Source organism: Spea bombifrons, chromosome 6 (assembly GCF_027358695.1).
Source record: "Spea bombifrons isolate aSpeBom1 chromosome 6, aSpeBom1.2.pri, whole genome shotgun sequence".
NCBI classification, from domain to species: Eukaryota; Metazoa; Chordata; class Amphibia; order Anura; family Pelobatidae; genus Spea; species Spea bombifrons.
The window spans coordinates 25,653,423-25,725,511 of record NC_071092.1 but is presented as its reverse complement, the minus strand read 5'-3'; the positions used below and the strand labels follow the sequence as shown (position 1 = coordinate 25,725,511).

The window sequence follows — 72,089 nt, the reverse complement described above, 5'->3', positions numbered from 1 at the left end:
ACCGTTAATATTGATGAATATGTCATGTAACTACCATGATAAAAAAAAAGGCTGAGAATGCTAGAGCTTGGATTCTTTTCATGGTGGCTTGCCAGCAACAAGGGGTTTAAAAGTAAGGTTTCAAAAAATCTGGAGTAAAGCTCAATAGTAACTGTGAGATGCACTGTGCTTTGCGTGTTTCACCTGGCCTGGCAGGGCAGAGGGCCCCAGCCACCCTGCTATCTCACCACAGTCCAAGTACTTAGTTACATACATAGGTATTTTTTCAACCTAATATACGAAGTCCATCAAGTTCAACCCTTCTACCTAACCTTCCCATTCTTGATCCAAAAGAAGGCAAAAAACTCTAATTAAGCTACTTCAAATTCTGCCATAAGGGGAAAAAAATCCTTCTTTACTCCAAGAGGCAATCAGATTTCTCCTTGGATCAAGAAGCTCTAAAATATTAATTCTATTTATAGCCCTGTATGTCATGCCTTTCTAAAAAAATATATCCAGACCCCTTTTGAAGGCATTGAATCTATTTGATAACACCACCTCCACCTCCCTTGGCAGTGAATTCCATACCTTTTATTGTCCTTACTGTAAAGAATCCCTTCCTTTGTCTGTGAAATCTCTGCTCTTCCAGTCTCAGAGGGTGACCTCTTGTTCTTTGTACATTTTGTTAATTAACAGGTCACTGAAGAGCTCTTTATATCGGCCCTGCATATATTTATATAATATTATCATATTCCCTTTAAGACACCTTTTTTCTAGTGTATAAAATTTTAACTTTTTTAAGTCTCTCTTCATAACTAGTATCTCCCAATCCCCTTATTAATTTTGTAGCCCTCCTTTGCACTTTTTCTAGTTCCATAATGTCCTTTTTAAGGACCAGTGCCCAGAATTGTACCGCACATTCAAGGTGAGGTCTTACCATTGACCTGTAAATATCCTCCTCCTGCGAATCGATACCTCTTTTTATGCATCCCAAAACCTTATTGGCCCTTACAGCTGCTTGCTCGCATTGTGCCCTATTGTCAAGTCTATTGTCTACCATTATTCCTAAGTCCTTCTAATTGGTAGTTTTCCCCAAGGATATTCCATTTATAGAATAGGTTGCATTTTTATTAGTTTTAACATAATGCATAACTACTTGCCTGAAAGAGCTGCACCTAAGCGCACACCCAGGGCTGGACTGGCCCACCGGGATACCGGGAAATTTCCCGGTGGGCCGGAAGGTCCGTGGGCTGGGCGGCCATGAAGACAGCCGCTGAGCTGCCCCCCAGGCTGCCCGAAAGCTAATCAAAGCAGCCGCTGGGTGCTAATGCGGCCGTCTAGTGATGGGAGCAGTGTGAGGGGTGAAAGCTCCGCCCCCTCGCACTGACCTTTCACCCCTCACGCTGCTTCCATCACTATGCGGCCATCAGATTGCTGGGAATGTAATCTGAACGGCCGATGCGTGCTGATGCCGCCGGCCGGCTCTGCTTTAATACTTTTTTTTAACTTTATATGGCAAGCCGATCCAGCTTACCATATAAATAAAAAAAAAAGTGTTAAAGTAGCTCCGGCCGGCGGCATCAGCACGCACCGGCCGTTTAGAGTACATTCTCGGCAGTCTGATGGCTGCATAGTGATGGGAGCCGCGTGAGGTGGAAGCTCCGCCCCCTCGCACTGCTGCAGCACCGGATGTCAGGTCAGTGGCATCCTGTCAGCATAGAGGAGAACAGTGTGCAGCTACCAGGAAGTCAAGAGAAGTAGAAGGTGAGTAAAATAATGTATTTTTTGTACTGTATAATGTTTTTGTATTTGTTAAAAACAAAAAAAATCGGCATGTGTGTGTATGTAAGTGTGTCCCCCTATATGCCACTCTGCCTCCAGAAATGCCTTATATCCCCCTATATGCAACTCTGTCCCATGATATGCCTTTTAACCCCCTATATGCCAGAGTTGCATATAGGGGTATAAGGCATTTCTGGATGCAGAGTGACATATAGGGGGTCAAAAGGCATATCTGGAGGCAGAGTGGCATAAAGGGGGTTAAAAGGTATATCATGGGGCAGAGGAGCATATAGGAGGGTATAAAGCATATCGGGGAGGCAGAGTGGCATATAGGGGGCATAAGGCTTTTCTGGAGGCAGAGTGCCCCATGATATGCCTTTTAACCCCCTTCATGCCACTCTGCCTCCAGAAATGCCTTATACCCCCTATATGCCACTCTGTCCCATGATATGCCTTTTAACCCCCTATATGCCAGAGTGGCATATAGGGGTATAAGGCATTTCTGGATGCAGAGTGACATATAGGGGGTCAACAGCATATCTGGAGGCAGAGTGGCATAACGGGAGTTAAAAGGGATGTCATGGGGCAGAGGGGCATATAGGAGGGTATAAATCATATTGGGGAGGCAGAGTGGCATATAGGGGGCATAAGGCTTTTCTGTAGGCAGAGTGCCCCATGATATGCCTTTTAACCCCCTTTATGCCACTCTGCCTCCAGAAATGCCTTATACCCCCCTATATGCCACTCTGTCCCATGATATGCCTTTGAACCCCCTATATGGCAGAGTGGCATATAGGGGGTTAGAAGGCATATCATGGGACAGAGTGGCATATAGGGGTATAAGGCATTTCTGGATGCAGAGTGACATTTTGGGGGTCAAAAGGCATATCTGGAGGTGGAGTGGCAAAAAGGGGGTTAAAAGGCATATCACGGGGCAGAGGGGCATATAGGAGGGTATAAAGCATATCAGGGAGGCAGAGTGGCATATAGGGGGGCATAAGGCTTTTCTGGAGGCAGAGTGCCCCATGATATGCCTTTTAACCCCCTTCATGCCACTCTGCCTCCAGGAATGCCTTATACCCACTATATGCCACTCTGTCCCATGATATGCCTTTTAATCCCCTATATGGCAGAGTGGCATATGGGGGTTAGAAGGCATATCATGGGACAGAGTGGCATATAGGGGGTATAAGGCATTTCTGGAGGCAGAGTGGCATATAGGGGGTTAGAAGGCATATCATGGGGCAGAGTGGCAAGCCTGGGGGCAGAGGTGCATAACTCGGGGGTAGGTTGTCAAATGAAAGGAAATAAAAACCAAACATGTCTCAATCATAGCTTTTATTAAATATGGAAAAAAATAGTCTACATGAATTAATAAAGAAATAAAAGTTTCTTACCAGAATATCGTGAAGAATAATGTGATCAGTGTTTTGTTCCACTGAATAAAATGGAACTCTTTCATCTAAAAATGTTCGCAGTAGTAAATGTTTTGATCCCATTATGTGTAATGTATTTCATTTATTAGGGCCTTTTAACACTTTTGCTTTCTGGCATTTTAATACAAATAATGAGATAAAAAGAATGGCACATAGTGTGACTCGGGTGTGTATAAGGGGTGCGTGTGGGTATAAGAGCTTCACCGTGAGATAAACTATATGGGGCTGGTCTCCAAATTTTTCCAGGGCTGCTTTTCAGTCCCAGTCCGGCCCTGCGCACACCCTCTCCCTTGATTAAAGAAATTAAGTAGAGGCTCATGTATGTGCCGTGGCTCCGTCCTTTTGCAGAAGTGCTCCAAGAAGCCAGAGTGTTGCAGACATATTAGCAGAGAAAGAGGAGCGTTCCTACATCTCTCTTTCACGAATCCGTCTGCAATGTTCTGGCAGAAGTACCTGGATAATGGAGCCGATGCTGGGAGAAGCGGACGAAAAAAGAAAACAGAAGAACAAGACGAGGTAAGATAAGAAGCAGGGCTGCAGAAAAGAAGACGGACACAGAAGCAGTAGGTGGAATGTGAATGCACGAGTCTACGGGTAATGTAAGATACAGTATACTGCATACTAAAACATGTGTCAGAGGTACCTAAAACTCGACTTATGCATAGAGCTGAGGACTGATACACTTATGTAAGTCTGGGGCTTTCTTTATACATACAGTACATACACTCACTGGACAATTTATTAGGTACACCTGTTCATTTGTTTAACACAAATAGCTAATCAGCCAATCACATGGCAGCAACTGGATGCATTTAGGCATGTAGACGTGATCAAGATAACTTGCTGAAGTTCAAACCAAGCATCAGAATGGGGAAGAAAGGGAATTTAAGTGACTTTAAACATGGCATGGTTGTTGGTGCTAGACATGCAGGTCTGTGTATTTCAGAAACTGCTGATCTACTGGGATTTTCACGCATAACCATCTCCAGGGTTTACAGAGAATGGGCCAAAAAAGAGAAAATATCCAGTGAGCGGCAGTTGTGTGGACAAAAATGTCTTGTTGATGTTAGAGGTCAGAGGAGAATGGGCAGACTGGTTTGAGATGACAGAAAAGCAACCGTAGCTCAAATAGCCACGCCTTACAACCAAGGTATGCAGAATACCCTCTCTGAACACACAACACGTCCAGCTGCGACATTCAGATGGCAGGGTCAGACTTTGGTATAAACAACATGAAAGAATAGATCCATTCTGACTTGTATCAACGGTTCAGGCTGGTGGTGGTGTAATGGGGTGGGGGACATTTTCTTGGAAAACCTTAGTACTTTTAGTACCAATTAAGCATTGTTTAAATGTGACAGCCTACCTGAGTAGTATTGCTGACCATGTTAATTTCATGACCGCAATGTACCCTATGGCTGACGGCTGTTTCCAGCAAGATAATGCACCTTGTCATAAAGCTCACATTATCAAAAAGGGTTTCTTGAACATGACAATGCATTCAATACTTCAATGGCCTCCACAGTCACCAGATCTCAATCCAATAGAGCACCTTTGGGATGTGGTGTAACAGCCGACAAATCTGAAGAAACTGTCCATAGTTGCCATCATGTCCACATGGACCAAAATCTCTGAGAAATGTTTCCAGCAGCTTGTAGAAAGTATGCCATGAAGAATGAAGGCACTTCTGAAGGCAAAAGGGGGTCCAACCCGGTACTAGCAAGGTGTACCTAATGAAGTGGCCAATGAGTGTTCATGCATACAGTCACAAACTCATCTTTCCCTCTCTCACAGCTCTCCCTCTTATCTCAAATGGAGCCCTGAATTCAATGCAGCTCTCTGTGTGAGCTGGAGGCAGGGTGGTTGTTGGTACAGGGCTCTGGGCGACTGTCCCATTTTGTTTTTGTTTTATAGAAATGACAGCCCTGCCAATGACTAGTCAGAAATCTACTAATAAACAGGGATAGCACCTCAACATGTTCAATTGTGTAAGTAAAATTGGTATATCAAGTTATACCCCCAGCCACCCATCTAACCACTTTCCAAAAAAATGAAGCTCCTCCTTGGCCATACATTTGAAATGTTTGGACCAACGCTGAGTGCTGCAACCTTTGTCAAGTCATCGTGAAGTCGTTTTACTATGCATGACAAATAACTGAACTTGTTTAGCCCTGTACATAATATATTTGGTATAAGAGCAGAGCAAATATTTGTGTGGTAAAATAAAAGATGTGTTGTGCTGACATGAACAGTGGCTTCTATTGATAGTACAATGTAAGCACCAGGTTAACCAGGGTCAGAAAGCATTGCGTGTTTCCCAGGTTAACCAAGGTCAGAAAGTGTTCATTACATTTTGAAACTTAAAGCATTTTTAATATATATATAATACCTTACCTAGGCGCTTCCCAGGCGCTGCCTCTTCTGTGGAGGTGGTTTTAAGTGGGATGGGGCTACGCCAGACAACTTTAAAGGGACAGTTTTACATTCCTTGCACCCCCATTCTTAAAATAAACTCTTTAAAAGTTTCAGCCCTGTTGCTGCAGCTTCCCTCATCCTCCATGGTCTGTAATTTCTTGCCACTGAAGCCTTACAACCAATCTTTTACGAAACACATACTATAAGCAATGTTCAATTATGAAATTGCTAAACTATTTTAAATATAGATTGTAAATATTTACTTTTTGTTTCCTTCTCTTGCAAGAGGAGCTCAGTTGACCCTGTATAATATATTGTTAAAGGCGCATTCTCCTGCAAACTCGCCTTAAAACTACCACCATTGTGGAAAAAAAAACATTAGTGAGTATGTGCAGCACTTATTTCTATGGGTTGAATTTGTATGCTTTTACTGGTAAATATTGGTTAAGTAAACTCTAAGCTTGATTTAAATACTTTAAAAAAAATTCTGAATAGCAAGTATAGAAACTAGTCCTGTTTGATGTTGGTATTTGTCTAATTCATTGTTATGTAAGCTGGAAATATCCTTGCTAAAATTAATGCAAAGACAGCTCTCACATTTCATTGTGTATTATCCCTATATTTTGTTTGCCATTTGTTAGTTACATTTTTTATCTGCACAGGGCTGACTTCAATCTTAGGCTTACATGAAGGGGCATTCTAAGGCAGGTGGAGCAGGCGCAGGACACTCAGGAGTCCTCTAAGCGAGGAGCCCAGCGGGGGTCACGTAACTCTGGTAGTGGAGTATGCATGCGTTAGAATACGGTGTTAGAGTGTGCGTGCATGTTATTGTACGGTGTATATTAGTAGTGTGTGTCAGAGACAGCCTAGGGTTTGTAGTGCAAAACAGAGGAGGGATATATATATATATATATATATATATATATATATATATTATAAGTTTGAGTGGGTGTTAGCATGTTGGTTTATCCATGTCTTTTAGCCACAGGGTAGGAGAGGGTGCTGAAAAAAATACTCCCACTAACCCCAGGCCCATCCCTGTCCCTTTAGGCAGAAGTGACACTCCTCCAAGAAACTGCAATTCCAGGTTTTTGTTTTTTTAACCCTCATCTTTTCTTTTTTTTAATGTGAGGTAACACTAATTGTATTAATGTTTATAAAGTTCACTTTTTGTTACTACCCTTTGTTTTATTTATGTAAAAGCTTTCATTGGTATATTTATAAGGATCGGTGTGGTTGCAACTGCGACCCCTGCGACCAATTGTTCCGGTCTCTTCAAACCGGTTTAAATTTGTTCATAAAGGGACCTTTCTAAACTGTTCTGAACAGGAACGTATCGGGGGCACATTACGACAAGTGACCCCATGGTGAAACCGAAGCTGCTCCCGCTGTGTGCTAGTAGCTTGGCAGAACTCTGAGAGGAGAGGTGAGAGGTAAGTAGGGGCAGGCAGGAGGAGGTTTGTATGTACATACCTCCTCCTTTGAGTGTGTGAGCGTTGGTGTGTTAGTGTTTCTGTGCGAGCATGTATGTGTAAGTGGTGTAAGATAGAGTGTGTGTTCCCATGAGTGGTTTGAGAGGGAGTATGTTTGTTAGAATGTATGTGTGTTATTGAGTATTGAGCTATTTCAGAGCAATGATGGCAAAGATAAGCTGTTTGGGGGGCACTGATAAGCTGGGTGCAAAGATGGTACAGACAGGCTGTTTGGGGGTTAGGATGTCACTGATAAGCAACTTGGGGCAAAGGCACTCACAAACTGTTTGGGGCAAAGGTGGTGCTCACAAGCTTTTTATGGCTAAGGTTGCACTGTGGGACATGTTGCTTGGGGAAGATGGGGGCCTGGGGCAATATTCACACCAGGGCCGTGTGGTTTCTAGTTATGCCCCTTAAAACTTATATCCTTTCTGTGTTAGATACGATTATCAAGTCTTATTTTGATAATGACTTTGCAAAATTGTTTCAATAAAGCAGCCAGAAAAATTTTATTTAATAAACTGGGTGTGACAGTCGGATATCTCATGGCAACGTACTATGGCCAGCGCCAAGCAAACAGTACGTTAAATGTAATAATAATAAAGTCATCGCCACTGCATGCCAAATAAAATCCTCTGAATATCACAGATATGGTAATATTCTGCTCACCACAGTAGACTCTAGTTTCTTTTGACATTATGCACGTATTTATTCAACACTGACATATTCCATAACATGAGCAAAATTTGAACCAGGTGACAAAAGCAAAATTTGATCAAATCTATATTAATCTAAAAAGTTACTTCTAGAATATTCGTGTACCTGCACTTCATTGGTTGATGGCAGACGAGCCCCCTGCTGGTGACCAATAGAGTCGCTCGTACAGACTTTTAAAGTCCTGGAGCCAAAACTCGGCCTGGGGAGACCGGCTCCAGGAGTTAAAAGTCCACACAATCGACCAATAGAGTCGCATAATATTCTTTGAGAATTAATTTTCTGTTGCTTGTAGTAAAAATTGTTGGGAGGAACAGGTATTTTGACATGACATGCATGACTAGGGAAGAGAAGTGGTAGTGAAACGTGTTTGCAACATTTGCCAATTCTTTCTTAAATAATTGAGGGGTGGGGGCTAATTTTTTTTTTTTTTCTTAAGGAAACTAATGTGGAAACTGGTGATTAAGTGCAGCCACAGTGTTTATGAAAGACCACATTTAGGGAAGTTTAAACATCCCTAATATACAAAAATATTGGATAGGTACTGCTGTGCAGACTGAAGGCATTGTGTGCAAATATGGCGGCTAAGAGTGATGCATCCCCTGCTGTAAACTACAACCTTACATGGGAACATACTATTGGAGAGGAAGTGGGCCCGGAATGAGGCGTGCCGTAACACCACTGCCATATCCCAACGGTTCCATGGACAACCGGAGAAGTGGCGCTTCCCCTCGAGTCTCCAGGTGAATCCCTCAGAGTTCCCAGAGAGGGGGAATTAAGTTTAAGGGGCCCTAAGAGTAAGACCAAACTTCTGTCCCTTTGGCTTGTTCAACCAGTAATACATAACCTGTTGCAGACCTTTGTATCATCAGCTAAAAATGCATACCTTACCATTAAGATCTTTTGCTAATAAAAATATAAAAAATGACAGATCCTTGAGGTACCCCGCCATTAGCAAGTAACAAGACCTTCCTCTGAATATACACCATTAACTACAACCTTTTGTCGCTTGCCATTCCCTTATTTATTAAACTATTTTAACTAGGGTTGCCACCCTAGTTAAACAATTATATTTTATTTGAGAGTATAAGAGAGTGAATGAGGGCAACAAATTTTGTTCCCCGATGAAAAATGCTCCTCGTTTTATGTCCGAACAGGTAGAAAATTTAATTTGTTGCCCAAAAGCGAGTGGGCCAAAAAAAAAGGAACTAAAAAATGTGTCCGAATTGTTTTTGGCCTATTTGCACATGTTTAGACTATAGTGATGGTAGTTATGCTGTACCACCGCCAATGTCTGGCTCCGTATATAGTAATTGGAGTTGTGCTGAACCACCATCAGTGCCTGGCTCACTATGTAGTGGTGGGAGTTATGCTGTACCACTGTCTTTGTCTGGCTTGCTGTATAATGGTAGGAGTCATGCCGTACCACCACCTGTTTCATGATTACTATATAATGATAGGAGTCATGCTGGACAACCATCTGTGTCTGTCTAGCTATAAAATGATAGGAGTCATGTTGTACCACCATCTGTGTCTGGATCACAATATAATAATAGGAGTCATGCTGTACCATCGTTTATGTCTGGCTCACTGTATAATGAGAGGAGTCATGCTGTACCATCGTTTGTGTCTGTCTCACTGTATAATAAGAGGAGTCATGATGTACTCCTGTTTTGTGTCTGGATCAATATATAATGATGGGAGTTGTGATGTACCACTGTCAGGGAGTACCAGTAACTGAGGAGCCTGAAGCTCAATCTCGTAGAGTCATGCAAAAATTGAGTGGTTCTGTCCCTTATGTGGCTCTACCCTTTTGTGGCCCCTTCTCACTGACCCACAACTATGGCCTGTATTTTTTGGAGGAAAAGATGGCAACCGCAATTTTAACATCTAAAGCCAAACACTGCAATTTATTTATACCTCTTCTATGAGGGACAGTGCCAAATGTCTTACTGAAATCCACGCAGGCTGCCTTCATCATCTAACTGTATCAGTGCATGTTATTGGCTGTAGCAGCGATCACATGCATGGCGGTACAGGTTGTAGGGAGAGGGAGTTCCCCTGTGCTCCAAGGGCAAGTTGCCAGATGACTCATTGCCTACCTAGACCTAGGTGTGTTGTCTCCAGGCAATGTTTCAGAGCCTGGCTTAGCTAAGTCTGGCTTATATTAGTGTATTTAAACCAACAAAATATTGGCCAGAGATGGCTCCATTTGGGCTTTTATTTTACTTATTCTTTTGTTTTGGGTATTTGTGCCCTTATCATTAAAAGTCACAACTTAACAGAAATATTTCGCTCCTTATCCTTATTGATCTAAAAGGTCTGAAAAATGAAATGATTGACAGCAAAATGGGTTTTGTCACACTTCATAACATTTCAAGTTGCCAGTAGTTAAAAACAGTTCCTCAGAAATTCAACTTGAAATATGAAAAACTTGCCACATCCGGGTCATGTCTCAATAAAGAGATGTGACACAATCTAGCCCTGGTGTGGAGGCAGAAAAACATCCCTGTTATTACGCCATTATCTTCTTCCAGTCTGATGATCAAAACGGGATTGTATAATGATCCATCTGCCAGCAAATCCTTTAATCAGATAATTCTGATCAGCCCTGCTGTGTAATCTGTTTACTGCTCCTCTGGCTCATGATAGCTTTCTCGTTTCGCGTTTATTTATATTTCATAAGTATAGAAGCGACCAGAGTAATGAACCCAGCCCGATGAGCTCTTGACCGGCATTCATTTATTTTTATTGCGGTCAGGAGTGATATATTGTGTGTCCCCTGTACGTCTTGTGTCACCGCTTTGAAATCATTATGTACGGGGTCTGCGGGCAGGAATTTTGGAAGTTTCTCATTGAACCTATTAGCGAGTGTCCCTGTGCTAAAGCAAAGATACAGTTTATGGGGGTCCATCTTGTGGGGTCCATCTAATCTCAGCAGAGCTTTAAAAAGCCAAATCCCTTCTGGCCTGGGGTGGCCTGAGAGCCCCATCGACACAAACCTTTGCAAATTGTGTTCTGGAGATCTGAGCCAGTAGATGCAGCACAGGGTACTTGGTGTAAATCAATACAATGAAAGCCAGGTATAGAGAAGCCCCCGGGAGCCCAGCTCTTGGTAGAGATAGGGAGCAACACACCTGTGTGTGTGTTTGTGAGCATGTATGTGTAAGTGGGGTAAGATGGGGAGTGTGTGTCATTTGTGTAAGTGTGTTTACATTTGTTGTATGTTGGAAAGGGGAGCAAAGGTCAAAGAAGGCACAGACAAGTTGTTTGGGGACAATGATGGCACAGAGTAGCAGTTGAAGCTGTTCAATGTTTGCACCAGGGCCCTGTGGTTTCTAGTTATGCCTCTGTCCTGAGCTATCTTTAGCCGCAACTTGAGCAACTTCACACATTTTTCTTCCCCAAAACCAAGCAATGGCAATTAAAAACAACTAAAGCTGCGGCAAAAACTAAAAAAGGGACATAAGAGAAAAGGGCTGTAGAAAGTAAAAAAAAAAAAATAGCCTGCAGTTTGGTTGATGATAAGGAAAAAGATGAGTCTGTTGAAGGACTATGAAGTTCAGCAGATGATTTATGTTTGTTTCTCTCTATCCAACATTTAATGAACACATTTGGAATCTGAATTGTGCTTTGATGCTAGCACCTGTTATTTAATAGGGTGGTAGATAAATTGACCAGCTTCCCATCAGAAGTGGTAGAGTCTAATACAGTAAGGCCATTTAAGCATGCATGGGACTCTATTCTGAATTTAGACAAGACCAAGGACTGATCTGTCTTACATCAGGAAAAATGAGCAGACTAGATGGTGGAATGGTTCTTATCTGCCGTCAAAGTCTATTTTTTCTATTAATTCTATTCCTATAGACTACCCTGGATGATCGTGTTCTGTTGGGTGATTTATCTGAGTCATCAAATAAAATTAGGGAAAATGTCCAAGATTAGGAAGTGATAAATTTGTTTATTTTGAACAATTACCTAATAAGATGAACAGCGTAATGAGTTATTGATTCACTGTGGGGTGACTGAGGTTCATATATATTGCATAGTTACCAAGTATCCCTCTTTTAGGAGCAACAGTCCCTCTTTTGTTCCCGCTTTCCCTCCTTCCTCCTCTTTTTCAAGGAGTGCATAATGTTTTCTGGGAATGAGTGTATCGCAGTGTTCATCCCTGTATTTACGCCGTAAATCACATTGAACAGGTAGCCAACGCTCCGAAATAGGTGGCCATTTAAAATTCTGTGAGACGTAAAGAATAAATGGTGTACCCCGACTATCATGATTAGTTATGACAACTTTTTTGCATTATGGCATAATATTTAAGAAAGACTATGTGGGACTGAATGAATCAAAACATTGAGTCCAAATTAAAATGGATATAAGAATTTATTGTACAAAAAAACAATAATAAAACTTTATTTACCAAGCAGAGTCTGTATACTATGTACCATCAATATAACGATATTGCTCCTTGAAGTGCTCTATAGAGTAGTGTATACAGTTCCTCACTTTGCTCCAATAAACTTCCTGCTACCTCCACAGCTCGTGGCTGCCATTTGTTGTCCCTGATACTTGGATGACTTCTACTGGGCTGATTCTTTATAGCACGGCTAATGAAGTCTGTTCCTCCATATACTTCAAACAGTCTGAGTGTCTGGATATTCTATTCACCGGGTAGAATAAGACAGGTGCTTGTCTAGTGGATTGGGCTAAGATAACAGAGCAAGAACTCAATGGAGGTCTCAAGCGACCAGCTCTATAAAGAGATTTTCATTGTATCCACCTTTCAAATGCAAATGAGGATTCTGTAGATATTTATTTGCCCCCTCCCTGGGTACTTGTCTTGAAGGAGATGTGTTTGACTGAGGAGCACATCTCCTGCCCCATAAAGTACTCACAACCTGTCTGCTCCAGTTCTAGACCCGCCGCTTCTCCTAACGGTCTGAAGGTAAGTGTGTGTGTGTGTGTGTGTATATGAGTGGTGATCTGGCTACTGCACCTCTTAGCTGAGTTTTGTCTAAAGGCTGTCTTGTACAGCGGGCAATTACCTTCAAGGGTTTCATGTATAAAGTGGGTATAGAGGCAAAGGTGATCATTGTTAACCTTATTTGCATGCGCCTACCCAGAATCCCCTGTGGTTGTGGCAGCACCATGAGATTTCTGAGGGAAAAACAAGACTTCTGGCTTGTCTGGTGTCTGTAGATGAGTGTTTAATAATGCTTCTATTACCCCCTTATATATATATAAATCCAAAAGCTTCACATTAACCCTTTTAAATATCTGCATTTGTTCAGCAGCCTGGGTGCAGTGAGGTCAATAGCCATATCACTCACAGGAACAGACAGACAGACAGACAATTCACTGAACCATCAATATTGGGTCTGCACGCCGGACCTTCGTCAAGACGCTACACAGACTTGCATCACTTCCTTAAATTCACGAATCTTAATAAGCAAACCGATACACCTGTGTATCCCCGCCGAGTCTCTAGAGTGTCCTATACCCAGTGACCACAGTCTATCTTTCTTCCCATTGCTATGAAGAACCCGTTACCGTATTCTCAGTTTCTAAGGGTTGTTCGTAACAATTCTGATCATATACGTCCCCAAAGACAACGGCGAGAGACGGCCAATCGATTTGGGCGTAGGGGATATAAACTCGCTCCCTCCAAATTGAGAAGGAACACCGCAAGCCGGCATTGCAGAATAGCCCCAGAGGTTGGTGTTTATAACAGAATTCAGTAGCGCGTCCTGTAGGGACCCACCGTTAATGGCGATAAAGGGGAGCCAACAGACGGGACGCACTGGTCCTGGCTGATCCCCGACATTGTTATGAAAACATGAGCGTCAATGCAGCATATCGCACATTGGGGTGTTTTAGATGCTTGAGGTGCGTCACATGTTTGCGTATGTCATCAGATAAAAGGTATGTGATAAGGCGTAGGATCACATGTGCTACTCAATACGTTATTTACATGATCGCATGCCCGTGTGTACTTCCATATGTGGGAAAAACTGCTGTGACCCCGAGTGATCCCATTCAGGGACATAGATCGTCCATTATGACTGCCTACCGAGATGTGAAATCTGACACGCCAGCGGCCAAGCACTTCCACATGGCCTCAATGTGGAGTCATTTATATCTGTCTTGCTTCCTCTGTAATACTGTAATATATATATATATATATAGTTTCCGCACTTTTATATATTTTATATTAAAGATATCTTATATTAAAACATCCCTTGTATAAATGTGTGTGGATTTTAGTGCTAGTGCAGGAGGTTGCTTTCATTTAGTATATAGGTTATACATGTTCACAGGACTTGAACCCCGTCCAGTGGGCTGTGAGAATCTACCAATCATACGTCTCTCTTGGTTAATGGATCTATATAGTATTTATACAGTAAAGCTTGTATTGTAACAGTTAATGTAACGCCAAAGGTTTGTGTTTGTGACACTTTGTGACACTGGTACCACTATCCTCAGGAATACAAGGGGTTAAACTGGCGTTCATCTAGAGACTGGGAGGGGATACACAGGTGTATCGGTTTGTTTATTCTGACCTGTCAATCTAAGGAAGTGATGCAATGCTGTGCAGTATATTGATGAAGGGCCGGTGTGCGGACAGTGATGGTTTGGTGAATAAACTAGCGCTCTATCGCTAGCATCCCTTTCTCTCTCCTCTCTCTTTTCTCTCTCCTCTCTCTTTTCTCTCTCCTCTCCTCTCCTCTCCAGTCCTGTGCCTGACTCTTTTGGACTGCTTTATGTATATATTTGTTTAATGAATTATTAATACCTACAAAGTACTAATTAATTAGCATTCACTGGTCTGGCATCGAGAACCTGGCTGGATCCTTTCTTTGCTTCTTTATTGGTTTGCTAGGTAGTCCTGCTTGGGGAACGTGATTTGGACAGGAATGGCTAGTGGGCTGAATGTTGCCCGCCACCTCCTGTTCTAGAATTTAAGGGCAGATAAAGACTACTTGGCCCGTCTAGTCTGCTGGTTCAAAGACTCCATCCAACTTGTGTTAGATTAAGGCTAGCCATATGACACGGTTGCCAGCCCGCCACGTCACTGGAGATGTAAAACCAGGGATTGTGAGCATTTTTTTTGTTCTAATCTGCTGAAATGGCGGTAGATTAGTGGAACAGCCTCCAAGCAGAAGTCGTAGAGGCTAGTATAGCGAAGAAATGTAAATGCAAGATATAAGCATATGGCTATTCTTAACTTAAGACAAAACCAAGGGAGGTTTAAGGTTTGCGTCTTTACATTGGGGACTTCTTACGTTCCCAAGAATTTGCCCACCTTGACTCGCTGCAATAGCGGAGACCTGCAATAAATGCTCAAATAAATGAATAGTTTATTAAAAGATAATTTCCAAGAAATGGGGTGTGAGATTTCGATTAGCAGGAAATCTCGGGTGCGGTGTGTATGATGTCATACTTTACATACTTTATAATATATGTTTTGTGTTTAATACACACCCATTCTTCAGGTGACATTTTCTTACTACATGAGAGACATTTAGTCACATTTGGTATTGCAGATGATTTATGGAAATAACTTCCTTGAGATGAATTTTACCCACATAGTGAAATATTTTATTTCAACATCGCATTCCAATAAATTGGTGGTAAATAAAATTAACCCTCTGAACTTTATTCATTCAAACTGGAAACGTGTATTTATTTTTTTGTGTTTTATTTATAAGATTTTACGATCATCGCCTCTAAACCAAGGTGTCGGTGAAGTCATGCACCGCGTATAAAAGGATGCCCGGCAGTGAAAGGGTGAGGAGACGAGCCTCCCAGCTCGTGTGTACAAACACAGAGCTCCACTTCCCTGCGCGAGGGACCGCCCCTTCCAGCGGTCCTGTCCAATAACCGGACTCTACGTGAAGGGCAGACCCCCTGGGAGGACCCTCCTTAGCATTGCATTCCGTGGGTGCCCGTGGCCGGGCAGTAATGAGGGGGGCGGCCTCACACATGGCACACGTCGGGTTACTCAGACGAGCAGCATGAAGGTGGCAGCCGCCGCGCCAGGCTCCCCCACAACTCACTGAGCGAAGTCACTTCTCCATCTCCGCCGGAGCCATGAGGGGTAGCAGCAGCAGCCCCTGCAGGGGGAGGAGAGGTAGGCGGGTGTTATACCCCGAGTGTCGCTCTGAGGGGCTGCACGGATGGGGTAATACGTGGTGCTGTGCTGGGGTAACGGGGTATAGCGCTGTATCTGCCGTCGTGTTGTTTATTATCTGTGTGTGTAAGCATACGTATATATATATATATGTGTGTGTGTGTGTGTGTATATGTCCAGCTTCGCACGTAGTCAAGTAGTCACGTACGCTGCATGCCCCGAAATGCATGTCCTGCGCGTCTTGGATGTGCTTTGGCTGCCTTGTGGCCTTGTTTGTGAGTCTTTTACTATGTAGTGTAACAGGTTGTGTGTTTGTGTCACTGGCCGGGGTCCCTCCATCCTCCGGCACTAACCTCTGGCATACGGTGCCTTCCTCACACCCAGGACTCCGGGCTCGCCGTCCGAGCCATCTTTAGAAGCGGACCAGGAGTCATGTAAACAGTGAGGGAAGCCGCCCTGCCGCCCGGTGCGTCTCTCCCATCACCCGGCAGATCACATACAGCTTAATGAAATGAACACAGAACTGCCACTAACCTGCAGCCCCTGCCCTGCACCCTGGATACACAATCTCCCTGATCTCACCACAATGTGACACTAGGAGGCTGGATGTGGATATTTGTATCATTGTGTTTTGTGTACATAAACATTGTTGTATTTTGGTGTTGTGCCTTGCGGTAGTAAATCATTAATGTATATAAAGTCCGGTAAGGCGAATGCATTCAGATGACCCATAAATACGTCCTTAGTCAGCGTGTCTTGTAGCGTCAGTTGTCGGTTTGGGTCGGAATCCATTCCTAAAGCTTGTGATCGCTGAAGTGTCAGCTCTGTGGAACAGACACCGTGCATGCTTTGGAATGACCTCTCCAGCCTTCGCAAACAGTATGGTGCTGGCTGTTTATTAATCTCCATACCTGACCTGTTTTGGCTGCGACTGCAGCAGACCTTCCGCTCTATCCGATCTGTTATTCCACAATCCAAACAAGCGAGTGATTAGTGCTTTATTGAATGGACGTCACATGATGTTTTATAGGACCATTCGTCGCTTCTTATCTGAGGTGTATTTATAGCTTTCGTTTGTATTTTGGGTTTCTTGAGAATTAAGATTCCAGGATATTCCCGGAGAATCTTCATTACTGAGAACTTTGCAAACGGGTTTGCCTTGAGACTCTTCAAATATCAACTATTTAATTCTTCATCGTTTAAAGTCAATATCAAGTTGTTAAGATACTCTGTGAAGTTGCCTGCATCAGATCAGTGTTTCTGCAGTGTTGTGTAAGAAAAGCAACCGATGTCGCCGCTTGGATCTCGTTAGATCGGAGTAAATATGAAGGAATTGTCTCCTGTCTCTCAATGTTTCCCTGAGATGCCTGTGAAATCCTTCTGGCTAGTGGCCCAACACTAGGACTTCCTAGGTACGGCAGTCTCTGGAGTGTGTTTTCATTCTACTTAAATGGCATATTCAGGTAGGCAAATCATGCACGGACACTGAATTCTATTGTTATATGCAGTCATGTCAGATTTTAACTCTGAGTGTTAATCGGCCAAAAATGGTCTTCTTTCAGAGAGACGCCACTAAGTTCTGTTTTGGCAGTCATCCGTGATCTTGGTATCAACATCTAGTTCTTTAGAACTCGGCAGGGTCGGTCGTGACGAGGCTAATTCTGAGGAGGTGCAGTGTGCTTCCCGCGTTGGCATCCATTCCTTTCATAGGGTTGCATCTCAATGGAAATGTTACATGGGATCTCTCCAACCCCTGGATAAAAATGCTGTTGTCTTGTTTTCTGCCTGTGTATTATTAGATCTTGGAGTGGGTCTCGTAGCTGTATTCACAAATCCCATAGCATGTCAGCGCTTCATGATGTTGGTGCTTGAGCACTGGTGAGATAATCCAAGGCTCAGCGACTTTCATAATCTTAAGAGGGTTCAAGTAACGATATCTGTCCTGGCCTGTTACGGATTTGCTGAAGACTCCTAACACTCTAATTCCTTTCTATCCGGCGTTATAGAAATAAAATTACCATTTATTTGTGGATGCGCACAAGTAATAGGCGGCGTTACAAGTTTAAGCATATATGGGATTTCCATCATAGAGGAACTGGCGCATAAACATGTTAGTCGCACATTGGGGACATTTTACTATTTTCTCTTTATATTAGAATATTTTTACTGGACTCCTATGGCTTCTCTTATCAGACTATTTGGCTGGTAAAGTAGTCGGGGAGGGGGGGATAATTACTTTTGTAGATTAAGTGTATAAGGCTTATGCTCCCAGGGAAGACCTGGAATAGTCTTGTAGAACTGCTGATGTGTGTTGGTCGTTGAAAGGTGACCCTAGGAGTCAATCACCATATTTGTTTACAGGAAACCAAGCAGCGGTAAATTGCTACTGGTGTAGGCTCTGCTGATCCCTACTGCTTGCCAACGGATCCTGCTGAGATGCCTCCAAAGTGTCCCGCTTTTGGCGGCAGCCACTCTTTCCTCCTCCAATGTCGGTGTTTGCTGTGTATCTACGGCCTTAAAATTCATTCTAAATTCTATAGAAACACAAAACAAGGGTAAATTAAAAATGCATTCTTCTAAATGCCTACTCCCTTTCCCTAGTCTTCTAATCATACCTCGTCCTCTCTGGATTTTTCAAAGCTGAGAACGCTTTACTATACACCTGGCGACGTAAAAGTACGTCATCATTCAAGTTAGTTATTTCATGGGTAGTAGTATTACAATGCCGTTTTCTGGGCTCCAAACATGTGGTCTACCTCATGCCACTTATTTGCCAGGGCATATAATATATGGTGCTCTGGTCTGAACATGATCTGTATCGGAGTGGTTGTTTTTGTTTTGTTTTTTTTGGGATAAAAATATTTGCGTGTCCTGATAAGATCGGTTAAGTTCTGCATTAAATGTCGGGTATTTATAGGTCTATTTGTGCATGTTACGGGAGGTTGCATGGCCTTTGCACCTAGTTTCTGTGGCTTATTTTAGGCCCGAAGAGAAGGAAAATGATATTCAAAATTGCATCTGCTGCATTGTTTAACCATTGCACTGCCAGGCAGTTTTCAGGTTAATTATCTTCATGATGTAAGCAGGGTGGTTAGGACAGGAGATGGTTTTATTCAGATGAAGCCCGCAGGTTTGGGCTGAGTCATGCATACTACACTATGGTTTTTAGTTTCTGTACGTGCAGTAGGTATGGCAACTACTTGACGGTTTAAAGAATTCAGCATCTCTTTAAGACCTTAAAAGTAGAGCATGTTCGGGCGTTTAAACATACAGTTTACGACAAGCCTGTGGCTTATCTTTATCTCCTCCTTTAACCGACGCTGCCCTGTTGCCAGTTGTCTAGGTGCTTATGGTAAATGTCATACCCTTTCAGAGCTGCCAGCCTCGCATGCAGCGTGTTTTACCCGGAGAGATGGTCGGCTTATTACTCTGAATATCATTGCACTTGATAGATATCGTCTGACACTAAAAAGCTTAATGCATTACGAACCTCCCCAGCAGCCGGGGGGTTACAGCAACGTTCTCCTACGTCATGGAATAGACCATCGAGTGAGGATATTTACTGTATTATACGCCGAAAACGCCCAAAACGTTGTAAATGGCTGAAAATATCTTTGTTAAAGCCAAGCCTCTCTCTGGTTATGCTCATTTTACAAAGTTGTCATCGTTGACCTTGCTGTGTTTTTTTTATTCGGTGGCCGTTGAACGGCCCGCTTTCAGCAGCGCTCTATCCAGCTGGACTGCCGCCAGCAGTGATTTCTATGACCTTTACTCTAATTTCATGTAATGAAACCCTGGATATACCATTTGCTGCTACCCTGCATGTTCAACATGTTTTAACACGCTAGGCATCAAATTATTTAGTATGTATATACGGTGTGTATATATATATATGTGTGATATAGATAAATAAAAATACAGTTTGTGGATTACACTATTAGTGTCTCGGTTTGTCTTGCTTTCCATGCGGTGGTGTCGTAGGATCCACAGGCGATATCTGCCGTTAAGGGCCATGGTGGACACCAGATCCTGATATTGTCCCAAAGGGATATGCAACATCTTTCTTCCCTCCTCAGCCGCAACCCCCACAGGAGGGCCAGATCTTCTTGGTCCTTCCCATCAGGGATCCTTTTCCACTATGGCCGTTTTCCATGCTTCTTGAAAAAGGGTACATCTGACCTGAAAAATAAATAAATCGTACTAAAAAAAAACAAAAAACAAAGTGCAGTATGAGGAGCAAACCTCACAAAAACAAAAAAAATGCCCTTTTAGGCTGGTGTTATAAAAATTTTCCACACGACACACCAAGCCTAAAAGTAAAAGTGCTTGTAAGGGTCCCAAGGTGTGCAGTGCTTTTATCTACAATGTGATTAACTGATTTAGCGTGTAAAGTGTAACCCTCGACGTTTCACCCATGACGTGTGCCCAGGTCTGGGACCTGCCTGCTTCAAGCTAATTTACCCTTAGATACTTTAATACATTGATGGGTTGATAATAATATTTGAAGAACCCAAACGTGTGCGATGTCATCTCTTGCTTCACCCACAAGTAAGAAATCTTTCATTTGTCCATTAGACCAAAACTGTTTTATACGTACTGTACAATTACATGTTTGCCAACATTCGGAAAAAAATTCCAGGGGCGCTTTGCAGCACAGCTGCCAGTTACTCGGAAAATTACTGCATCCACTGCCTCCAAAGCTGTAATAGTACTGATACTGTCAAAATACACACACACACACACACACACACACACACACACTCTGTCCTCACAAATGCCTACACACACACACACACACACACTCTGTCCTCACAAATGCCTACACACACACACACATTCATGTTTGTGTGTTTTGCAACTTACTGGCCCATACACACACACTTATCCTAACACCTAAGACCAGCCCTTGTGGCGCCTGGGTGCAGTGCACCCCTTGACAATCCCTGGACTGTCCTGGGAAAAACAGGACAGCTAGCATCTATGTTATTACATACCAGGATAAGATGGCACTTTCAAATCTGCGTTCTTAAACAGGATTAATGTCAGTGACTGCTTCTACTTGAGCACATGAATTTAAAGCTAGCGTGCCACATCTCTGTAGTTGATACGTCGTGCAGAAACACCGTTATCTCATACATTGCTGGAATGCCTTATATTTTTATCTAATCCCCATAACCAGCCAGGTTTACATACATGTTTGTTGACCAGTGTGCCTGGTATTCCATACATTATCTATAACATATATTGTAAATAAAAAGCACTAGCAAAACCGTGTAAGGAAGAATAAGCAATATCCATACATTTACTACACCTAGAACAACCAGCCAGGAGCTTCACGAGGCTAACGGGGCACTCCAGCCAAACTTTAAAGTTACATGGTGTCCACCCCCCCCATACTCCTTGCATGGTGTCTTGGCACCCGATATATGTACTCCCAGTAATGTCCGGCATTGGCTCAGTGAATGTTACAGGGATGGTGTTTCTAAAGAGATTTGCCAGTCTATGCGCAGGTGTCAAAAGCGCTTCTAAAAATGTTCAATGCGGTCTCTTCTGCAGCTGATTGGCCGCTTAAATTAGCAGCCAGCATTTTCAATGATATATAAATGAAAGTACACGTAACACTTTAATGTGCCTTATTCTTTGGAATAGGTCCCTGGGACATTTAGCTGCCCCTTTAACAATAAGGCAGAAATAAGGAGACGTAATCTTGCAGTCAAGCCAGTCTATTAGTGCACTTAGGGGCTACACAAGGACAACGTTAAGGAACACCGCTGTGAATTAAGAACATCCCAAGATTTATTTTTATCTTGGGTATATTATGTTCACATTCAAAATTAGATACAATATTTCCATGAGTTTGTACACGTGTAACATCCAACAAACAGATTGGAGGAATCATGCGGAAGCTGTTATTTGTTTTGGTTTTTTTTGTTCTCCTTTCCGAAAAACTAAGAGAACTATGGTAGTAGAATGGAAAAATCCAGATAGAAAAAAAGTGTTGACTGAAAATATAACAAAGGAGAAATCTTTAATGTCACTCCCAACGTGGTTACTGATGTGTCTAGATTAGAAAAGTACAGTTACCCATAGATTATTCCGCTGGATATTATTTTATTAATGATGCTGGCGCATGCTGTGTGCGGGGTACACAGAGCAGAGTGGTTGCTGTATGGGAATGTGTGGGAAAGGTATAAAGCCATACTCCATTTAAGACAAGATGAAGGAGGCTATATGGGCATTGTTCTTATCTGCTTTCAAATTCTATATTTGTGTCTCTAGTCGTGTGTGTCTCTGAAGTGGGGATAAAAAAAATGAAAGATGCAGAAAGAGTAATATAAAAGACTTGGGTAGACTGGGACAAGAATGAGAGCCATTACAATGATATAGCCTAAAGTTGGATGCTTAAGATTTAAATTGGGTGGGAATCCTCTTCATTGTAAGAGAATTATGTGATGCTATTGAAGAGCGTATGGGGATGAGCATGTAACGTTTCAACTGAATCGCCTGTGTTATTAAAACTAACCACAAGAGTGTGCAACAGACTCGGTACAAGCAGTGCTCCGCTACCTTCTACTCTGGGAATATCCCTAATGATAACCTGCGCAGAGGACATTTTCATTAATGGGAACCATAGGGGTTTAACCCTTTGAGTAATGGACTTGTGAGTGAATAAAGATTACTACTTCAAAATGTGTTTTTATTTTTTTTGGTGGTACCTGAGCCTGCTATTTATTCCCTATTTGATTTATAGCTGCAATACTTGCTTGAAAAGCTCGCAGAGTTTGGAATACATCTAAACAATATTAGAAATACTTGCAGTTTGCATATTTCTGCAATTTTACGTTGATATGAGCTTTGTGATGGGGCTGATATTGTGGTCGGTCCACATGCTGGCTATGGAAGCGGTGGTTCAGCATAAGCCTGTGAGCTCCGCTTTGGAGTTATCTTTGTCGCTGACTACCTTTAGAATTGTTTCCCATACTCTCACAGACCATGGAGTTTACTCATGAATTGTGAGTTACATTGAAACGGAAGCTTGACCCTTCTGGAGGTTCCAAGGCTACCATCAGAATTTTTCAGGCCTGCTATCAAGTTGGGGTCCAGTCCCTGGCACAGCCCACTGTGTAAATCCCACAAAAATGCATGTTTTTTTCCATGACACCCACTTGTCAATCATAGTCTCATGTTTAATAGGCAACCCCCCCCCCATTATATATATATTCTACACACACACTAATCCCAAGCTTCTGCTTTGGTATGAGTTCTGATGGGACATTGTGTGAGCTTCTCTCACGGGAAGGGCTGAGCTGGGCCTGCATAATGAACGGTTGGCATGCAGTCTTACTGGCTTAACCGTACATTATGCCGAAGCTCATTGCCTCCCATAACGCACAATCCTATATGGGAATTTGAACATGCATGGAATAGGGCTAGCCTGAATCTAAGACAAACTCAAGAACATATTCAGGTCTGAATCAATACTTCAGGATAAACCTCTTTCAAAGGAACTTCTATCAGCAACAAATAATTTGATACATTGTATTTAAACTTAGTCTGAACTTACTCTGGTTCTATATTGGGGAATTGTATTGTTCAACTTACCGGCAGACTCCCCAAGTTAATGCCCCCCCATTTATTAAGAACGAGTCTCGGATTCGCATTTGTATCTTGTGATGGTTACCGCCAGCTCCCCGTAAGATTTTGTAAGATTTTAGAAGCTCTCTCTAGTGTGGGATGTATGGCTGCATCGCATGAGAGAATGATGCAGGCTTCAAATTTGATGTAGTAAAGTGACCTTGGCTGCATATAAAAGTTTAATTTGGCATGGCTGCTTTTCCTGTTTGTGTATTTCACAAGGAGAGATGCGGGCATTCCAGGTCACATGGTTCCAATTACTGTATTTAATGGAAGCCATCACCCCATGTTTCTCCTTGTAATCTACCAGTGAGATTCTTTTTCTCCACCACTATCGCCTCTTAATTAATATATCCCAAAAGGCTTCTGTCTATCCCACTGCCTCTGGTTCAGGAAACAGGAATTCTCTTTAAACATAATGGTGGCAAACTATGTATTGCGCAATAGTGTGGTGTGTAAATGGTCATTTTATCAGTGTTTAATTGTATATCTGCTGACCCAGAATTATGAAATGTTTAGGTACAAAAACCATATTGGACTAATGGCTTTATGACCAAGTGTGAATAATGCTTTCCTAATTCGCGTTCGTTAGGGTTTTGTCATAGTAGAGATTTGTTTTCATGTCAGATCTGATCTGTATAGTAAGCGATGGTCTTTCTCCTCCCCGAGAACGCATGTTACTTGTATGTATGTAGATTAAATGTCTTATAAACTAACTTACCTATGTGTTCTGTACCTGTACTAATTAGGTCATACTTATCTCACGTGTCTAATGAAGGTCTTGACCGGCCTTATGACCCGGCATTGTTAAAACTTGTCTCGTGTTTCTGTTGATGTGTAGATGGCATCAATTATTAAACAAACAAAAACAAAAAACAGTATATGGGGATATTGAACCTGAGTGTTTCTACCAAATTGTATGCCCTCGAGAAAAATGCAACATTTTAACAAATATGTAAACCTTTAGAATCAGGAAAATATATGCTGCAGAGAGCCAGTGACCTCATGAGAGGGCGTCGGAGTTGATATATCTGAGAATTTTTCCAGGACCCATTTGTACTGTACTGAAGGCAGCAAATATAGCATAAACAATGATTGTAAGCTCACAAGAGCAGAGCCCTCTTCTCTCTTTGTACCAGTGTGTGGTTGTGTGTAATTTTAAATTATTTTACTGGCTCTGTTGTAACAGCGCTACGGAATCTGCCGGCACTATGTAAATAAATGTAATACATTTCTGGTTGCTAGGAGTGCTCCTCTTTGAGTGCAATTATGGTAGACTGGCATGGTAGCCTGTATACGTTTCATTGTGGTAACACGCCCCCTGGGCGGAGCGTTTGCGGGGCCTCGCTGTTTAACACATGCAGATGGTGTGTTTGTGCAATCTGTACAGTGAGTGTGAGATGCGGTGTTGGCTGTGTGTGTGAATGGTCTGTGTTGAGTGTGAGTGAGTGTGTGTCTATCCTGTGTGTATTCCGTGTGCAGTAGCGTTTACGGTGTGAGAAATCGGCCGGTGTCCAGCGATGGCTCAGTCTCCCCGTGAACTGACCCAGAATCCGCTCAAGAAAATCTGGGTTCCGTATAACAATGGACATCCTGTACAGCACAGCGCACAGAGGAAAGGTAACACCATTTATTAGAATGTAAATAATACAGTGTATCTACACAGGGAGCTGTTATAGCATTCATAGCCAGGGCTGTTATTAAATGCACTATATGGCACATTCCATAGGAACCCTGAACATGCATGGAAGATGGCTTTGAAAAGCCCTAGTGCTTGAATACCTTTTACTGGAAATATCGCGTGCTGTGTCAGCATGTACGAGTGGCGCTTCTGTCTCCTTGCCTGCATCGTGCTGCAGCAAAGTCTTCTGTGCCGGGTCAATGCAGCATTTGTTGGACTAGCTGGTAAAAGCTGCATTGGCCATAAAATTATAACGCAGGCTTTCAGTGTCGCTGGCCTGCAGAGCTTGCAGTCCGTCGTCCTCTAGTATAACTCACTTTGTGTGTTTGAAGAGGAAGTCCCGCTGACGGTAGAGTTAATGGGGTTTGTACGCTGGGGAGGAATGCTGAACCATCACCTCATCCTTACCCCATTGATCTGAGCCAGTGGCTGCATATCTACTAAACAGGTCAGGGAAAAGGTATGCGGAGGGAGCGATCTGCTTCCACGTGTACTCCTGGAGGTTTCCGAACGCTGCTAGGCAGTTGTGAAACCCATCTGTGGCTTTGTAATACTTGTAAGGATTGCATAATAACGTCAAGCGCTGGAGCATCCTTATTTGTGGCAAATCGCCCTACGGGGAAATAAGTTCATGGCACTGTGTGGATGTTAAGGTGATTGTGTACTCCTAGTGCTGGCAGGTTGCTACAGAGTAAGTCTGACTCCATTGTCGTGGTTTGTCTGTATGCTTCCGGATTGTTGTAACATCATGTGAGTCAAAGGTACTTCACGGCACGCAAGGCTAAGGGGCACAGAGATCTGGTTACAATAGCCAAAGAACAGCCTCTTCTAGTCCGTCCCGTGTTTGGGGAGGGGAGTGCAGGCTCCCTGCTGTTAATTACTATAAAGTGTCACTATGTCTGTCTGGAGCCTTTAATGTCTAAGCCAATGTCTAATTGGGCATGGAAAGAATTAAACATTGGCTAATTATTCTAACCTCTTGGGATCATGTTACCACCGCCTTCTTAACTGTAAATAGTAAAAACAGAATTTCTTGAGATATTTCCTTTTTTTGGTTTGCTTTCTTGTGTCTCTGTAAAAGAGACATAAAGATTAACCAGCCCCCCCCCCGCCGGTTCTCTCGGTGGGAGGTGTATTGTTTTATTGTGTTGAATAAACAAACAATGTACTTTTAACATCGTAATCCCTCCCCCCTTGCTTTCCCTTTTTTTTTGGTCTTGTATGTAAAGTGTAATATACCATTTATTAGATCTCTTCCGCGCTCTGTGAGACCCAAATATGTTTCACAAGAGCTTTGAATTTCTCTTGTTGGTTTAGTAAATGACATGAATGTTTGGTACAGATATTGCATGTAAAACTGTCTGGAATGTTGTAGATTAGAAATGCTCGGCATTTGACCAGAAACTGGATTATTTCACAATCGTCTGTGTTTTGGTACAGGACTGTAGAGTATGATGGTTCCACATAAACCAAGAAATCTTCGTTTTTCTTTTCAGTGTGTATGACGAATTGTCCCACCCTCATTGTCATGGTTGGCCTTCCCGCCAGAGGAAAGACTTACATCTCAAAGAAATTGACCCGCTACCTGAACTGGATTGGCGTTCCAACCAAAGGTTTGTCCTATACTGCTAACCGGAGTAGTTCCAGAAGATTGAGCATTTGTAGTACCACTTCACAAAAACGCTAGCCAACTACAGACCAGTAAGCCTTAAGACAATAGTTGGGAAATTAATGAAGACCATATTCAAGGAAAAGATTGTTAAATATATCCAGAAAGAGCTCAGAAAAGGGCTACTAAAATGGGTAATGGCTACCCATGTTGGAAAAAGTGCACAATTAGAGGGTCGGGTGTAACGTAAGGAAGTTTTACTTTACTGAGAGGTAGTAAGTAAGTGGAACAGCCTGCCAGCAGTGGGGTGGTAGAGGCTAGTACAACGAGCAAATTAAAATATACATGGGATAGTCACATGGCTATTACAAACAAGACTAAGGGCTCATTAAGAGTCTTTACAGCAGAAAAAAAAAGTCAGACTAGGTTTGTCGGCCATCAGATAGTGTTTCTATGGCAAATGCCTGTGGGCTTCAAGTTACAGCCTACAGGCGAACAATATTGTTGGTATAGCAGTTAAGATAAAAACACAATTCCACGCACAAAAGTTTACAATGTCTGACAAAGTATCACATTTGTAAGCCATGCATATTATTTGGCTCAAATTGTGTGTCCCAGGTAGGTGTTATGCTTTAACCAATGTAAATATGCAGTTAAGTGGGAAATATGGAGACCTCCAATAAAGACTAGCTGGAATATCTATTAAAATAAGCTTTTATTTCTGTATAGTAAGAGGAAAAAAGTTATTCCTTTTTCATTCAATTGTTTCTGTAAATTCCAGGATTGTAGTTAACAAAAAGCTGTTAGCAGCCCAGATTTACCTGTTTACCGAACTGAAAACAAACCTTTTGGGTTTATTCACTAAAGCAGGGGTTGGCAGAGAGTCGCGCTTTGAACTCCCTGACGTCATTGTGAATGATGAAGGGACATCACTGGCAAATTTCTCTTAAAGACTGTTGTGGTTTCTGCCGCAATTCTCCTACAAACACCATTGTTGGTAAATAAGCCCCTTTAGTAAATAACATTGTGTTTCCCTGTACAAACTCGCGACATTTGTGTGAACTTGCATGTCTGTCGAGGCTGACGATGCTTTACGGAAGACTTATTTTGTCAATTCTTTCTTTCTTGTAGAGTTTAATGTTGGTCAGTACCGCAGGGAACTTGTGAAGTCATTTAGATCCTTTGAGTTTTTTCTCCCGGACAACGAAGAAGGACAGAAAGTCCGAAAGTGAGTTCTGTTGGCGGCGGAGGGGAGTCTGCCTATTTTATGCTATCTGTGATTGTTTGGCGGGAGAATAGTGTGTACATAACAGGTGACATGTCTGTGTGTCTGTCTGCTGCACAGTGTACTCAGCAATGAATCAATAGCAATTGATACCGTCGGCCAAAATCTCACTAAAATGACATCAGTAAACCCCAGAGCGGCTGTGTTTACTTTAATCCGTTATTTCCCCGATTACTGGAGACTAAAAGTATTACGTTTTTTTTCTTTTCTTTTTGTTTGTCCCTGGATCCTACTGACCGGAAATGGATACACATTTCCATATAGCCTTTCTCCTGTACTCTGTCCCAGATCCATCTGCACAAAGTCAGGGGCTCGCCGTCATACCGAGCCGATCCTGCCCCAGGAAGCACAAATCACTAATGCTTACCCTGGGAATACAGCTTTAGTTTCCAGGCTGATTTAAGAAGTGAAACACTTTGGATGAGCCTTCTCCAAAGTACTTAGATATATCTGTGTACTACAAGGTTACCGCCGCATAGACATAACTGTTCTTTTCATGCTCCCTGGAATATATTCCTGATCTAACTCCTTCCGCAATGATGGTCCTTTTGCTCAGCCACTTACTCGTCCTTACTTGTTTATTAACTTTTGTGTCGTCTTTCTGTCCTGTGGGATTTGCAGGTGTTGTGATTGTGTATTAAATGCTATTTTTTTTTATTTTTTTTTTACAGGCAATGCGCCTTACTGGCTTTAAATGATGTGAAACGCTACCTGGGAGAGGAAGGCGGTCATGTGGCAGTAAGTATATAGGTGCCTAGTCCTGTACTCCATGCGACAGAACGCATTCATATCTATAAACCTGACTCTGTTATATTTAACATGAGCTAAACCGGTTACATTTGGTGTACATTATCATCTTCTACCTTACCCACGTTTAGGGAAATGTGCCACCCAACGACATTGTGCTGTTGGGAGTGATGGTGAGAATGTACTGTTAATATCACCGTCCATACCTGTGTATATTCAGTCACTCCTGGGTGGAGACATGTTAGGATTTGTCTCATTTCACTCCCTTTGCAAAGCAAATATGATATGATATTTAATCTGCTTTGCATCTATCCATGCAGCCAAGAACGTGGAAAGAAAATGTTAGCATGAAAAGCTTTCTTTTGCCTGTAAACAAGACTTTTGGGAAAGCCTGTCTTCTCGCAAGCCGAGCTCTGGAGGTTGCAGAAGGTTGCCCTTCTGTATAAGGGGCTTTAAGCAATCTCTTCTCTCTTTTATAGCTCCCTAATGAGGCTTCTATAACAAATTTAGTTTTGTAGCAACAATTTCCTTTTATCCATCTATAGAACGTTTGTATGTATGTATTATATGTAAATATATTTGAGAGAGATGAATACATAGTCATGTGTGCTTACATATATTGCCATGTAATGATTGCAGTTACACAGTATATGGCCGTTTTTCTGCCATATAGGTATTCGATGCAACAAACACAACTAGGGAAAGACGGGATACTATCCTCAAGTTTGCTGAACAGAATGGTTTCAAAGTGAGTATTCTCTGTTCATGGAAGTTTTTTTTTTTTCTTCTAGACAGTACTGAAAACTTCTTTAAAGGTGGCATACTTCTAGTTTAACATTTATCATTTTCATTGTGTCTTTGGCCTTTTGTTCTCTTACACCACAGTGTGTGATAAATGTGGGGATTAGCCACCTGATCCCCCCACAAAAAATAAGCAATGAGCAGTTCAGGTTGCACTGAAAGAACAAGGACCCTTTGCTAGGAATCAGTACTGGGGATCCTAAACCTTGTTCCTCCCATGTATCCATCTTACAAGAGACCCAAAGCCTAAGTAGGACAGGCCTTCACCCATCTGTAGTGCTAATGAGGACTATCTGGTGCAGAGCTGCAGCCTCTTTATCTTTGGGAACGGCATCTACACTGTCTGCGATAGTTTTGCTACAGGTTGTAGAAGCTGAGGGGACTTTACTGTAACTGAATTATTGCTTAACAATTTTTTGTAGACGTTCTTTGTGGAATCGGTATGCGTTGACCCTGATGTTATTGCAGAGAACATTGTGGTGAGTATTGCAATTCCATGCTATGCAGAAGTTGTGGTATTATGTTATTGTACAACCTCTTAATGCTAATATATGTTCAACAACAATCACATGTTGAAATGTTCTACTTCTAATAAAGAAAACATATTTTTGTTTCTCAACTTTTACATTTAACTCATACTGCAATAAATCCAGTATTTCTATGAAAATGTATAAGGCACTGCATTATTTAGGTATCAAATATGAATTTTGCTGAAATTGTGAGACTTCTTGTATGTCTAGTACTGAAAGTAGAATATCAAATCGTTTTTGAGCTTGGTGCAATACATTATAATACGCTCATAAACCCCTGACACACGCAATGTGTTTTTAACTTCAGCAAGTGAAGTTGAGGAGCCCGGATTACTTGAACTGCAGCAGCGAGGAGGCTACAGAAGACTTCATGAAACGGATAGATAGTTATAAGAATTCCTACGAGACACTGGATGAGATCCATGACAAGTAAGGCATCTCCAATCCGTCTTAAGCTGCTGTTTGAGGTGGACCTGTCACCTTTTAAACCTTGAAAGGAAAAAAAGTCGGTGCGCTAAGCTAGTCTCAGGCTCAAATAATACAAATGTATAATATGAGGCCTACCAAACAGTGTGAGCATGCTGCAAATACAGTGTGTTGGCTGTACAATGTATACAAAAAACAAAATACTGTCTGCGCTTCTCACCCTAATAAAGTTGGCAACAAATATAAACATAATATAAATGAGAGGTTTTGGTTATATGAATTGGCCAAAGCATAATTAAGCTCACCCGCCACGTCAAGGCACACTCTCAATAGGGTGAGAACCAAAAAAGGCCAAAAAAGTAATGTTTACTGAAACGGCTAATTTGTCACAAAACTTCACAAGAAGTGCTTTTTTAATATACTATGCTGTCTGTGGTAACCTAGTAGTTCCAGTAACGTTCAGGATTATGTGATTTAGGTCACTCCATTTCATAACACCTGGGGTTATGAAAATTTGACAGTGGGATGGCTGTTGACCACTTTGCTTTTGTCTTTCTAGGGACTTGTCTTATATTAAGATCATGGATGTTGGCCGTAGATACCTAGTCAACCGTGTCGTGGATCATATCCAGAGCCGCATTGTCTACTACCTCATGAATATTCACGTGACCCCGCGCTCAATTTACTTGTGCCGGCACGGGGAAAGTGAACTGAACCTCAAAGGCCGCATCGGAGGAGACTCTGGGCTCTCCAGTCGGGGCAAAGAGGTACAAAGGCACTCAAATTCAGTGAAGTCTTTATTTACAATTTTAAGCTCTGTGTAAATACCTAAGCATTATGTGTGTAGAAATATACAGTCTAATATCTTTGACCCCCCCTGCTATAGAAGAATGCAATGTTAAAGTGGCCTGTGAGTACTTTAATATACATTCTTACAAAACAAGGACGCAAGAGGCAACGATGCTGCAAAGTTGCCCTCTTTCTCTAAACTTGACATTTCCTGCCACTGATTGGTTGCTTGAAGCTGTCAATCAGTGGCAGGAAAGTGCTCTTATTGAAACCTACGTGCACGGTGGGGTTTAAACCGCCCCCTGCTTGTAGTGATCACCAGTGCTGGAGCTCGCTGGAGGTTAGTACATCATGTGCAGGGAGAAGTGCTTGTGATCTGTAGCGTAACTAAGGCTTGCTTGTAACCCCACACATTTTACCTTTTAGTACATACACTTTGCGATTTAAAAAATGTACAGTCGTGAAGTCTGTGTATATTTATTACATATGGCTAATCAAGCTATTCTTTATAACATTTGGAAGAGCGATAAAACGCTATCTTTAAAGGTTGCTTGTACTATCACTCCTAGTTGCTTGTTTTGCTACGTGGAGCTTTGGCAATGTGCCAAGATGCAACTTTAACCTCTTACCTGATAGTATTTCCACTGTATTGCTGAAAACATCAGTGTGTGGTTACTCGGAGCCTCTCTGCCCCAGTGCTGTTTGGGGGGGGGGGCTTTGGATTTCTAGACTAATTTTGACAACATTTTCATTGCACAGAATTCTTCCTTCGTGATGCAGCTACACAGCCGGCTAGAGTTTAATTAATCTCCAATTTAATAATTCCTAGTAATCATTGGGGAAAAAAGTCACCTAAGCTGTGTCTCCAACCTTCATTGAAATGATATGTAAAGGTGTGAACGTTGTTATAGACAGGATGAATCTTCTGCTGCATTCTGCAGTATCTTCCTACTTTGTTAATGCTAAACTTAAAGAAACCCAATGTCTTATACCATGTAGCCGGAAATCCATGGCGCCAAAAACGACAAGCTTTTGGAAACTAATAGGCATGCCAAACAAAAATCTCTTATTAATAAAAACGTTTAGAGATCATATGCACCTCTCAAGTAAGCACCACCTAAAGTACTGGGTCCACATATTTGGACTTTACCTAATATTCCATTAGTGGCAATAGATAGAGAGAGATTTTAAACCTACGAATATCCTGAATACAAATAGGAGCCTAGTGATTTTATTCCAAATACATGTTTGTTAGAGAAAAGAAGATGGCAGGGTCTGTATGTTTCTGCTGAGGATGTCCTATAGTGAAATGTAATACGCGATACAGGACAAAAGACAAATGCAGCGCTGATTGGATACTTTTGCACCTAGATGTAAAACTTTGTCAAGGGATTGCGCAACAAACCCCCATTACTGGTCTGTTGCACGTTGGTAAACTGAGATTCTGGGACTGTTCCGCTATGGTGTGTTGTGCTCAGACACAGCAGTCGGGCACCAAAAATATGACACGGGCAGTTTGGGGACAAAATCGTTGCGCTCTGATGTAATGAAGTTGGGACACCAGTACTTGGATCTTTAGTGTGAAATGTGTTGGCCAATTATTTTATGAATTACTGGTGAGGAAGTTTACAAAGTGCTCCATGTTGGCACATACTGCATTGTGTAACATTGGGGTTTGGCTAGAACATCTTGCTTCATTTATCAAGAAAAAGGGTAGACTGAATACTGTGGATGCCTGCCTCCCTGTAGCAGCCATGTTTAATTCAGTTGATCGTTTGATTAGCGTTGGTGTGCTAATATCTATAAGTGTTTTTTTGTATTGGTAAATTACATCTACAAACGGTGTTTCATGGCCGATATTCTTTAACCCGTGTTTTGACCTTTTCCTGCAGTTTGCCAAACGTCTCGCCAAGTATATTAATGAACAAAACATCCATGACTTAAAAGTTTGGACCAGTCAGATGAAGAGAACTATTCAGACAGCCGAGGCTGTCGGTGTGCCCTATGAGCAGTGGAAGACCCTCAATGAGATTGATGCTGTAAGTTTTGGTTCCATAAAGCTCCAGCTTCTGTATCTGAATACTGCTCATGGACTGTAGCCTTCGACTTATTTGTTAATTGAAAAGCTGCATGTAGATCATTCATTAACCGTTGATACTTGAAAGTCTTACACATTAGAGCCCAGGGGAAAATGTGGGAAGGGAGTAAAGATGATAAAGTGGGAAAAATGTGAATACTTAAGAGGGCAGACTTAATAGGAAAGGACAGGGCCCCCATTTTCAGAAAAGTTGATCCATAATCCTTCGAGTTGGTTTGTAACATTGGGCAACTTATTTGACTTTCTCACTGAATAGGGAGTGTGCGAGGAAATGCGCTACGAGGAGATCCAGGAGTCTTTTCCATTGGAGTTTGCGCTGCGTGATCAGGATAAATACAGATATCGGTACCCAAAAGGAGAGGTGAGTTTATTTTGTGTTGAGTTTTTATTGCTTTAATGTATTATTTGCGTCTTGCGCATTATTGTCCAGCTTTGAATTACATGCAATTGGAGAGGATAGACGAGAAATTAAAATACTTCATGGGATGTGGCCCTTAAAGCGACATTAGTGCTATTGCTCTAGGGATGATATACTTTCTGCCTAGAGACCCAAAAGCCAAGCTAAGTGTTTAGAATTGTAATGGCAACCCTTTGTACATAACGTTGCTGTGTTTTTGTGCGTGGTCACGAAGTGCCAACCAAGCTTTGGGATATATTTGCTTCCCTGTTATAATGAATACAAAGCTAATGTGCTGACAGATGTGTCCTTTCCCTTTCACCTGACACCGCACAAATGACTCTTATCTCAGTATCTTCTAATGGTACAGACGTGACACATTTGTGCTTAAATGGGCTAGGCCGGAATAATAGAGAGCTTTTATCACTTACTACGCTGTTTAAACAACATGTGATCAGTATTTTGTGTTATCCTCTATTTTCCTGTTCTCAAGGACCTAAAAGTCCTGCCACTTCTAATTTATGAAGCTTAGTCATTGGCTTATATGAAGCAGTGTTGCTCTGTGTCTTAGCAATAACCATGTGATTACAGTCATACGAGGATCTGGTTCAGCGACTAGAACCGGTCATTATGGAGCTTGAGCGGCAAGAGAATGTTCTGGTTATCTGTCACCAAGCTGTCATGAGGTGTCTGCTGGCTTACTTCCTAGATAAGAGTGCAGGTAAGGACAGGGGAGATGTCCTGCATCGCCATTTACTCATGCGTTAGCGCACACTCATTTGATCAATATTATTTATTAGTGACTGTATCAATATTTAAATATGCAGAAACCGCACTTATGCCAATGGTCTTTTTAAAAAATAAAATAAAAATTAATTTAAAAAATAAAAAAAAAATCCAGAAATTGAAAGTATCTCATACATCCTTTTTTAGGGGCATGAAAAAAAAGTACACCCATTTTTGACTCTACTATTGGTACTTGAGCCCCCATATTTATTACTTTATACAGAGCCAATTAGTGTTTGTTGAAGCGATTTAGCCTTGGGGTTCACATACTCTTTTCAACCCACACTATGAATATTTGAATGATGTATTCAAGAACAATACAGTATTTGTGTTTGTTAAAACAGATTGTTCATTCGTATAACTTTAATGAAGATGATATTTTAAGACCCCATTATATGTAACTGCTGCCAATTCCAAAGGGTTCACTTACTTTTTCTTGCCTCTGTCTGCCTTTAAAGAAGGCCTTCTTCCATCCCTGTCTATATAACCTGGAGCTTGGCTCGTCTCTTTTGGTATATGATGTATACGTAATGCATATCATGAATAAGTAATCGTATTTTTATGCTGTCTCTTACAGAAGAGTTGCCTTATCTCGTATGTCCCCTGCACACAGTTTTGAAACTCACTCCTATTGCCTACGGTATGTATTTCTAAGTGGACTTTAGAATTGTGTACAAAAGAAAGGAGAAGCAAAAGTTTCAGTGTAGTGGAATATCATAGAATACGTAACGGAACTTAATATGCCCTTCACCACATTTAGCAACAAATTAAACAAATTGCTCAAACCACTGATGTAACAAAGTATTTTTTTTACTCCATAACAATAACATACTCAAACCATTAATGCTGAATATCCGAACAAACCTCAATAAAGCGGTTACCATGATAATGTGACCATTCCCTGCCAATAGTCCCCTCTAGACTATGCCCACTTGGTACGGCATTGCTTCATGGCCGAGCTCTTCTGTATATTGCGTCCTGCCAGCCAATCAGTGTGTGGTATTTCATGCGTCCATTATGTATTCATGTGAAATGACTCAATCTCTATCTTTTATCCCAAAATGTCTACAACTATTTATCCTCAAGCTTTGTCTTTTCCGTAGACGTGTAATATATGTTAAAACAGGTGTGTAAATGTAGGTGTTAATGCCGATGTTTTAGCCGTTTAATTAAGGTAAAAGTATCAAAATATGTGTGATATTTTGTTTGTACTCCACAGGATGTAAAGTAGAAGCCGTTGCTTTAAATGTTGACGCTGTGAACACCCATAGACATAAGCCAGAGGTAAGTTCCTATATGTGCCCATGTGGAAGCCAGACAGACTCACGGCAGGGAGTTTAACCATTTAGTAACTGGAGACTTATGTTAAATATAGTTAAATAGTTATATGGTTAAATTATAGTTTTAAAACAAAAAGATCTTTTTATTATCAATATACTGATTATTTATCTCCTTCCAATATTTTTTTTTTCTTTGGGAGCCTTGACCCATAAGCTGTAAAGATAACATACCAGGGTATAAAGTCCTCAGATTTCAGTTATTCTTAAATGATTGCGCAACGTTGATAAGATGTTGTGCTCCTGCTTTTAAAATCATTCTACATTATATCTGTGGTTCTGCTTGTAGAATGTAGATATATCCCGACCACCTGAAGCTGCCCTGATTACTGTGCCTGATCACCACGGACCCCACAACTTTGGTGCTGGTTTTTATTTTATATCTTGTTTCTAATATTTGCCCTCTTACCTGAAATTATCCCAATCCTGCACCAATTGCCATTTTAAGCGACTAAGATAATTCTTAATTTGTTTTTAAAATCTTTTTTTTATATTTTTTTTGTCAACCTATACATTTAATTTGAAAGAACATATCTGTGTGATTTTATTTTTTAATTCTATTATGGGGCATGCACTTGAAAGATCCGGCTAATTTAAAATACTGTTCTTATACTTTTTATTCATTCTCCCTTCAGAATGTTGATGTGGATCGCTCGAGTGAAGAAGCATTGAAGACTGTACCAAATCACCTCTAGTCCTGGATGTGTCCCTCCAATACTGCTTACATATCAGAAACATCTGGCAGCTAAGGGGTTAAAGGGTTTTGTCAGAAACTCCATTTATAAAATGGGAGAAACTTTGTTTCTTTTTTTCTTTTATTGATCCGTAACACTCCATTTTATCTTTCCATAGGTTTTAGTAGCGCAATATTGTACGTTAAATGAACTTTAACATAACCGAGTAGGACGCATATGGGAAAAAAATGGGCTTGTGCTGGGTTTTTGTGAAACCCTAAACATTCCAGAAATACCTGGTACCAACATATTATAATTCAACATTCTTAATTGGGAATCCAAGTTTACTGGTAGATCGGTTAGACGCCGTTTACGTAGCCCCGTGTCACATGCATACTTTTTATTACATGTTTTTAACTGGAAGAAAGCTGTTAACGGATTCTCCTTAATCCTATCCTTAGCTATTGTGCCGATGTTTGGGCACATAAAAAATCTAAACCTACACTAGCAGAATTTCAAGCAAATATATGGATCCAAAAACACATCTTGTGCTTGCAGTATGTCAAAACTTTTGCATAATGTTATATGCAGTACACTTAGAGACTAAATTGATAACTATATTTTTACATTTGCTTACAGTTCTGCTGGGTTTTTTTTGTGTACTGTACATATACCGATGTACAGTTCAAGGGTCTTATTCCTGCGGCTGTCCATAGCTGTAACGAGATCGCTTTTCACAGTAAACTTATGCCCAATTATGAAAAAAAGAAACAGGACTTCATAGTTCTTTATTTTTTTCCTCTCTTAGTATAATGCTATATTCATCATAAATGAAAATGCCTTCACATTAAACAAGCTAAGTTGGCGTTTGTATGAAATCCTACTGGACAATAATACGCAACTGAATTTGTGTACTTTTAGGTTTTTAATCCCCTAATATCAAAGGGCAACCCCTAAATAAATGCCAGGTATTGCAAAGCCATTTTTTTTAACATAATATACAATTAATAACACGAGGTACTACTTCAGCCCCTTACCTGCAAGCTGTTCTGATAGGAAGCGCTTTGCGTTTCGGTGGGTCATTACACCGGAGCGACTCCTAATGCACAACGGCTATTTCAGGGTCTCCTCAGCCAGTGACTGGCGATCCTCTGCACAGAACCGTTATTTCTTCAATTCCGTCCATACATCACCTCTGCACTGATTCATCTGGGTTTATTTTCAAATGTGTGAACAGCAAGTGTTTGTAATTTCCTCCTATTTTTTTTAATTCTTAAACAGCTGCTGATTACCGAGGGCATTGGGTTTAGTTACAAATGTGCAATATGTACAGGTCCGTCTCCTCCAGGTTAACACCAAGGCGGGAGAAGTTAAATATAACGTTTTAAATAAAAACTAAACAAATCACTAGATGTAAGGAGCTGCCAATGAATTTTTCACTTTAAATGTCTGTTATAGTTATAGCATTAAGATATATTTAAGCTTTGGTATAATTACCAATAAAGACATAATACATGATGGCCTAATACTGGAGTGAGATATGTAAATTAATCAAAAATTGAAAGGAAATTCTCTCTTCTAACCTGAAAACTAATTAAAAAAAAATATATATATATATAAACAAACATTTTAGACCTCAAATGCCTATTAGGCATGTTATTATAATAGTTATAATTTTGGGCAACATGTAATTGGCTCTTTTATATTAGCCTTAATACCATCTCTGTATTGTGGTGATCTGGCAGTAGTCCAATGGGGTGGTCCAGAAGCTGTAAAGATGGTTATTCTCTGGGAATGTCTTCATGCATAAACTGTTTCTTGCTTGTGCAATTTCAATGCTGCTTTATAACCTGAATGCAAAAGTAAAGAACAATCTATCTATAGTTGTCTTTTGTTGTTGTCTTTTTGGGGTATGTTGTTTGGCCATAGCGTGTGGCATGTACATACCCAAACCTGCAGCAGCTTGGGTGGGAATATCTATAGACTTTGCTACCAGACAGGTGGATCAAGATCAGCCCCCCATCCCCCATGTGCGCGTATATAGTTTAGTCCATGTATGTCCACCAGCAGTAGCTCAATTACTTCCTGTAAATAAAAAGCATTTAATTCACATCACACATTTGTTTTATTAAAAGGCCATACAAGGAAGACCCATATAATTCACTATATGCATGATTTTTTTTAACCAACCAGAACAGTTTTGTATTAATATAATATGCATCGTTCACCATTACCCTGCTATTCCATCACTAATAATTGCACAGTAGGCACTGGAGTGATTGATAGCGCCTACTGTGATTGATTCATTTACAACAGGCATTGCATGCATCTTGCTTTTGGTATAGACTGAGTTAAAACAGCATTTCAGTTCCACAAATCCAGCAAAAAGCCCAAAGCCCTGCTTAGTAGAAATGGTATATCAGAAGAAAAAAACATAAGCCATTGTTGCAGAGTCATGCAAAGTTTTAATATTGTGCTGTACGCTAAGAACAGATGTGTTGGTCCCTATGTTATTGGAACATTTAATATGGCACTATAGAGCCTAAGGGCACTACTAAGGCTCCATTCTGTTAAATATAATCTTCCAGAATTTTTAGAGAGAACACACAGTTTATAAAGGAGACACACTAATGGAGACATCGATTCTACCATTGTGTTGTGAAGAGATTTCATATAATTCTAATATATACCAATGTATACGCACGTCATTAACACGCTCACACCCCTACAGATTTACTGCTACCTCTATAACAAGGTGTGCCAAGGTGCCCCTTATAAAGCACTGGTACATCCTAAAGAAAATGCAGCGGCCAAACGGGCCAGTTCTCACGACAGGTGATGCATCGTAACCGAGGCAGTCCCGTGAGGACCAGCCAGGGGCCAGTAGGGTCATGTGACTGCTGTGAATCCAGCTACGCAAGTGGGGTATTTCCTGAAGATACATCTGAACAGTTTTGCTTACACTGAATTTTCCCATCATACGCACAAAAAATCCAAAGCATTCATTGGTGGAGAAAAAAAGTGCAGGAGTTTATTGCTCTGCCTAAATTAGGCAGTTAAATGGCTACATAACAAGCGTTTGATTGCTCCTAGTGCAATACCCTGCGTTATCTGCCGTACAAAAATATTTACTTTGTTGGTATTTTGAACTACGATTTACAACATAAAAAAAAAAATGCAAAAAATCATCAGGTATGAAAAACCCGCAGTCCTGTATGGGTTAAAAGGATGAGCCAAAAAAACACTAACAAACAAGAGGTTGAATCCACATCTGTAGCAGTTCACTTTTCAGAACATTTGATTGCTCAAGTTTGCGGACAGAAAGAAGACGTTTGCAGAAGGTGGGGGATGTGGACGTATATGTGTTAGATATATCAGATAACTGCAGTGCACAATTTCTAATAAAACGTGTGGAAAACTGGAACACGCTTTAGCACAATGGACTATGGAGGCCAATATTCTTTGCAGCAGCATAGAGAATAGTCTTCCGATACATTGTACTCTGTTCTGATGCATTTGCAACATGTAAGAAAACCAAACAAAACAAAGAGTCTAATTGGCATTTGGGAAAATTCATTTATTTTTAAGAACAATGTCGGCGTGGACTGTAAAAAATATATCATAGTCAATTCTTCCCCCACCCTCCCCTAGCTGTTAATTCTCTTTAGCGATATATACAGCAAATTCTATATATTCTATATATATTTATAATTGTGTTCTTTGACAAACAAACTACATTCAAGTAACCAGTGAGGGGTATCACTACAGCGGATTCTTTTATAAGGGAGTGTTAACCTTTTGAGCAATGCAGTACACAAAGCAGTGTTCACACCCTTTTGGCACTCAAAAGGTTAAAGTTCTAAAAACAGGCACCACTTGCAGCCAGCCTAGCAATCACTGGTATTACAGGGAGTGAAATTGTTACATGATAAAGGAACCTGTGACCGCAATGAGGCAATTCTGAATACAGGTCGGTCCTCCATCTGGTGTGTATCTCCAGCTCGGAGGTAAAAGGGGGGCGAAAACCATTATTTTTCCAGAAGCCGGTCCATCTTGGGGTTAATAAAGGAGAAGCCATGAAATGCAGACTGGTCTATAGAATCTATGAGGTTTTTGTCACAGTAGGATAATCGTGGCTTTTCACTCAGAAACTCGCGGTCAAAGTTTGTATAGTCGCCTGGAGATTTCTGTGCAAACAGAGGAAACCAGCATTACTTTAATGTACAGGACTCTAATGGTAAACGTCACCATATTTCAAACCCATTGCAATTACCCCGGTATTTAAACGGTGGATGTTTGTAAGCTCTATGCCGAAAAATAGTTTTTTTTCAATTAATAATACTGTGTAGGGATACCAAAATATCTCCTCGCCGTATTAACCCAGCATTAAGAAGGTTGAACCGAGACGATCATAAATAGTGATCTGTGAATACACGCATTCCACCTCTATTAATGACATGAGGCCAGAACATACCACTTTAGGTTTGAAGGGAGGTTCCAGCTCCTTCTTTTCCAGTGCAGTCCAATTGATGGTCTTGAAAAATGGGTGTAATTTGATATTTCCAGTTACCCCTAATCTCTTTTGAGGGTCCCTTTCAAAAAACTGGAAAGAAAAGCAAAAAGATTAAATAATATTCAACATGTCAAAAATTAATTTAAAGAGATGGCATTGATTGGTACACTGAAATTGTGATGAAAGGAATGTTTACAATTAAAATCCTCATCGTGGGACTCAGACAGGTGGGAAGTATAACCATATGTAGACACTAGAGGGGTATGTTGTATTATTCTACAGCATTTACGTTTCATGTACCTTTTCCAGGATGTCTTTTGATTCCTTTGTGATCCAACGTGGAAAGTGAGGTGTGTCCACGCGAATAGACTCAAAGAGCTCATCCTCATCATCCCCATGGAAGGGGGACTGTCCAATCAACATCTCATACAGCAGAACTCCAAAGGACCACCAGTCTACAGAGAACGTGTACTTCAGCCCTTGCAAGATCTAGGTTTGAGTAGAAGAGACGAGTGGATTATTACTCAGGAACTTTGCGTCTAACAACTGAAATGTCAAACCTTATTTTAATGCCATCATAACCACATAACACGACAGGGAACACAGCCTCAAGCGCAGCTAGACAGATAAAATAATTCACCAAGCAACTTATATATGGGTGTGGAGGAAACATCTGTAGCCTCACTTACTCTTGCCTATTCTCTGCCATTTTTTTAAATAAAACACCAGAAATTTTAACCATTCTGTCCATCTAGTCTGCCCATTTTTCCTAATGTAGAGACTCAGATCTTAATCAGTCCTTGGTCTTGTCTTAGATTCAGGATAGCTTTGTGTTCATCCAAGGCATGTTTCAATTCACTCACCGTATTAGCCTCTTCTGCCTCTGATAAAAACCTACATTACAGCTAAACCTCTAAACCCTCCATTTTTAGACTATTGCCTCTTATTTTAACATCTAACCCCTGAAATCAACTTCCCTTCTGTACTTGTTAAATCCCTTTAAGTATTTAAATGTTTGTCACAACCTTGTCACTCTTCTTTAAGATAATACATTTTTATTTATATATATATATATATATATATATATATATATATATATATATATATATATATATATATATATATATATATATATATATATATATATATATATATATATATAGAGAGAGATGAGAGATGGGATCTAGATATATATATATATCTCTATCTATCTATCTATAGATCTATCTATCTATATAGTTATATATATAGATATAGATATAGATCTATATATATATATAGATCTGTATCTATATCTATATATATATATCGATATATATCCCTTAGTTTCCACTTCATTGACAGGGCACTGCATCCAATACTATATTCTGCCTCTGGATTGTTACACCCCAAGTGCATTATTTTACATTTATCAACATTAAACTACAACTGCCAGTCTTTCGACCATCATTCTGAATTTGGCTTGTTCCACTAGGAAAGACTACCATGTTGCAGACTTCTGTATCACTTTACCATTAAGACCTTTTGTAATATAGCTAATAAAAATGTGGTGCCCCACTAGCAGAAAGACCCCCCTCTGAATAATGGTCATTAATGCTTACAGAAAATCAAGAGGGTTCTCACCTCTGGTGCAATATAGTCCGGGGTCCCACAAAAAGTGCTGGCCTTACTGTCTCCAAATACATTTTCTTTGCACATGCCAAAGTCTGCAATCTTGATGTGACCTTCTCTGTCCAACATCACATTGTCCAGTTTCAGATCTCTGCAACACAACATAAACGAGAGACTACTGTATTTCTCTATCATAACCATCAACCACACACTTCAACAAACATATTTTGTGCCGGGAACAACTGTCCATTTTTGTGGAAACAAGACTTTCAAGGCACTTCTAAAAATGTGTATCATTAGTACAAAGATTTTCCACCTTACTGGTAATCTCCTGAACTATAGCAACAAGAGCTAGAAAAAGCACACAACAAAATCATTTATTTCAGAGCAAGAAAACAAATCACCCTTAAAGTCATTGGAACAAGACTAGAACAGAAATGCACCCAGTAAATAAGATTTGGAGGAGAGGTTCTGTCACGCACCTGTAGATTATACCCTTGGTGTGAAGGAACTGTAACCCACAGACTATTTCAGCTGCATAGAACCTAAAAATGAAAGAAAGGCAAAAAAATGATCAAATTTACATCAAAGACTAGTCACTGAGTCACTGTTCTTCTCAGTCTATACGCAGGCGTCTGATCTTTCATGGTTTTTAACTTGTAGACTTATCAGTTATAATTTTATCATGCTATGGTCAACAAACTCACGTGGCTCTGTAGAGATCAAAGCGGCCCTTGTCTTGTATGTGAAACATCAAGTCTCCACCGTTTAGAAACTCCATAACAAAAAAGAGATGTTCCTGAGGAAAATAGGAAGGTAAATACGTGACCTTCAGAGATACACAGAAAGGCTGCATAACTCATCGGAATCATCACTCCTCACACTTTGATTCACATTTACACTGTGCCTGAGACTCAAAATCAATGATAGGAGGGAGTGCACACTAAAACTATGTCATGGAGAGTGAAGTACATGAGTTTGGGTCATTTGCTGTCACAACTTTACAGGCATCAAGCAGGCATCAAGCACAATACAACCCTTGTTACGCAGGTGTTTTGGCCATTCTTTTCTGCTCCCCATCGCTCAGTATCTAGCCTGCTCAGTGCATCCACGTGAGAGCTAACAAACTCATTGACTATTTATACACAGCCACTAATTGCAATTTAAAAAGCCACGGGTGTGGGAAATTAACCTTTAATTGTCATTTTAACCTGTGTGTATCACCTTGTGTGTCATTAACATGACTAACCATTCAAAGGTATGTAAACTTTTGATCAGGGCCATTTGGGTGATATCCATTATCATTATGATTTCACAAGGAGCCAGACAACTAATAAATGGCTTCATATAATCACTAGCCTTAAATAAGAGATTTGCATGGTCAGTCATATTTTCAAAATCAATGCCCACATTTCACAATTTTTGCCAGGGTATTCAAACTTTTAGGCACAACATGTATGTGACGTGACGTGTCTTCATCGTTATAAGCTGAAAAAAGAAATTATTGCCAGCAGGACCTTTTGATGTCAGTATTCCTGTATATACTGTGCTGGGTTACATTTGTTATACTAAATTTCAGACCCAACCTGAAGTTGTCATAGCAGACGTGGACTTATATGATACTGGCCCTTTGTTGATATGGTTTGCCACACCTTGCCACACATCGTTATTGCCGATGTGCACTTTCAGTGTTTTGAGTCATGTTATACTGTACTTTTCGGTGAACCGGGTGCACTTTTGTTAATATGGTTGCTTAAAGATCACACATATGGACATTTCTCTTCTATATCAGACCACTTGGTCAAGAACATAAGACTGTTAATATTATTTTATATCGGTAAAAGCTAGACTCAAGCTTGCACCATTAGACCTGTTTCTTTAGTGCGTCTCTTGAATTAGTTCTGCTGTTTAATATAAGAATTGTTAAAACCGGCTAGAGACAATGATGTACCTTAGTCTGGAACGTGCAGTAGGTATGGGTGAGGAAAGGGTTCTCCCAGGCCAACGCCAGCACACGTTTCTCCACCATAGTGCATTCTATATCATCATCAATCAGGACCACATCCTTCTTCAACACTTTCACTGCAAAGAACTCATTCTTGCCTTTGAGTTCAGCCAGAAGCACCTACGTCGGTGGAAGTAAAGTTAGTGTATGTCGTGTGCCGTTTATATTACACAAAGCACATTTGTCAGGTTCATGGATTACCTTGCCAAAGCTGCCTTTTCCGAGGACTTTATGGAATGTAAACTTCTCTACAGTTAATCGGTTGCTCAGGCTGGAAACACGCATCGAAGGCTGAGGGGTGCTCCCCTCCCACAACTTACCGTACTGATGATCTGGGGGGGGAACAGAACTTCATTTCAGTTGCTAGTACGCAATAGACCAAAGTACAGATTCCAAACGCAGTCGCATACACTTTTTTTTTTTGTTTGTTTTTTTAAAGACACCCTACTTTTGTGTGATCCCTCTTAACATCTTTTGGCAAACTACATTCATGGAAATCCCGTGCTTACCAATAGCATCGGCTCCAGTCGCTCCTGGCTTTGGAAGCACACCTTGGTATATAGCACAGTTCTCCAAGCCTGAATCAGATTTTCTGCTTGATTTCTACAGCAAAGACACAATAACATTAGCATTTCCTTACGGGCACAAACATAAAAACAACTCCACAAACAACATTTTCAGCCTCCATCCTGCCTACCCCCCAATACACTGCAAGTTTACACCGCCAAAATAAGGATGTTATCAATATGGGTATTCGGTTAGGTGAACTTGGTCATCTCACACATGGTCAAGGCTAATGTTTTGTTTACGATGAACCAAGTTGAAACCCACCTTACTTGAGTATCTGTTGATTTAGTGGACGGCCTGGTCTGTTCATTCCATTGAGTAGCTTTAACTCTTTCCCACCCCCTTTGCCTCCTACACCCTCCCCCCATCTTCTTACCATGCTGACTTGATTCAGCGCCTCCGCTAGAAGCTTCTGATTGATGCCGCATAAGTTGGCAACTTTTTTCTGACACCTGTGATGAACGTTCATGCCACACTCTACAGGGAACAAAAATGGACACGATTACCTATTATGCAGACTATGAAACAAAAATAAGTTGAAAAAGTACATATTTGATGCTAGAATACAGCGGATTCCAGGACTTTAATGAGACGTCGATGAGAATCTAGAGTTTCAGGAGGATCATGGTGGAACAATGAACTAGTTCAGTGAAAGATTATTACACCTACTGCCAGCTACATTTAGTTACGAGGAATCAGAGCATATTTTACCTAAAGTTACCTACGTGTACATTTTCCTGTAACTTAGTCATTGTGTTTGATCGAGTTTGGATCGAAAACATGAACCATTAGCCAGACTAGTCAGCTTGGTCACAAAGAAATAGTTCTGTGTAAACTTACCATCACATTTTAACCCTTGCTTCACCAGGCCCCACAACAAGCTACCACAATGATCGCAAAAGGTGGGGCTCTTGTAATTGTAAACTTTGAATCTGTGAGGCATATCGATGTTAAAGCGTTCCTTCTGGAACTACAAAAGGAAGAAAAGCGATACATTATCTAAGGCAAAGTTTTCCTAATTCAAGAGTTTCAACAAAATGAAAAATTAGAAGGTAAAATTATTTTCTATGACCTACAGTGCATGATTACATCACAGAAATCTTTAAAGATATATTCCTAAAATGTACAAAGAAAGGGTACACTTATGACCATACATCCAGAAACTGACTTTTTCCCATCTCCCTATTCCCACTGGATTCAGGAAAACAGAACACCAAGTTCCGACACCCAAGTATTGTAAAAACAAACAAACAAAAAACTAGCTCCGTGGATTACTGTGTAAAGCTGGTAATGACGGGGGTTTTGGGGACGTGGGGGCTGATTGAATTTTAGGATATTTATTCACGTAATATCACAGACATGTAGAGAGTAACTTTTGTACCCATATTGTGTCATTTTTGTTTTGTTACTAACATGTACAGGGCAACTTTGTACTCATCTTGTATGAATGTGGATTTGATGTACACTGTCTTTTGAAATAAGAAGAATTAACAATTTGAACAAGCCCCCCCAATGCCTTTATTGGCACAGACTCTGGGATGCATGCTGAGGTGCTGGGTTCAGGATTGACCTGGTTTATTTTTACAGCACTGGAGTGGAGCAAAGCCTAAGGACTGATTTTTTTGGTCATATCCGTCAACCCTGATCCTTTTAGGAAAACTCTGAAAGGGGAACAGTTGAAATACAACAGAGCCTTTTCAAGTAATCCGGCTAGGGATTCCTTTGCGGAACTTCGCACGCAGCAGTCTTGAGCGAGACATCAGTGACCAAGCGGGGAAGCTAAACCAATACGTATTGACCCAAAAATGTGTCACCTGCTAATTGTTGTTTTAGAAAACAGCCCTGAAAGAACACCACTTAAGTTGTGATTGAGTATCACCCATTCTAGAATGGTTTAAGATTCAGGATTCTTTTCTTCACACACAGTTACAGCTTTGTTTCAAACCGATTACCTGCCCTGTCCACAAATTAAGATCTATAAGGGAAAGCAAACCGGTGCATTCGTTACAGGGAGAGGGAAACTTACCATGGTGTCCCGGCTGTTTGTAGCGGTGCCTGTACACCTGCCAATGATCTTGTCGATGCATTTCTTGTGTATCGCGGCATTGCATTCTGAAGACAATAAAAAGGAATTTGGATCCAAGTAAACAGCGGGTCCAGGATCACAAGATGTTTCAAGTACTAACAAGTGATGAAATGCCCCCATCTGAGCTACCCTGGTCTAAACAGTTTGGACTACTAACTGAAGTGATCATGCGTGTTGTACTTTAATTTCATGTTTAGCCACCAGGGGGTGACCAACATTTTAAGGACCTTTTGAATAATGACTGGATTCTTTCTATGCTCCCTTTACGAGGTTTGAACAGTAAATATAAAGTTTGTAGAATGTCAAATGTGTCCTGGATTCTGGCAGCCCTCCTTCGTGAAGGGCAATGAAATAAAACGGTGAAGAAACATGGTACTCGTATGGAGACAGCCAGATTTAAGAGCATAGAGAGAACTTTAAACAAATAATAGGAGAGGGAAGGACTGAAGATACAGACGCTGGGCAGACTAATAAACCACAAGTGATATTTAGTAAAAGAAAGTCAGACCCAGTGCATTTCTCTGTCAGATCATTTTCCTCTGCTTCCATAACCTCATCCTATTACTTCTACCACAAAGGAAAACATTTGAAGGCTTTTACTTGTAGAGCAAATCAGAAAAAGGTAAAAAAATAAATAAATAAAAAAAAAAAACATACTAGATCTAAGATGCGGTTTTATTTTTCCCCCAAGACTACTCCAAAAGGTTTCTAAAAAGAACATTAACCACTACAAAAGGAGAAAGCTCTTTCAGTAATGTTTTTGAAAATGTTTGTGCTTTTTGTGTCAATAACCAATTATTTTGAACATATTTAGTAAGTAAAGGAATTATAGATTTGTAGCAAACTGATCTGATCAATTTTCCATCCTAAAGTAAGATAAGGCAAGTTTCTGACACGTATACACTGCTTATTTTATCAATGCTATTTAACGTTTGGTCTCGCAGATACAGACATACTGTATAGCTACATCCGTTAATAGACAAAATCTGTTTGATGACTGACCGATCTAAATGGTCACCAAAATAGGATATTTTACAATTCTACAGAATGCTTGGAAGGAAGGAAATGCTTACATCAAATGTAGTTTTAATATAATAAATTTGATTCAAGTATCAAAAAAATATTGTTTTAATAAGTTAGTAACAACCCCAATATATTTGTATATGGTCAATCCACCAATATGCAAAAGAAAGAAAAAAGGACAAAAATATAAAATGGGATCACATGACAATATAAGAAAGGTATATGATGTCATAGTGTCCATATGTAATGTATCTATTAGTCATCTCATCTTCTCCTTTAAAGATAATGATTGTAAAAAAAAATAAAAGTCATCAATTTGACTGATTTGTCATATATTCACAATCAAGGATGATCAAGGTGATAAATTAATTCCATTCTCTCAATAGTAAAAAAAAAAAAAAATATGATTAGCTGAAATAGTCAAGGATGATTAATTTAATCTACAGCAGTTCATTGAGAAGTCTTCAAAATTCCATTAATAATATCAATAAAAATATGTATAATTCATTGATGTAATTAATCAAGAGAAAACAAAAGTATAAAAATAACTGTTAGATATATGATGCTTCGAGCTTGGATCATCCCAGTGTTAACCAGTACAGAGCTGATTCTTTCACACGGTAAAGATTCAAAACGCCACAGGGTTTAATGCAATGGAGAGATCTCACCAACTACATAATATGTTGGCCCGGTGTCTATTCTGGCATTGAAACAATATTCGAGCATATAGCGAGATTAAATATTTTCAGCAGGACTCCCCGCTTCAAATATGAACATATGCCGCTATTGGCGAGATCTTTCCATTACATTTAATCTCTGTGGCGTTTGGAATCTAGCGGATTTTATGTACCGTTACTATTGGGATGAATCAAGCAGGAGGAATCACATATCTAACAATCATGTTTCTATGTTTGGGATTAATTAGATAAATTAATTATGCATATATTTTTGATATTAATATTTGAAGACTTCTCAATGAATTACTCTAGATTAAATTAATGATCCTTGATTGACTGGACTAATTCGGCTTTTTTACTATTGAGAGAAAGGAATTAATTTATCACCTTGATCATCATTGATTGTGAATAAATGACAAATCAGTCAGATCAATTATTTAAATTCTTCATTGGATTGATGATTTTTTTTTATTTTTTCCTACAAACATTATCTTTAAAGGAGAAGATGTGATAACTAATAGTTACATACATGTGGACACTATGACATAATTTTGATACGTATTTTTTTTGACATATTGATAGATTGTTTATATACTGGGGCTGTTTCTCATTAACTTATTAAAATAATATTTTTTTGATACTTGAATACAAAAATGTATATAGTTAAACTATATATTTGGTGTGCAGTTTTGCTTCTTTGCAAGTATTCTATATACCCTTCTGTACAGTTCCCCATACCAAAATAACCTAACACCTGAGGTATCCAGAGCTACAAGAATATGGCAGGAAGGAACTATGACTAATGTCACTGAATTCTGAACTCTTCCCAGCAATCAAATACTACATGCAGGTTAGTAACACAAATATACTCACGTCTACATTTGTAGCCCTGCTTGTTCAAGCCCCTGCGAAGCAAAATGTAAGAGGTCAGTTAAACTGGACCCTATGACGAGGAGAAATGCTGCCGCATACTGGTAATTAATTAGCTTTAAGTTTTCACAACTTATACATTAATATATAGTGCAAGGGTTATTAATGTATACCAAGGCCATATTGACCACTATCTTCTCACCATACAAAATCCTTGCAGACAGAGCAGAAGGTTGGCTGATTAAAAAATATGGCGATAAACTCATGGTTCTTGACGTAGTGTATTTTGGCCTGTTTGATGGCTCCTCTTCTTCTGTTTATTGTCACGAGGCCCTCATCATCTCTGACTGACTGCTTACAATCTAAAGATAAAAAAGATAAACAGATGAGATTAATAAAATAGATTGGTTTATACCTGATGAAAAGGAGAAATAAACTGTGTCTCAAAAAGGATGGCAGTCGAATGCAGCACCGACAAAAAGTCCTTGTTTTGTCCTACGTATCAGAATAAACAGCCCACCGCAACCTCACAAGACTCTAAGCAATAATCAACATTGCAACATCTCATTACCTGTCTGTAAACAAGCATTACTTTTATTATGACGCATTTCATACACAATCACACATAATAGCGAGGCTGTCACACAAAATTCAACAACACAAAGTAATCACAAATTCAAAAAAACACAAGATCACCCCCAAAACACACACACACACAAGCGGACAATATGCATTCACACAACAGAAATACCGCCATCATACATACATGTCTCAACAAACTGCCCACAAGCATGACCAGATCCAGAGCACTAACCCCTCCAGCGTGCAGACAAAGAGCTCTGCATGATACAGAGACGTCCAAGCACAGCGACTCGGGAACCGCGCTCTTCATAAACACAACGTACGGTGCAAAGATCTGCTCAGCGTACATGTGAAACTCACTGATGTGTTTGAGGGAGGAGAGAAGAGAGGCACTAAGAGGAAGGGAGGGCAGTTGAGAAGCAAGAATGTGTGTGTGTAATAGATTAATAAGGGTGTTATATATTTATTATACAGGGCACACACACACACACACACACTAACACTGAACTCTCTTCCAAACTGGATGTGTAAGAAGAAGAAAACTGTGGGAGGAAAGTTTGAGAATACTGTAGTATAATATTGTTGTTAATAGTACTGTAGATAAAATGAATATATGTCTGATAGAAAGATTCGCCAAATTAGATTACATGACTGTTACCTTTCTGCCTCCAAAGCTTAAATGTATACGTAATAATAATGCAGGGACGGCATTTGTAATGTTATGAAGAAGAACAGGAAATAGGAAAAAAAGGACAGGTATGAATCACCTCTATACCAGCTGGCTTGGTCTGTTTCTTTTGGCGTTCAGAGCAATAAAAGAGGATTAATGATGAATAAAATAACGGGTCATAATCCCTGCCTCCCCATGAGGAAATAACTGGATTATACGTTGTTGGTCACAATATATCAATCACCCCTCGTACATTTACAGCTGCACTATAATGTGAATTTGCATGCTGGCTGCATGGGGATGAAACAATTTATCTTCTACACTTTATAAAAACTCCTTGAGGATGACATTCAAATCGATTTCAGTATTTCCCATTGGAGAAACTTAGCCGTGATTGGCCCTTCATTATGCATAGTCAATAATATAAAAGGTGTTTTCTGATCCATTGATAAATGGGGCCAAATAAAATTTCTTACACAGTAGGTAACAAAAAAAAACAAAACAAACGAAAAAAAAAAAACATGCACTTCTACATGCCTTTTCAATGAAAATATTGCATCAGATTAAGTACAAACACAAAAAAAAGAAGAAAATGACACATTTTCACAGCAATGTCCCATTCAGCAGCTAAAGTGTTAATTTCCAGTGGTGTGCCAACAGCTTCTCTGGCCGCTCACATTTTCACACCCGAGTCCAGGCAACAGCAAGGTGTGAACTTCAGCAAGAGAACAGTCTGTGTACATCTCAGAGCAAGAGAGGCTTCCAGAAAACACCACAAAGCAATCACAAGCCCCACATTTGCGCATGTTCACAAGGAAGCCAGAGAGGACATACCTGAGTCTTCCAAGAAGTACTGCACCGACACCAGTACTTTGGCCTGAGGCTGCAGATCAAGCTACATAGACAAATCAAAATGAGTGAAATCAAAACCCAAGTACAAACCACAGAATACAAGTCACAGAATACAATGCCATTTATTTTTTTTTACCAACTCATTTGTTGTAAAATATATATAAAAAGTGTTAACTCAAAGCCTTAAATGTATCATCTTACCCAGAACTCGGATTTGCCATTCCCCTTCTTGCATTGTTCAGCCAGAACGGAGACCCCCACAGTGGCCTCAGACAGGGGGTCCTCAGGTGCCTTCATCAACACTATCTGTATCACCCGACCCTCATGGATATGAGCGTCAAATGCGGACTTCCAGTCTGGATACATGGTGGGCTTCTTCTGCACTAAAGTTTTACCTCTCTCTGTGGGGAGATCCATTAACATCCACAATGATATATATATATATCTCTTTACATACAATTTTTATTTTATATATATATATATATATATATATATATATATATATATATATATATATATATATATATATATATATATATATATATATATATATATATATATATATATATATATACACGTGCACTCCATTAATCGCATATTTCTGCAAACCACTACAAATACAGCATTTTTAGGAGTTCATTGATGAGGTTATATAACTTTAATAACTTTCAGAAACTTGGCGAAATCAAGTGGGTTCTATTCTTATGGGCCAGTGCCAAGGTGTATCGCCCTCCTGCTCCAGGGATGTGCTAGAGCTCTCTGGGTACCTTGAGATTTCTTTATTAGGGAAGATCTGCCAGCAGCGTAGTGATGCATCACAGCCCTGCCACACAGCAGAGACCTAAATGGTTAGGAAACCTTTCTGAGGGCAACTACGACACACCCCGGCTTCTTCAACCTTCCTAGCTACATGTAAGAGACGAGCCGCACCTGAGTGTTATCCGCACCTCTACGGTGACAGGACCAAAATTAACCATTTCATAAATGAATTTCATACCTGTGGTGAGTGACTCCTTCACCTTCACCGCACAAAAGGGCTGCAATATCTCAGACTGATTTGGCACAGGGCCAAGTTCATAGGCGATAAAAGAGATACGCAGGAACGGAGCCATCGTGCAGCCTGTAATAGAGAATCATAAATGGTTAACATAAGTTACTTGCTTACGGTAAAAATGGTAAAATACTTTTACTTTTTGGTACTATCTTTTAAACAGTGATATTTCACGCGTTGCCTGGATACCCTCCAGCATTATATAGGATGCCTGATTGTTGCTAGCAGCAGCGAAATGCGCAGGTTGAAACTTTCTGGCCACTTGGATGCCCTCGTATCACATTACATAGGAAACAAACCTCTCATAAGAGTCATTCAGCAACCATAAAGCATCAGCTCAACGTGTTTTTTTTTTTTAAACAGAATTTAACACAAATATTTCAAGATGGCCTACATCGGCAACTTCCATGCCTGCATATAATGTTTACTGGGTCCATCTGAAACAAAACACACCGTCAACATTGATACCGACAATGACAAAGTGTATGAAAGAAGTCCTCTTTAAGCTTACCACCTAGTCCTGACACACACACCATATCGGAGCTATCCCTGAAATACTTTGGATCTTCAAGAAACAATCTGATCTATTTACTACCAGACTACTTCCTTGGAGCAACAGAAACAATCATTCTTCTGTAGAATATAAAAAACAAGAACAAATGTCCAAAATACAGATACGACTACTTCCTTCTACCGGGGGAATACAACATCTTAAGCAAATAAGGTTGTTCTAGATTATCCATCGTCTACTCTCTGATGAAGCTTTATGGTGAAACGCGTTAGGGTATCAGAATTAACCGCTGCGGATAGCAATATTTTAAGAGATTGTAATTTGATTTTATGTATACTATATTTTTTCTCTGAATTTATCTCACCCCTCCCTCCATTATTTAATTAATGTATTATTCCATCTGTCTCTATAACCCCAACACAATTCCTGGCACTGATCTATACACGTAACCAGTTTAAGCCTATGCCCAGCTGCTGATTATAATGGCAGAACCTTTTGAATTCCTTTCCCAAGAGACCTTTGGCAGAGTCAGTACCCCAGGGAGACCTAATGATCCTAATGAGCAGGAGCAACTAGGAGCAACGTGGCGAGATTATAAGGATATACCATGTTTGTCTTGTAGTTTGGGAAAATATATTCGTTCTTAACCCCTTAAGGACAATGGGCGGTCCCTAAACCCATTGAAAACAATGCATTTTGAGCCCGTACATGTACGTGCTTTGTCATTAAGGGGTTAAAAATAGCATTGGTGGTGAAGAAGACATCGACAAGCATGTTACAAAGATTTCCAAAGCTGTTAGACAAGCTTTCAAACAGGAAGAGAAGGCCAGATACCTGCTGGGATAGGTTATTTCAGTAGACGTTCTAAAGATTAATGACGAACTTAATTGAATTACCCAATAAAGGAGACAAGAACAAGTCAAACAGGTGTCTTAAAAGGAAGGGAACATCTCAAAAGAAAAACATTTGGTTTTCTGCTGTTTGGGACATAATCTGCTTTCTGTGAACATTCCAGCTCCTTCGAGGGAAATAAAAGAAGCATTTTAGAGATTGCAGGGCAATAAGAGCAAAAGTTCCAGAACCAGGTAACTACAACTGTTTACTCTGGACTCGTTCCTAATGGATTGTCAAACATCTGCTTTAAATCTGCAAGAATAAAGTGTCCATAGTTTATATTATCGCTAAACAAACAGCGCAGGAATACAGGAGTTCAGCAACTGTGCTATTCAGAACCTGGATAATTATGGTAGCTCATCAATCCATTACCGGTTATTAATGTGCATTAGGGGGCTAGCGTCTTTTACATAATGAGGGGCAAGGGTTCCCGATTTACAACCCTGAGTTTTCCATAGGGGATAACCCTAGATATTGAAAAAAAAATTGGGCAGGAAAAAAATTAAACTATTAAAATATGCCTTGTAATAATTTTATTAAAACTATATCTCACATTGCCAAAATAATTCCAAAGAAGACACACAGGCGAAACACGTCCCTACTCATTGTACAATTATGAATGAACAGCCTGAAATCTGCTCCATGCTAATCTAGTTAGAATTGTAACTTTGTACAGATCACTCATAAACCATGTTTTTAAACAGATTGGTAGGTAGGGAGACGGGTACATTCATTCAAATCATGCATCGGAAAGTTTTATCAATGAGCTCCTATTTAAAGTAAGAACTACAGCTAGCATACATTACATTGGTATCTAAGTAGATCACTTAAAAAGATTTAGCTAGATTAATTATGTTAAAATAAGTTTCATGAGCCTTAGGATCCATTTTAGCATAATTTTAATGAAAGTTATATTTTAATAGCCATTTTTTTTCTGCCCAATTTCTTTTTTCTTTTACATAATGACCTCATAAATTTTATGTATTAATTGACAGAAATACACAACATAGAATGACCAGTTCTACCATAAACATCTCAGTCTACTCAACAGGAGGTAACCTCACAAAAGTAAGGGTTTTTATTTGCTAAGCAGTGAATTGTAGGTGAGATACGTGTGGTAAGCGCACTGGTGCTAAACAATAATATGCTCTGACAAGGCTGGACACGCTATGCAGAACATACGAGCTAGTTTATCTTTTTTAGAAGCCAAGTAGCGTATGTCTTTAGGGATCAATGCAAGTTTGGCTTAAAAGTTAGGTAGCAGCTTTAAGGAGCCATGGATACATGACACCTGGCAGCATTATGGGCATCCAGAGCGGGGTGAGAGGGGGCACATGCCACTGGAGCAGCAGCAAGACCAACAATAGGCTGACTAGACTAGGTTAACTAGACATAGAGAGCAGAAAAACAACTGGTAATCAGGGGGAATGTAGCAAAAAAAGCTTTTATTTAATTCTGCACACCCCCTGTTGTCAGAGTGGTTTGGTCTGGTCTCTTCCCCTTCACAGTTTGCATGCTGCAGACACAGAGTAGTTAAGGTCAAACATGTAGTGCAGCTAGGGTTAGTTAATATTAGAGATGTTGAAACAGCGGAATGCACAGCTTTGGATTCTCAGCCATCTATTTGGTTGACAGATCATATGAAATGTCCAATTTTGGCTTCAGGTCTTTTTTGTCCCTTTTTTACTAACCTCATTTTTTAAATACCTTAGAATGTTTGTTGTGCGTCCCAGAGCTACACAATATTATGTTTTCTTGACCGCAACTCATGATGTTGAGCAAGTAACATTGCTGGATGATTATTATGGGAACTGTAGCTGGTAGCAGTATATTGGGTATAAGGAGGGCTACAGCACAAACACTACATTTTGTTGACTGCATCTACAATAACGTTCAGGCAGCCATATTGCTAGCGGATCTTCATGAGAAGTTATAGACTGGGGTTGTGGTGGCCTACACTACGCACTAATGTTTTTGTTGTTGACTGTAGCTCCCGTGATATACAGTGAGCCATTACTGGAATTGTAGACAGAGGTAGTCGTGGCTAATGTTTACCACCCCAGCTATGGTATGTTAAAGTTCTCATATTGCACAAATACATGCTGGTCTGTTAGTTACTACCACTATGATCATATAATATTTCCTATTAATGCTCAACATTTGTCTCCAACCAGGAAACCGCTCTCCTTTGACAACAAAGGTAGGGAATAGGGAGGAGGTAAAATACCACCCCCCCCAATAAAAATCCTGCGGGTGCCCATGCCTAGCACAAGTAAAGCGTTGCATCGGAACCTGCTGTATGTTAATCCAATCAAAAAGGAATATATTGCCATCTACTGGTCATCTTTGCAAACACACTAAGGTGTAGTCGCCACAGCTTTTAGCATAAACCACATGTAGTTTCGTGGTGATTCAGTTTTGGAAATATTTGGAGTTCAAATTTTGAAAGAGAAGCGAGATCAGTCTCTTGATGTGGCCCAATTAGCATCTAACGACCTGTCCTCATCCACTCTTACAAAACAGAACCACAGAACAACCAACATGATGGGACAATTGGTAACTTTAGATGCAAGTTAAGAGAAAAGGAACCCTGGTTCTCAGGCAGCAGTATGCCTTAAAAAAAAGTTAACCATTTAACCATTAACGGATAACATCACACAAACGGTTAAACTTCATAACTCGGCTGGGACAAGACCAGATAATATTGGGGTGCTGCCTGCTCCCTGTATTTTGGGCCATGCGCCTGCTTGCTCCTAGCTGGATATACAAAACAAAGGCTCTTTCTTCATAGCACCCGTAACCACCATGCAGAGGAAAAAAGGTCAATGCCTTCGTGTACACACAAACATAATTTGGCCAATAATAGCTGTTCTTGCTAAGATAGAAAATGGCTGGGGGTTTTTTGTGTGCAAATTTTCAATGTGGCTGTAATCTGCCCACATACAAGGAAATAAAATAAATGTAAGACCTTCAGTAAACCAAAGGGAGGCCTGCAAGTGCTTCCCGCCCTGGGTTCAGAGGAGGGTGTAAGTACGCCCCTGCGGGGTTAGGCATGGGCCCCTGCACCCCATAACTCCCATCCACTATGCCGTAGGATGGGGAGGGATTAATTTCTTCTACACGGTAGGTGCCACTGATGAACAATTTATTCCCCCCACACTTTTTATGTTTCTAGAGCGCCACATCCATCCTTACATAGTACCCAATAGGGTAGTATTTTTCATAATTCTGACTTACATGTAGTGCTAGGGAGATGTCAGGGCTTTGTTTTGTTCGGTTACGTTTCATTTTTTATTTACCTTTGCACTGATAACACTGTTATCAGCAAGCAAGGCTCCTGGGTCTATCCTGTCCTTCTGTGACCTTCCAGTGGGCATTATCAGCGATGCCTACCAGAAGGGAATGCCCCATCGCCCCATCAGGCATTCCTTATGTAACAATGTTGATGCCAAGCGCCGTTACCTCCTGCCGCTGCAATAAAGCTACTATGTGCTGGTACATACCAATGGGCATCTTGCCACTGCTATTTAGGACTTACCCGTATGTCCATATGGTACTAAAGGGGTTAAAGGGGAAAGTAATTTTCCACACCACAGCACAAAAAAGAATGCATATTAGGGTACTTTATGCGTTCGTTAATATGCACACTTTGTTTAGGGAGAAGCTGCAGCTCCCCTACTCTTGAAGCAATTAATGGCAGGTGGTGCCATTTTAATCAGGGGTTCCTGTTGGAGCTGACTGGGGGTAAGTGTATCACGTGGCCAAACAAATCTACTGTACATAAAATCGCAGGCGCTTGCAGCTGAAGTTGAGTCACATCAGTCGAGTTACCATTTAACTCAACTGGCAACTTGACTGTTAACCAAAAGCTTCAGGCTGTTTCAGTTTCATAAAGTTTCACTCAGAGACATGAGCGAGGCGGAAAGGATGTGTTGTAATGTAGTGGAGGGGGCAGTTATAGCCTTAACTATACCATAAAGGCGGCACGCAGTCATGTGCATAAAATAAAGTATTTTAACATGTTGTATCATTTTATTCCTGGGTACCTATAAAGGAAGCGTCTCAAGAAAAAAAAAAAACTGATATAGGCTAGTACAGACAAAGACCCGATTTATTTCATTTTACTTAACATTCCTTTATTTAAGGACCTGCAGGCTGCTGCAACGGTCAGTTGTGTGATATTTTGGATGACTTTCCCTGCTCAAACACCACCCTGAGCTGGTGCTTTATGGAAATGCATAAATAAAATGTATTGCGACAGCGTGTCAAGCTAGGTGATTAAGACTGAGCCATTCCATTGTTTACCACAGGCAATACGATAAGAAATCAGGGTGTTTGTTTAGTAGATTGTGTTAAAATAACAGCTAGAGCAAAAAATGACTAATATGCAGCTGCCTGAAAACATTGTATTATGCAGAAACTAGAACTAGAAAAACAGCACAATACTTTGGAAGTATTTTTTCTGTGATACTAACAACAAAATGGTAGGAAATTCCCACCATTTTAACATCAGGCATATGGAAAAAAAAAATCTATATTTTTTACCGACTTTCCATTCACATTCCGTTCTACAGCGGCAGGAAATGTTCCCGTGGTGGTTAATAAACTGTTTCATTTCACCAACAGAGCAATGCATTATGAATTATACATGCCTCTCCAGCAAGAGATTAGTAGACACTGCACAATGCATGGTTAAATCTGTGAGGGTTTGTTCGCTTCTTGAAGAAAATAAAAATCACCAGATATGGTGCTTAATAACGCACAGTAAAATCTCGAAAAGTTTAGTGAACTGTTGTTTTAAATTACTTTTATCAAGGTTCTCTTTTTTTCCTGTTGTCGCTGCATCCTGTACACGTATTACACACACATGTATGTACAAACAGCAGGTGTTAGGAGGGGAAGTCCGTGTACACGCTGCCCTCTCCCTCCCGCTGTGAGAAGGTTAAGTAGAAGATTGAAACGGAAGATGTGCTCCTTGGAACTTGTGCCTCAGCCAGGCGAATTTCCTCTCCTTCCAAGTGAAAGGCAATTAGTATTTGTTTTCCTTCCTGGATTGTCCTCTAAGGATATACTTGGACGCTGAGCCGGAAGCTCTAGAGTAAATTATTCTACAACTTGACCAAGCTGCTAAAGTCAAGAAATGCCTACACAGGCAGTACCATAAGAAGTGCAAAGAGCTGTATTTTCTGCAAGACCAAATGAACAAATAAACACTACCCATACCCTGTGCCCTGCTATACCTATGCCAGCATGTGTGACCCTGTGGGAGTTTGTATTACTTTGCTCTGCAACTGCATTTGAATTGTCCCTTCCGCATTGATGCAGGCAGCCTACAGAAGAGTGCAGGCGCTCCTTCACCAGGACCAAGTGCGAGGCTGGAGGAAAGGGAAAGCGCTGAGCAGTGCAGTGTTGCTGGTGCTTGAAAGCAGCATGTTGTGTGTGTTTGTGTGAGAGAGACAGAAAGAGAGGGTGTGTGGCAGCTATACAATTCACACTTTGACACTCATACACCACTCTCGGTTAATTTAAATGCCCCTGCCACACCAAAACAGGGCAGGACACAATATTTCCTTTGACCCCAACAGGTGCTCTATCAGGACGTACTATTATGCTCTCAAGGAGCTAAGAAATAACAATCAACATAGTTGTATCCTTATGTATTAATGCACACATACTTGGTTGACTGGGCAGCGTGTATAATAAATACCACTGTTGTTGTCAAACTATGCTTCTGCTGGATAAAGCCTGCATTTTCCAAAACCAGACTAGAAGATTCCCTTTCTGGCACAAACTGGTACTTACAGTATTTTCTACAAGGAATTGTTCAATCAGTTTTATAAACTTCAGTATGCCCTTCATTCGCTCTCAAACAGACCCTGCTGCAAATAACCAACAAAGACCATTTTATAACAGATCTTGGAACACAGGAGTTTTGTATCCTAAACAAAGAGCAAATGTACAACTTCAAGCTACCCCCTGGTAGTCTTATGTTTGTATATGGCTGCAGGTAAAATATAACTATTCTTTCAACTAGATATATATATATATATATATATATATATATCACACATACACATTCATACTGTATACACAAATGGAAAGGGTGTAGCTAGAAGTGTACTATGTTGATGGATAATGTTAACACTTATCCATCAACAGTTACATATAATAATATAATCTCATATAATCTAAACTAATACAATATATACTCGATTGCTCATTTAATTTATTTTTAGTCTCAAATGGAATGCATACCTCCCAAGTGGCTTGGTTTTGGTTTTTCAAAAGACATTTTTTTTTTTGGGCACTGTCCCATGTAGCTACCCCACAGTCATGATTTTTTCAGGCAGCGGGGACCATGGGACAGATGGGGAGATCCTCTGATATAACCCGGGGAGCAGTAAAATCAATGAGGGTCTGTGCAAAGACATCCATTGCAGATCTCACATAGCCTCCTTGCAAAGTTCAGTAGCTGAGCACCACAAGGTGGCTCATTGGGTAAGGTGGGCAGGTGGTCCTAAAACTGGTGCCACCCTGCCAGCCCCATTCCTCAGTCAATATATTTTATAAAGGTAGATCAATATGCGCAAGGCACATGCAGACATAGTGTGTACATAGTGCGTGCACAACTGCCATGTGTTTAAATTAGTATATAAGTATAGATACCATTTCCATAACATCATAAATCTGGTAGAGTGTGTTTTAGCAGAAGAAAGACATAGTGTTCCAGTTCATAAGGGCTCCAAAGTCCACCTGTCAGATTCAAGAATCACTAACAAATAACCAATAAGTAACCAAGAAGTATTCTTCTGAAGGAGGGGCAGGGTGAGATATGGGGTTTGCACAGCAGTATGTGTACCCTGAAATCTGTATAACTATATTTGTTCATTAACCAAGAGCTGTCCTACTTGCATCCGAGTACATTTTTTAGGATTGCTCAATAAACGATCAGTCACAGCCTCCAGACCACATCCACCCTGCGGCTGAAGCCAGCCTTTAGCTCCGTATTCGGCCTTGAACTGCCTTGGCATCAGCCTTTAGAAGCTGGACCCCTCTCATTTAGCCAGGAACTCACTTTTTCCATGCATGATTAGGCATTCCTATCCAAACAAGCATCCAATGTTTACTTATGCAAATCTGTTAATGCAAGTTTCAGGAGTAAAGAGGACAAATAAGATATTAAAGGAGCCAACTGGAAGAAATCATGGACCCAAAGCCTGTGTTAGATCGTATCACTCGCATATCCTTTATTACAGGTTTGCATCAATTATCCTAGAGCTCTGTACAGCTGCGGCCGCTTTAGAAGACTTCTTTTCGTCTTAAGGACAACGGCTGGAATAACAAACTATTTTAAATTTTCCATTCTTTTTTTAGTTTATGTGTTGGCGTAGCAACAGCACTGTAATTACCATTCATGCAAAAGGCAATAAAGAGTAAGCGTTAAAATGACAAATGGACTTAAAATGAACACGGAACAGTTATTTTCTGCAAACGCTAAATATATTTACAGGGAAAAACAAACATAATAAATCATCTCAATTCCCGCGTTGGCGCCTCACTTTTATGAGATTGGCTTCTTAAGTGTCAATTACATGTGGCAGAGCAATTGCTTCAATGTAACGGCAAAATTACACTTTCAGGCTTCATAGGGAGGTTTAGCGATCATCTCCTTTTTTCAATGTAAAGGGACACCCCCAGCAGTTAATGGGTTAAAAATAAAGACGGGTGTGGAAGAGTAAATCAATAGTAACAACAATAGAGATATTCTGCTACTTGTCCTTTACCAACAAAGTGAGACCAATAGCACTGCACAAACCGGTCAAACTAGAACATAGCTCCACTTACAGGGTTGCAAGCAGGAGGCTGATTTCAAGCCTCCACTTGCTCTTTTAGAATCACATCAACTACATGAACTCAAGACTGGAAAAGAAGCTTGGGGCTCTTTAACAGTAGAAACACCAAAGCATCGGCTAAATATATTAGCGGGAAGTGTTTTTCTGGATAACTTGCTTGTTAAGTCTTACCCTTTCATGAACATGAGTAGGGTAGGTCCATCCTAAGAGTCCATACTGATGGCAGAGAAGAAGTCAGCATGGACTCTCTTAGGATGGACTTATCCTAATTAAAGCTAGCAAGCCTTAGGTTAACCACGCTTTCTGAGAAGTATAAAGCGCTGAAAAGATGACAAACCAAATGTTTAGAGTTAATGATAACGTTATAATGTTTTCACATTTTAGTGCAATTTATTGGAAATAAAGAGCAGTGTCATAAATTGCAAAGATCAGAGGATAAAACAGTACAATGCACCTTTTGAGGATACCAACACAAGGCCCTTTCACTGGTGCAGGTTGATCACTCAAAACAACGGATCTTCCAGTTGAGTTTTTACCTCGGGCCCCTCCTCAGCAGCCGCCGTCACCGTAGCGCACCTTTTAATGTATCCCATGGAGGCTGTGCTGGTTTGGCACAGTTTTCCAAACTGTAAATGGGCTGGCTGAGGAGATCAGAGATCTACCTGGTAAACAGCACATTGAACAAAGGTCCTCATGGGGCCAACTGCCCAAGAGGAGACTGGGAGACTGCAACCCTAGGCCTAGTTGACGGATTGCTGTCTGATTACATTGATCCAGAGACTCCCGTTGGTTATTTTATATCATAAAATGCTGCCCTCCAATATTACCAGGTCTGAGAACTTATGGAATGAGCTTGCGACACATGGATTGGGTACGCGGTGAAATCCACAAATATAGTAGGTTTGTCTTGTGATTGTGACCTAACCAGTTGTTACACATCACTTGTAACGGCCACTTTTGAAAAGCATTAAGCAACAAAATAAAAACGACCAAAACTTCTGCATTTAAGAAGTAGAAACATCATGTACAAAGTGCTTCCAGTGCAAATTATGAGCCAAACTAATATTGTGTTGAGTGTGAGGGGTTACTTACATGGGTGCAATGACTGGGGGAGGGTGAGGATGACCAATATCCTTCCACCAGCAGCTCTACCAACAGTAAATGGGAATTCTTAGCATGAGAAGAAGGGCACCAACCCTACACCAGTTCTGGTGTTACAGAACCCCGGCTAGTGCCACAGGAATAGTTTGAGTCAACAAGCTAGGCTCTAAAGAGCCAGGTTGGGCTATTAGGAGAGACTTTACACAAAATCTATTTGCCTCTCTATGTATGTAAATACTTTACATGTTAACAGATCTGCTTATGGTTCATCGGGGCAGATTTACCAAGGGCTCATTTTAAATAGATAAAACTCATCCCATACTGCGTAGTTTTAGTTTGATCTGCTTTTTTGCTTAAATTCCAGAGATATAAGGTTTTTATTGTTATCAATTACCTATTTATGGACCTTCTTTGTAATTCAGTATGCATTTTAGCATACTGGAAACTTGCGTTTTAAGCACAGAAGACAGCATCTATGTCGACAGAGAGGAATATTGGGTTAAAATATTGTTTTCACGGTAAAGAAGTTGGGAATTGCGGTTAAGCCTGAGAATAGTGTTATCTGTACACGAAGACAATTGAATCCACTGGTATTTGGGAAATCACGAGTTAGATGAGGGGAGATTGAGGAATTTACAGGGCAGATTGTTCAGTTATATTGAATGCCTATATTCAGTTACACATCCTAATGATACATCGGGTCCATCATCTAAATGAACCTGCTGAACTAGTCAGCTGACTATGCAGTTTCTTCTGCTACCCAAGAGGCAATAGAATAGTCATATTAGTTGAATCAGTTTTTTTTGCATGCCATAAATAAAAGACTCCTTTATACAAAAATAACATAGTTTACATGTTTTTGTTTTGAAGGCTTCTACAAGGAGACTAATGCCTGTCCCTCAACAAGTGGAGAATTGTGGCTGCAGATGTTGGTTAATGTGCATTATTGACAAAAGAACTGTATGACATGACCATATCTGATACAGGGGATGGAGTGTGTGCCTTCTTTAAGCAAAACTGAATATTATATAATTATATCACAATAAACTCAAATTCATCTCTATCCATAGGCTCTACAACATAAGGCTAGAACTGTGGTCCTTTAGTGACAACCGACAAACAATGCCCATTGACCTCAGTGATCCACATAATGAGGTCATAGCAGGGATCAACATGTACTTATAGTGTTAGCCAGGGTGCGGGGCCAGCATGTATGGTGTTTATGTTACACACTAATGCTAATGACATACTGTATGTCAGCATTTAGTGTTAGCGTGTGTGTATTACTGTATAGTGTTAGCACGGGTGTACATAAGCACAGAATGTGAGAATGTGTGTGTGTAAAACGTATGTTAGTGCATGGCAAGGCTTGACAAATCCCAGACGTCAAGTTGGGTAATATAGGAAAATAAAAATATTATTGGGGAACAAAGAAAAAAAGCTGTCCCCTAACTTTTTTTGGCTGGCTCCTAAATCCAAACCAATTTGTTGACCCCTGGGTTGGAGCACAAAGAAAGTTTTAAGGGCCCAGTAGCATTTCACAATACAAATCCACATCCTATTTGAGAAAAACCATAGGGCTGCCGGTAGTCAGGAAAGTTAGAGACCACGCAACCCCTTAAGGCAGCAATACACAATAGTCGCTGCAGAAAACGCAGCCTAAACTGGTCGAAATTTTCTTTGAGTAATAATGAAAATCTGAAAATGAGTAGAGATAAGAATTCCAGTAACGGGTCTTCTGATCATGACGTGTCTTTAGGTAAACTACATTTCATGTCTACACAACTAAACGAATGTGAAAAGCGACACATTTATGATTATTATTCTGGAATTACCAAAATGAATAAATCATTTTCCCTGCCCCAATAGGCTGGTTCACAGCAAGTATTTTTTTCTTTAAATGCATTTTTGTTCTCTAAAAGATCTCTGCTTTAAACAAATATCTGAACCCTTATACCTTTGCAGCAATACAACATGAATGTTTATATAAATGATCCCGAGAATGTATAGACAGTGTAAACAAACCAATATTACTGCATCCATGAGGTTTTTACATCACAGATCATAACAGTTTAACCCTTTATGTTTGCAAACTAATAATCTTTAACGAGAATAACAGATGCTATTCTAGATTAGCGGTTCTCAACATCTTTGTGAGAGTGTGGGGCACTTGACCCGAGGCAGCAATTAAATACTTCATTTCAGTAAAATAAATAAGCAAAATATTATATTATATTTACCCCAGGTATTTACCTTAGGTAAGGAATATTTCACTCCTTTTGCTATTTGTTATATTATGTACAAAGGGACTTTTTGTTTCCTGAAGAAGCAGAAGCTTCAGCCTCAATCAGTTTGAAAACCTAAGACCACCGGTAATCCATGAAGGTAGGAATGCACTAACAATGACTTTGGTAAGCGAAAATGTGATCGTATAAAGAATGGTTAACTCTCCACATCCATAATGACATTGCACGCTGTCAGGGCAGGCATCGGGGGTAGAGCTGTAAGGGGCCAAGCCTTGGGGGGGGGCCCTCATGCAGCACATTTGCCCTACCCCTCTGTGCCTACATTTCTTGCTTGTTGCACGCACAATGTGTATAAACATGCTGGCAGCCGGATGAGAAAGGTTATCTCAAGATGCCAGTCAAGGGTCTTTAACAGCGTTGTGCTGACACTGAGGGGCAGGGAGGGAGCAGAGGTGTATGGGAACTGGAGAGGTACAGACACAGGAGGGGGGCAGAGGGGTACGGACAAGATGGACAAAGGGGTAGAGACACTGGAGGTTGGGAGGAAGGCAGATCTGTAGGGAAACAGGGGGGTAAAACCACTAAGGTGGGGATGGACACTGAAGATGGTATGGACACTGGGGGAACAGGAAAATTGAAATAAGGAACTGGGAAAGAGAAGCGGTCTCAGAGGGGTTATGGTGCTGATGCAGGGTACACACATCTGTACTGGGCCCCAAAATTCCTGATGGCAGCCCTGAACGCCCTAATGATTTTTAAGTAACTTTAAATACACTGTTACATAATCGGATGACACGCTTCTCCCATGGAAGCCAAAAGCAATGTCACGCTAATCACATGTAAATTCTCCTTTTCACCCTGCCTTTTTTTATGAACATGGTTAGTGGGGGATGGGTTAGAGAGGAGAAAAAAAAATTACATCCCGTTTTTAATCCTTTAGGGTAATCTGATCTGTTCTGATTTCAGTTTATTACTGTGATCAGTTTAGTTTTATCTCTGGAGCAACAAAGGCTAATGGGGTGAAACTATCATTGGGTATTTAGAAGCTACATTAGTTGTATCAATTATAGAAAACTGTAAAAAGCTTTTTTTTGCCAATTACTTGATTTTCCATGCTAAATGATGAGATAAAGATATCTGTAGAAAGCTCTGTTGTGAAAAACAAATTGGAAAGAGTGCATTAAATATTAAAAGGAGATTATTTGTTGAACAAACAACAAATGAACTTTTTTGAGGATAAAATGTGTGTACAACTCTTGGTTACTGAGGGGTTAATAGACAGCGATTGTAGTCAGAAATTCACATCAAATAAAGAAAAATAATAACAAACAATGAGAACACCAACAAAGCAACATGAAATCTTAGGAATGGGAATTTAATTAGTCTTGTGCTATAGATATTTGTATTAGAAATGGGGTTTAAACCCTTCATTTGTCAATACTAGTGATCAAATTCACATTTAGAGGCCAGAACAATGAAGTTGGATTTATGGAAAAAGAGAAGCGTTTCTGCACCTCCTTTTCTCCCTAAATCCGTCTTCGTTATTCTGATCTCTCGGAGTACTTCAGCAGAAGGCAGGAGTTGCAGGGACAGCCGGGTTCACAGAGAAGCCTACGAGGAAAAAAGACACAGGGAGAAGCAGATGATGAAAGAAGGCAGAAGAACAAGAAGAGGCAAGAGAAGAAGCAGAGTATTGAGAGACAGTGAAAACCCAAACGAAAATGTGGTGCTCTCAGCTTCATTTTTGTTTGTTTCATTTGGGTCCCTTCACACTTTCGGACATTCATGTAAATTGATGAAATTTTGTTTAAAAATTTAACTTATATGTATCCGAATTCACAAGTCCACTAGGCATTTGGTCTTTTCCTCTATCTCCCACAGCTCTTTGCGTTGCAGGAGACACATTAACCATTGCTTAGAAATGCGGGTATGCGAGATATTCACCACCAGACAGCTCTAGCGCTGGCTTGCCTGGGAGTTCCATACAGATTGATTCTTTCTTCTTCCCAGTAAAACAATGTATGTTAAGGTACTTACAAAGTAATTCATCGCTGGTGGGACACAACATTGCCCCTGTAACATTCATAACGGCCTTAATTCTGTACAACTACAATCTATGATGACAGGTGATGTTCTACAATGTGTTTAATATGGTTATCATATTAACAGAGAAAGGCATTAACAGACAGAAAGGATTGCTGAAATCTGGTTTTAACCAGTATTCTGCACCCAGCTACTTGGCTTTCAGGAGATGTGTTTGACTATACTCACTGCTGAGCAGCTCTAGCGCTGGCTTGCTCCCATTGATTGCTTAAAGAGAAGTATTTAGTACTTAAGTATGCATTCTTTATGCGGCACAATACTGTCCCTTTAATAGTATATCTCACACTGTCATTGACATCATTATGCAAAAGCACAAAAGTGTCACAAATCCAGACCTCCTCCTTCTGTGACAGTTACAAACAATTCCTATGACACAAGTTCAGCAGCCAATCAGAAGTAGAGCTGGAAAAAATTATGTTCTAAACATGAGAAACGGGTATTGTTAAGAATACCTTAACAATGGATTTCTGGATAATTTTAAGTACAGTCACAGTCATGTCTTGATTTATATTGCACCATCCTATTACACAGCGTTATAAGTAGTGTATTGCCTAACAGGTTGGACCTACAGAAACAAAAGGTGAGGAGCACCCTGCTTGAACTCACAGTTATCACCTACAGATATCATTTTAAATTGGCAGGCATACCATTTTGTGTTGTTAGAATAAAATAAATGAAAGAGAGGGCTAGCGATCCCCTGGGCAATGATAGAACAGGTCCTTGGGAAATTTACAACACACAAATTGTCAATACTTGGTGGTTATAAAGTAGCGCTTCACAGATCTCTGGTGAGACCTCATCTAGAGTATTCTACGGTTCTGGAGACCCCATCACCAGAAGGATATGGATTTTCTGGAGAGAGTTCTAAGCAGGGCTACTGAAACGGTGATTGGTTTGTAGGACTATATAAGGTCTTTAAATCAGGAAAGCCAAGAAGACTAGATGGGCTCATTTTTTCCTTTTTTGCCTTTAAGTTATATGTTTCCATGGACTGTTTGTTCCACTGGGGGCTGCCATGCCAGGTAATTGAGACACCGGTGGCACGCATTCTTCTTCACCCTATACATCGCGCCCAAGATGTGAACCCAGCTGTGACCTTTTTGTGCTGTTGGCTCACAAGCAGAAATACAATGAAATTCCTGGAACTTTTAAGAGTCGAATCAGCAACAAAGACACGATGGTGACGAATGTTCATTAAGTGCTAAATTATGTGTCAGTTGGTTTAATACTAGTCTCCTACATACATTAGGGTTTGGGTGAGGATCACAAAACAAGAGTCAAAACCTTTACATACTACTCCATTTAATGCTACATGTGAAAGACATTCATTCTGCAGAAAAATCACACACTGCATAATAATTATATGCTTAACTACTTAATCCTGAAATTAGTACCAGCATCTGTAGCATCTAGATTAGACCGCATACATTGCGTGAGTGATCACTAACGATCAACACCATCCCCTATTGTAAATATACACTTGAACGAGCCAGTTCCGGCATTTATTTCCTTAACATGTATATAGTTAGTGAAGTCATTATAGAACCATCTAGGATTCTGGTAAAGAAACAAAGATTGGACCTTCTTGTGGGTAGAAACCTCTTAGTACATCAGCCTGTACACTTTTTTTTAGATCATTCATCACTTTCTTTAAAAACAAAAAGAGTCCGTCCCTATGAGCTCTATGGAAAAGTGAGCCTGATATGAAGCATGAAGTGTTCTATGACCGACCCCGATATATCTGTGTGATTTAAATGTGGAAACATGGGTTGTATAAATATCCTGTAGACAAAAAACAGAAAGCCAGCAGTGTTTCTGGATTTGGCTTTTACTGCTTTATATATAACCGCCGAATGGCAAATCACAGTTTTAGATTGTCAGCTCTTTGACTAACAAATTACTTATTTATTTTTGCTGCCAATAAAGAGAAACAATATGATGACAGCAGTGTGTGTCACATAGCAGATACACTCTGGCTAGTAATGCCAATACACATTGAAATGTATCGGTTTGTTTTAGTCTGTCAATTCTCGTCTTGTCATACCCCCTGAAGCGCTGCGTAGATTGTTGGCGCTATATAAATACAAGATAATAATAAATACACCCCCAGCGTTACAATACCCCTCACTCACTCCATGTATCTGCTCACTGCCTACTCCTCCCGCGTCATCCACTCACTCCCAGCCAGCCCATTCTGCATCCACTAACAAGTCATTCCAGCCGTCACTACCTATTCACTTCTCCCACCTATTCACTTCTCGTGACCCCTTAAGTCCAGTGCCCGCCACCCGGCCCGCTGCTCTCCCTCCCCTCTCTTTAGCCTGCTCCTCGCCCCTTTCACCTTCCCTTCACCGAATACTCCCCCCCCACACCGCCACCGAAACTCTCTCAATCAGCACCGGAAAGTTTTTCCCTTCGCGCCGGCGCCTCTTCCAAACCTTCCCCTCCACCAACCCCATCGTCTCACCTGTCAGGCTCGCTGGAGGCTCTCAGGTGCTGGCCGTCGGGTCCTGGGCGGGGGTCCCCGGTTTAACGCCGCTTCCTTATTCCGCTCAATGTGAGCTCTGCTGGGACTCCCCCTCCCTGCCTAGCTACTACCTCCCTCCGTCAGGCGCCACCCCCTATATCTTCCCCCCCCCGGTTCCCTGTGGCCTGCCTCTCCTCGGTCAATGCCGTGGCTCGGATATCTACCTCTTTTACGTTGTACTATTTAATCTCTCCTTCCCTGACCCCGCTGCAATCCCCTTGTTATCCGCCACTTCTTCCTCCTCACTCCCTCTCTTTTATCTCTAAGTTTTCTTACCTCACTCCTCCTCCCCCGCATGACTTGTCTGTTCCTCCTTCCTCATTCTTAACGAACACCATTGCACCCCTTCTCGGTGCACATCTGACATTTAACCGCTTGTGACACTCACTTCTGAGCTCCTTGTTGTGCAGTCACTTCCAGTGATGTGTGTCTCCCGGTAACAGGGCTTTAGTCCAGTCCACTGGCTGCCATGGGAATCAAGTGTCAGAGGTCCTTTCTAGGTGCATAACCTTGAACATTTGGAATGAAGTATAGCAGCTTCTGGTTTAAAATGTCAGCCTTTATTCTGTTTGCTCCAAAAACAGCCTTATGATAATTACATAGGATTCCAGAATTACCATTGTTGTGATGACCCCTTATAATATTCTTGGTGACATTACCTAAAGGTGGTGATCATAAGTCTACTATCCTTAGGGATACCCCCTGAAAAACGACCTTAGGGAAACCCTGTTAATATATGCATGAGATATTTAGTAACATGTTGTTTTCATATAAACTTTTCTGTACCTAGTTCTCAAAAAGGAAATATCTCTATAAAGCTGAACTTCTCACCTTTCTGCTGACATTTTCTCATCGGTTTCCCTCAATGTCAATGGTGCAACCATCTCCCCGTCACTCACGCTTGCTGCCTCGGTGTCACACTTCACTCTGACCTATATTCAGTCTGTCTACAACTTCCGTCTATCTCCCGCCTTGACTATTGGAAGAGTTGTCTTCCTCATTGCTTTACTAACACATCTCCCCCCTGTCAGTCTCTTCGCTGCGCTTCAGGATTCATTTCAAAATCCTCAATCTTACCTTCAAAGCTCTTCATAGCGGTTCCCCTACTTACATCTCCTCACTCATCTCCAAATACACCTCTAACTGGTCTATCCGCTCATCCTCTGTTTTCTAGCTCCCCCCCACCTTCGGTCTTTCACAAAAACCTACAAACTTCCGCGTTAACGCCCTTCCTCCCATATTCCTTTATCTCATCTTTCCTAGTCCCTCTACTCCAATACTTACACTAGTGTGGCTGATCTATCACTAACAATGGTACTTTTATCTCTTGTGTAATACACCCTAACTCCCTGCAGATTGTAGGCCCGTTTGAGTAGGGCCTTCCTCATACTTGTTATGTCCTGCTTACCCGTTGTACAGCACTGCAGAATATGGTGGCACTATATAAAACAATGAATAAATAATAATGCTTTTCTGAATACATAGCTGCAGTAATCCCTATTTATACAATAGATTATTTTACTCTTAGAAAAGTTGTTATTAAGACTGCTTAAGAAAGCTAAGCCGACCCTCAACCAAAAAACTGTGAAAATGCGGTACTAGTGGATAAGCCGATTGCAA

At 40.6% G+C, this 72,089-nt stretch overlaps 2 protein-coding genes across 5 annotated transcripts; one reads left to right on the top strand and one right to left on the bottom strand.

The window, feature by feature from the left end:
• Positions 1 to 15,721: 15,721 nt before the first annotated feature.
• On the top strand, positions 15,722 to 38,317 carry PFKFB4 (6-phosphofructo-2-kinase/fructose-2,6-biphosphatase 4). Of its 3 annotated transcripts, none has more exons than XM_053469038.1 (15): positions 15,722 to 15,932; positions 26,745 to 26,861; positions 27,989 to 28,085; positions 28,814 to 28,880; positions 29,563 to 29,637; positions 30,113 to 30,169; positions 30,528 to 30,649; positions 31,206 to 31,413; positions 33,328 to 33,474; positions 33,790 to 33,894; positions 34,522 to 34,651; positions 35,294 to 35,356; positions 35,936 to 36,000; positions 36,343 to 36,415; positions 36,689 to 38,317. In XM_053469038.1, the coding sequence occupies exons 1-15, from the start codon at positions 15,893 to 15,895 to the stop codon at positions 36,694 to 36,696; spliced, it is 1,374 nt and encodes a 457-aa protein (XP_053325013.1). In that variant the 5' UTR covers positions 15,722 to 15,892; the 3' UTR covers positions 36,697 to 38,317. The 3 variants fall into 3 exon arrangements, with proteins under 3 accessions (XP_053325013.1, XP_053325011.1, XP_053325012.1); XM_053469036.1 differs by lacking the exon at positions 15,722 to 15,932 and adding an exon at positions 24,969 to 25,187; XM_053469037.1 differs by lacking the exons at positions 15,722 to 15,932; positions 36,343 to 36,415 and adding an exon at positions 24,972 to 25,187.
• Positions 38,318 to 40,283: 1,966 nt separating this feature from the next.
• On the bottom strand, positions 40,284 to 70,874 carry PRKCD (protein kinase C delta). 2 transcript variants are annotated; one of them, XM_053469368.1, is made up of 18 exons: positions 70,746 to 70,874; positions 53,181 to 53,303; positions 52,385 to 52,584; positions 52,166 to 52,226; positions 50,282 to 50,441; positions 50,083 to 50,114; positions 47,450 to 47,535; positions 46,264 to 46,393; positions 45,800 to 45,900; positions 45,366 to 45,459; positions 45,058 to 45,188; positions 44,803 to 44,976; positions 43,559 to 43,650; positions 43,334 to 43,396; positions 42,864 to 43,002; positions 41,541 to 41,729; positions 41,202 to 41,330; positions 40,284 to 40,914 (listed from the first exon to the last, which is right to left on the bottom strand). In XM_053469368.1, the coding sequence occupies exons 2-18, from the start codon at positions 53,293 to 53,295 to the stop codon at positions 40,756 to 40,758; spliced, it is 2,055 nt and encodes a 684-aa protein (XP_053325343.1). In that variant the 5' UTR covers positions 53,296 to 53,303; positions 70,746 to 70,874; the 3' UTR covers positions 40,284 to 40,755. The 2 variants fall into 2 exon arrangements, with proteins under 2 accessions (XP_053325343.1, XP_053325342.1); XM_053469367.1 differs by lacking the exon at positions 70,746 to 70,874 and adding an exon at positions 70,410 to 70,680.
• Positions 70,875 to 72,089: the final 1,215 nt, after the last annotated feature.

Coding starts and splice junctions, on each gene's coding strand:
- PRKCD (XM_053469368.1), bottom strand. CDS start 53,295: ATGGCTCCGTTCCTGCGTATCTCTTTTATCGCCTATGAACTTGGCCCT. Junction 50,442..52,165: donor GTACTTCTTGGAAGACTCAG/GTATGTCCTCTC, acceptor TTTTATCTTTAG/ATTGTAAGCAGTCAGTCAGA. Junction 41,331..41,540: donor CAAAAGACATCCTGGAAAAG/GTACATGAAACG, acceptor TTTTCTTTCCAG/TTTTTTGAAAGGGACCCTCA.
- PFKFB4 (XM_053469036.1), top strand. CDS start 25,088: ATGGCTCAGTCTCCCCGTGAACTGACCCAGAATCCGCTCAAGAAAATC. Junction 29,638..30,112: donor CTGAACAGAATGGTTTCAAA/GTGAGTATTCTC, acceptor AATTTTTTGTAG/ACGTTCTTTGTGGAATCGGT. Junction 33,895..34,521: donor ATCGGTACCCAAAAGGAGAG/GTGAGTTTATTT, acceptor ATGTGATTACAG/TCATACGAGGATCTGGTTCA.